The 72089-nt window shown below is 42.0% G+C and overlaps 1 protein-coding gene and 1 long non-coding RNA gene across 4 annotated transcripts; one reads left to right on the top strand and one right to left on the bottom strand.

Annotated features, from left to right (window-relative positions):
• Positions 1-3424: 3424 nt before the first annotated feature.
• BPNT2 (3'(2'), 5'-bisphosphate nucleotidase 2) lies at positions 3425-39887 on the bottom strand. 2 transcript variants are annotated; one of them, XM_042923129.1, is made up of 6 exons: positions 39433-39887; positions 22671-22833; positions 21446-21541; positions 10999-11160; positions 6363-9518; positions 3425-3563 (listed from the first exon to the last, which is right to left on the bottom strand). In XM_042923129.1, the coding sequence occupies exons 1-5, from the start codon at positions 39820-39822 to the stop codon at positions 9247-9249; spliced, it is 1083 nt and encodes a 360-aa protein (XP_042779063.1). In that variant the 5' UTR covers positions 39823-39887; the 3' UTR covers positions 3425-3563; positions 6363-9246. The 2 variants fall into 2 exon arrangements, with proteins under 2 accessions (XP_042779063.1, XP_042779064.1); XM_042923130.1 differs by having other exon boundaries at positions 3425-3583.
• Positions 39888-40023: 136 nt separating this feature from the next.
• On the top strand, positions 40024-51850 carry LOC122210458. Of its 2 annotated transcripts, none has more exons than XR_006198070.1 (3): positions 40024-40127; positions 43580-43751; positions 49372-51850. It is a non-coding gene; the product is annotated as an uncharacterized LOC122210458 (long non-coding RNA). The 2 variants fall into 2 exon arrangements; XR_006198071.1 differs by having other exon boundaries at positions 40027-40110.
• Positions 51851-72089: the final 20239 nt, after the last annotated feature.

The raw sequence follows: 72089 nt of genomic DNA on the forward strand, positions 1-72089 counted from the left end.
TGAGACTAGTTAAAAGTCTCAGAAATTACAAAACAAAACAAACAAACAAACAACCATATACGATTTCTGAAATATCAGGTGGTATTTGACACTCACAGGGTGGCCCCTCTTCTGGGGAAGCTAGAATCCACGTTGAAGAGCTTTGGAAACTCTGAAATGACAATTCCTACGAAGAGCCTCCCAAAAGAGTTAAAAGGGAGAAGGAACATAATCTTTGAAGTTATTAAAGAGCTGAGACATTTAAAAAATGTTTCTGTGCTCATCTCAGATTTCAAGGTATGCTACACAAAGCTATAACAATCAAAACAGTATGGTATTGGCACCAGACAGACACACAGATCACTGGAACAGCATAGAAAGCCCAGAAAGAAACCTACACTATATGGTCAATTAATTTATGACAAAGGAGGCAAGAATATACAATGGGGAAAAAAGTCTCTTCTGCAAATGGTGCTGGGAAAACTGGACAGCTACATGTAAAAGAATGGAACTAAACTGCTTTCTTACACCATACACAAAAATATGCTCAAAGTGGACAAAAGACCTAAATGTGAGACCTGAAACCATAAAACTCCTAGAAAAAAATATATAGGCAGTAATCTCTTAGACATTGGGTTTAGCAACATTTTTCTACTTCTGTCACCTCAGGCAAGGGAAACAAAAGCAAAAAAAACCTATTGGGATTACATCAAACTAAAAAGCTTTTGCACAAAGAAACCAACAAAATAAAAAGGCAACCTGCTGAATGGAAGAAGATATTTGCAAATAATATATCCAATGAGAGGTTAATATGCAAAATATATAAAGAACTTATACAACTCGAACCAAAAACAAAACAAAACAAAACCAAAACCAAATAATCTGATTAAAAACAGGCAGAAGACATGAACAGACATTTCTCCAAAGAAGACATCCAGATGGCCAACAGACACATGAAAAGATGGTCAACATCACTCATCAGGGAAGCGTAAGTCAAAACTACAATGAGATATCACTGAACACCTGTCAGAATGGCTAACATCAAAAACATAAGAAACAACAAGCGTTGGTGAGGATGTGGAGAAAAAGGAACCCTCTGGCACTGTGGGTAGGAATGCAAACTGGGTTAGCCACTGTGGGAAAAAGTACGGAAATTTCATCAAAAAGTTAAAAACAGAACTACCCTATGATCCAGTAATTGCACTACTGGGTATTTACCCCCCAAATACAAAAACGCTAATTCAAAGGGATACATGCCCCCCTATGTTTATAGCACGATTATCTATAATACCCAAATTATGGAAGCAATCCAAGTGTCCATCAATAGATGAATGGATAAAGAAGATACAGTATGGATACACACACACACACACACACACACACGCACGCGCAATGGAATATTATTTAGCCATAAAAATAAAAAGAATTAAATCTTGCCATTTGCAATGACATGGATGGAGCTAGAGGGTATAAACACTACATAAGCCCGTCAGAGAAAGACAAATGCCATGTGGTTTCACTCATAGGTGGAATTTAAGAAAAAAAAAGAACAAAGAAAAGACACAAAGTGAAAAACAGACTCTCAACTATAGAGAACAAACTGCTGGTGACCAGAGGGGAGGTGGGTTGGGGGATGGGTGAAACAGGTGATGGGGATTAAGGAGGGCACTTGTCGTGATGAGCACTGGCTGATGTATGGAAGTGGTGATTCACCATATTGTACGTCTGAAATGAACATAACACTGTATGTTATACAGTATGTGTTATACTGGAATTTAAACTAAAAAAGGATCCTTCCAGCTCTAACATTCAGTGTTTCTTAAAAACAAACAAACAAAAACGGGCAGAGGAACTGAAGAAAACTTATTACAAAGAAGACATACAGATGGTCAACAGACACATGAAAAGCTGCTCAACATCACTAATGACCAGGGAAATGCAAATCAAAATGAGGTATCATTTTATACCCGTGAGAATGGCTAATATCAAAAGGAGAAGTGACAGCTGTTTGTGAGGATATGCAGAAAAAGGAACCCTTGCGCATTGTCGGTGGGAATGTAGATTGGTGCAATAATTGTGGAAAAAGGTACGAAGATTCCTCAAAAATTTTAAAATAGAAATACCATATAAGCCAGTAATGCCACTATTGAATATTTACCCAAAGAAAAAGAACACGATAATTCCAAAAGATATATGCACCCCTTTGTTGATTGCAGCGTTTTACAATAGCCAAGATGTGCAAGCAACCTAAGTGTCATCGATAGATAAATGGAGTAAGGAGATGTGGGATATGCGTACAATGGACTATTACTCAGCCATAAAAAAAGAATGAGATCTTGCCATCTGTGACACCATGGACGGAATTAGAATGGATCATGTTAAGGGAAGTAAGTCAGATGGCGAAAGACAGATACCATATGGTTTCGTGTGGAACCTAAAAAACAGACAAGCACAAACAGACTCATAAACATAGAAAACGAATGTGATTGCCAGAGGGGAGGAGGGGTGGGAGAATCGGCAAAACAGTGGAGAGTGGGGGGTACAGGGTTCCAGTTATGGGCTCAGTCACCAGGGTAAAAAGTACAGCATAGAGAACACGGTCAAGGGTATTGTAACAACACATGGTGACAGACTGTAGCTATGCGTGTGGGGAAGCACAGCGCTATGCAGAGGGTTGTAGAATCACTGTTTCGTACACCTGAACCTAATGTAATATTGTGTCAACTATCCTTAAGTGTCTGTGCTTTCAAAATGCTCAGATTTTAGAAACAATTTTAAAAATAATGGCTTATATTCCAATTTTTTTTCTTAGGATGTAGAATTCTCCTTTTTTAGATGAACAAACACTATGTTTCTGATACAGAAGTCAAGGATGTGAAATCGTCGAATTCATAACATGAGGCTAATGACTTCTTTGTGTCATGTCTAAGACTCGAGGAGTACAAAAGCCTTGGAGATCTTTCTCATCGTGTGATTCCTATCACTGCCTTCCCACAATTTTGTTGTCTTTGCTTCTTTTGCTCTTTTTCTATCCTCCCTCCACCTTAAACACATCTATCGGAGAATGCAAGTTACACTTCCGTTATGGCTATGTTTGCCTTGTACGTCCCTTTTCACGCAGACGCCTTTTCTGTACCCGGTGTGAGAAGACCGAGAATCCCGGAAAATTAAGCGTTCAAAAGCAGATGCACTCGTAGAAAAAGCAGGACAGACGGTTCCAGGGGCTGAGGGGAAGGGGGCATGGGGAGTGGCTCAATGGGTAGTTTCTGCTTGGGATGATGAACGGCTTCTTCAAAAGCACGGTGGTGGAGGTTGTACAATGTTGTGAATGTATTTAATGACACTGAATTGTGCACTTACAGATGGTTAGAACGGTAAATCTGTGGATGTGTGTTACCCTAGTTTAAAAACAGAGAGAGAGGAAAAAAGCAGGTGCAGCACACCATCTCTTCCAGACATGACCAATTTATTCAGAAAATTCAAATTTCAGTTTGGCAACGTATGTCCAGGGGCAGAGAGTTTGGGATAGTCATTTCGTTGGAAGCAATCACATTTTCTAGAGGTAAACGTCCATGGGGTAGCATCTGAAGGAAAGAAAGCAAAACTTTTAAAACTAATTTAGTGCGTGGGGTGATAATCATAAATATTTGCAGTTAACAAAACAAGCAGCTTACACAACTGAGGCATGAGAAATGCTTATGCCAGTAGTAACCCTTTATTCAGTTCAGTTCAACATACATTAAGCACCTAATTTGTTCAAGACACTGGGCTAGCTGCTGGGGCTGAGGTGGAAATACAAAAATCACCAAGACATAATCCCTGTCCATAAGAAGTTTACAACAGCACATAGAAAGAACCATGAGTGCTACAGGTGAGGTACAAAATAACTGCTCTAAAGCCATGGAGGGAGGAGAGTTTGCTTCTCAGTAGAGATTAAAATCGGGACCCCCCTGAAATTTGGTGGTGTGGGTGAGGCAGGATACAGCATGCCAAGTAAAGAAAACTCTGGGGTCTAGGCAGGTCTCGGCAACAGCAAATGAACTAGCTCCCCTTTAGGTTTAAACGTGTCAAAAGGGAAGGGGTATTCGAAGGGAAGGGGCATGCTTAGTTTAATCCTCATCGGCGTTAGCCTATTACAAGGAAGAGATCCACAAAAGTCAAGTCAATTAAAAAAGCAAAGTTTGAAGAGGCAGGGACATGAACAGGAAACACCATTTCATAGTTTAGCGTAAACTCAACCCCGTGTGTATACACCTCTAGTAGCTTAAGTAACATCATCAAATGGGGGGAAAAATCCATCAGGAGCACCACAGTTCATCATGGCAGAACAGGGTCTCTCTTGTTAGACTCTACGACTAGCTTTGGTTCCTGCCAATGGAAGACGTCATGTTACACGGAAATAGAAGTCCATATTTTACACGTGATATTAAAGTCCTCAAACGTTACCGCCTCAATTCAGCATAAATGATGACGAGAGAGAATTTGGGGACAGAGATGGAAGTCCCCGTAGGTAAACCGACCTAATAAGGACTTTGGCATGCTGTATTTCCTATTTAAAAAAATACAGGATGAGCACGTCCCTTCTGAATAATAACTTACTACGCATAGAACATACTCCAAGAGGAATTCTAACACAACATACTACTAATCAAACATCAAAGTTTCTGCTTTTGTGATTTACACAAATTACCTTAATTATAATACTTTAGGGAACATGTACAAACACAATATGTAACATTTTAATATTCTTCATCAGCTTTAACTTCTAAAAGTTTGGCTTGTATTATCTCAAAAAAAAAAAAAAACAACAACAAACTACTTATAAACCTCATTTTCCCACAGAATTAATTCACCATCCAACTTTAAAAATAAATTTTTTTAAGAAGAAACCAACAGTAAATTGGAATGCTAACACCTGCCAGGTTTTGATAAAATGAAAATAAACAACTCACATAAACAGCACCTCATAAAGCCAAAACCTTCTTTTGAAGTACAAAGTTCAATTCTTGTCCTCTTAGTAACTGCTAATCGGAAGCCCCCCCCCCCCATCCTCCCCCCTTCAATCCAGGAACTGTTCTGGTTTAAGTCACGTGACACACAGTATTTTTTTTTTTTTAGCATCAATAAATTATTGATATGGTACCACGAACAAATAGCTAATCTTTAGGAACCAAAGCAACTCAGAGGACTAGCAGAACAGATACAACAGCACGCTGAAATGATTTAAAAGTCAAATAAAAACCAAAACGTACCTTACCCTGGTCTTGTATCAATTCAAATGAAAAAACCAAAGGATGAAGTATCATTTCAGACCTATATACATCAAGATGCCAGTTCTTATAAAAACGCACTTCAGTTGTAAATGCTAGATTATGCAAAAATAATTTTATATCAATTGTATTTAACTTTAATGAATTTTCCCCAACTCTAATATTAAAAATGCTAAAAGAACTTAAATTTTAATGGCAAAAAGTTCCTATTTTCCCCATCTATTAAAAAAAGATTTTGTTTTCCCTTATTAACATACAATGCCCTATTGTTAAGGCACAACTTTTTTTTAGGATAAAAATGAAACCGTAGAATAGGTTTATTTTACACAACAGTTACAAGACAGACGTTTTGTAGGCATATACTGAAAATAATGCGTCTTAAATTCAACCCGGATCAAAAACGCAAAATCGCCGTTTCTATCCAGGACCAGTCAACACCTAGCCAACGCAAACAGCTACAGCTAGAATGATCCAAGCGGTTTCTATTTTTAACCTGCCAAAGATTGTCTCCATAAGGTCATTTTCAAGGTGTTACCAAGGAGAGGCAAGCTGGGTTTTTCTTTTCTGGGGAACAGGGCGTCGTGGCACCCCAGCTCTCTCTACTTATGCTGGGCTATCAGAGAGAGTTCTCACCTTCCAAGCCCAAGTAAGATCCAGTTTCTGAGCATCTGAGACCAGGGCAGAGCTCCCCATCTCTGGGGGCAGCGGTTTGCGGCCTCCCTCCCCTCCCCTCCCCTCCCCTCCCCGCCCCTGGACGCTTGTTCTTCTTCCGGACTCTCTTCTTAGCCGCCGCCCCTCCCCCACTTCTTCTGACCCAATTTGCACAATATTCCAAGGGCACACCCCGCAAACGGAATTTGCACAATTGTTGCTTCAACCACATCAACCAAAGCACTTCTCAGCTTCATCATACAGCCATAAATAATTCACTTGAATGTGGATTTAAAATCAAGAAAAACCACTAAAATTGGGGGAAAGAATTTTGCCCGGCAACTGAACACCGGACGGAAATGATCCGTCTCGTAGGCTCTCGGTAATCTCCGCTGAAATAGGGACAGAAGTGTGAAAACGAACAGGAAAAGCAAGTTTCCTTAAGCAGGCCTATATACCTACTTCTCGTATTGACTGCATTTTCGGTTCTGTGAAGAACGGATCTGAAGAAATGCTCCGTATAGACAGAAGCACCGGATTAGCCTTGACAGGGCGGATCTTTGTGGTTTTGAAGGTGATCTTCCCTTGCTTTTTGAGACGTCTCTGAAAAGTAACGGTCAACCAGAACTCTGACAAGGCTTCGTCTCCCTGGCTGGGAACTGACCTAGCGTCTCCGTTCTACCGGGAGATCTCAGCAGCCAACCTGGAGAAAAGGAGGTCTATGAGAGAATTCAGGGGTTGAGCGTTGGGGAAGAGTGCTGGTCAAGAAAGAGGGGCAGAGAGCGAAGAACATTAAGGGGCTGAGGGCATCGAGAACAAGGTAAAGACCAAGGGCAGAGGAGGGGGACGGCAGATAAGTACTGAGGTTACTGGCGTCCCTGTTTTTACTAAGTGTGATGGGTAAAACTCAAATTTTAAGGGAACACTGTGCTCTCAGTGAGGGTAAAGATAAAGGAAAGAGAAGGCCAGGAGTCAGGGAGGTTCAGGGTCACTAAAAGTTAAACTCTAATTATTGTGCTACATTTTAGAAGTGATTTTATTTCTGTAATTCTGGGAGATATTACATGCCTTACTTATTCATGGTGTTTCACTGGTATGTTCTGGCACAATGTCTCACATAAATAAATATAAACACTGTTCTTTGTACTTCTATTAGTTCTGTAATGTAGACTGACTTTTGGAAACAAAAGCAAAATTTCAAAACGAACTCTCTATGAAAGCACCTAAAAACCATTAGTAATTAGCCTCTACCCAATAAATTATATAAATAATGCATTTAACTGCCAGCCAATATCTTAATTTTTGCACACAAGCCCTTCGCAAGTCATTATCTACATGCAGATTAATGAAATTAAAAATAAAACCAAAGCAGTCATGCTTGCTAATATGAACTGGTTTCATTTCCATGAAGTTAGAAAGTTTCCGTCTATTGCTGAAAAAAAACAAAACAAAAACAACCAACAACTCCCAATCAGACACCAGTTCCTAGTATGCCGGTCCTGTTTCCCCATATTTGACACATTATAATTAACTGCTTCTACCACGGACTCTGGAAATAATACAAGCCTCTGCCATCCCTGCTGAGAAAAAGTGTTCTCATTTCATTGCCAAGTAGGAAGGTGAGCTCTCCGATTTTCTGTTCTGAATCCCAAAGTCCTGTTTAAATACCAAGTGTCCCGACTACCAAAACGTTGCATGAATTTTCATTGAACAAAATCCCACCTATTGAGGCCCACTCCACTCCCAGACTGGTGACCAGCTGCTGGATATTGAGGAGAAACACGTGCATCCTACCGGATTCAAGTCCCTAATGAGGAAGTAAAGGGCTTTGGAGACCGTGTAAAACGCAGACCTAAAGTTGTATGCACGTGCCACCAGATGAGGATGTCCATTCTTTGGTCAATTTCACCTCCAAGATAGGAAAATAAATGGAAAGCTATTTTAAAGAAAACAAAATAAGCCATCCCACCCCCTTTATCAGAATGTTATAAAATACGAAGTCACATGAAATAACGGTATTTGTTTACACAGGGTTTCCAGATCTCACACTGAGAGAAATCCGGCATCCCCAGGAAAGACAGTTCACAAAGTAAGGGGCTAATTATAGTGACTCAGTGAAGACTCAACCGCCTTTCTTCCAACCAGATTCCACACACCGAATTTTAAAAAATTAATCAAAAAGTAACATTAACCATCATTATTTTAATCTGAATGGAAACTTCAAAGTATCTTAAAAGTTACTACCTTGAGAATTTAGTTAGGTTAGGTGCATTTATTAATGGTAAAAGCAACCAGAAATCATTCTTGATAGGGAGAGAATCTCTACATTCAAACCTGGCAAATTGTTTAAAAAGTACTAAAACAAAGTTTTTTAAAATAACGAAAGCTAGCTTAAGCCATGTAATTGTCAAATAAGTCAATTAACAGAATCATTTATATTCTTATAGTGCATCATTTATCCCTAATGAGAAAATGTACCAAAATCCTAGTGCTAACCCTGAAACCTTAATCCAGACCTTATGAGTTAAAACTAAATGTTGGTCGGGAGGGAAAGGATGGAACCATGCACTGTCCACAGAGCAAACGAAAATCAGTAGGAAGATGGCAGAAACGTTGAACCCAGGGGTACAAATACACCGTTCTGTATCAAAAGAAAACAGAACAAAACAAAACACACACACGGAAACTACAATTACAACTCAACCATCAAACAGCTATATTCTCGACTAGCTGGTGAACCTGTTATTAAAATTTCGAAGAATGAAAACAATTTCAGCTTTTTCTATTTTAATCCTTAAGAAATATTCAGCAACAGATAAATAGAGCATTTGTTGTATATTAACGAATACGTGGCTGCTTGTGCTTTCTATCTGCATTAGGGGTAAAAACCCCCAATAACTTTATTTTCAATGAGATACAATTGTAAAGTAATTATTAAATCTACACAAAATCAATCCTTTCTTCAGCCCAATTCTATATGAAAGTACGAACAAACAGTGAAGGTTTGTGATGTTGTGTGAAAATGGTGACTCAGAACAATGTACTCAGCTGTAGATTTTAATTCACAAATATATATATACATATATATATATATATATGCGCCTTGTGTATGACAACTGTACGAAAATCGTCTCAAAAATAAAGACAATACTTGAGACACGAAGCAACCCATTTTCCCTGATCTTCCATCCTATTACAGGGAAAATAAGTCTCTGATGCTTCATAAATACTTTAGAAAGTTCAGGATGGCCTTAACCATGCATAGTCTGCACCGATGCTTTGAAGCCCCCGGCGTTTCGGCGGACCGTTCAACTTGGGAAGAGCTGTGACCTGTAATCAGCTTTGCTTATTTATGTCCTGTCTTCTCTAGATCTGGCAGTTTTCTGACCAGGGCTTGGTGGTTCATTCTGATGCTGGCAAGGAGCCCTCCTTCAATGCCGTCGGACCCAGTGTAACTGATTTCTTCACCGCTCAGGGTAGTCATATGCCCCCCAAGGGCTTTTAAGATGGCGTTGCCAGCACATATATCCCATTTTTTGATGTATGTCACATGGATATACAGATCAGCTTTTTCTTGACTCTTATCGGGTACATCCAAGAGTGCTAAGACTTTATAACCTAAAAGGTGAACACAGAATTTAAGTTACTATTCCCAAGATTTAAAGAGAGTAGCTTCCTGTTTAAGAGTACATTGTTAAAAGTAACGGCACAGGACGTGAAGGAGTTCTCTTGACTGTGTTTGCAAGGGCTAAGTCTAAAATTATCTAAAAATAGTTTTGTTCTTTTTATTTTTTTTTTTTCAAATAACAGCCAGACATTAAACCCAAATGAGTGGAAAATATACTGCAAAATAACTTACGAAGCTATTCTTAAGTGTAACCAAACACACGTCTATAATCTTTTAAATTTAAATCTACTTTGTGGTTGTTTTCTATGGAATGATACATACACTATGTCTCATTTCCTACGGAATACTACACTGAAGCTAAATCCATCTAAATACCCACAAGCACTGGATTTGAAAGACCGAGCACTACAATCTGAAGCCCTTATTGTAATGAGGCAAAGTTTTTTAAAAAAATAATATAATAAAACACACAGATGAAACCAGGTCCAGGATCTGGTTTATCCCATTCCCACCAGGTATTCTGAACCTTACCTTTCCTAACCAGCCTAACAGAGAGCTTATAAGAAAACAATGAAGTCATATTAAGTAAGGTACCTATATGTAATCACTAAATTAAAATTACTGGGCTTAAAAGTTAATCAGCATTACTTTTTCCTTTATTACTGTGGTGAAAAGGTCTTCAAACACACGTTTCTGACCACAACGTGTTACTCATTGGAGTGAAAACACTTCTGTCCTATTCAATGGCACTCAAAACAAGGGGAGGCAAACGGCCTATGAGCCACATCCAGGCCATGTGCCAGTTTTGTAGAACCCTAAGGCCACGAATGGTTTTCTGGATTTTTAAAGGGTGCCAGAAACCCACACATCCAAGAGGGTCCATATGTGGCTCGTAAAGCCTTAAACATTTATAGCTGGCCTTTCAGAGAGAGTAAGCCGACCCCAGATCAGTAACTCAGGTAATAAAACGGTAGAGAACGTGCGACGAGCTGGGTGGCCACTAGACTCGGGCTCGCCCCGGACACGAAGGCTGAAGAGTTCAGAGGTGTCGAAAGTGACCCGCGGATCAGCCACTCTAGGGACCCTCGTGATGACGCCTGGCATCGTTCTGCCACACGAAGCATCGGAATGTGCTGGATCTCCCCTCTCCTCACAGATACTCCTGCAGCGAAGCTCCCAGCGCGATGACTTACGCCACTGACGTGAAGATGCCGCCTCAGTGTTCGAGGAGCGGGAGTCACCGGGCTGAGACGTGCAGCTACTGTTGACACCGTGGCTCATACGAAGGCATGTGTGACTGAGATCCCACCCCAGACATTACCAAGTAGGAGACCGGGCCTGTCGGGAGAGCACGCGCTCTATCCTCCCTTTTCTTCCCGAGCACAGGACAAACGAACCTTCCTCCTGACAGAAGCCCTGACCGTGCTGGGGACACGGGGCGCCGGCGCCACAAGGGGGGTAGGAACATACCGGCACCACCAGCTGGGATAATGGTGGTCTGGTTTCCAAAAGTCTGAAGAGCAACCTGCTTGACCATTCCTGAATGGGAGCGTGACACAACGATCCTCGGGGTCCTCTCGTTGTAGGAAGTGCGGGCTTTCACGTTGGACCCGCCATCTACCATGGCCCAAGCTGAAAAGCAAATATAATACCCATTAACAGCACTGAAGCTTTTTGAAACTAAAACTCAACGTACAAAGGGTTAACTGGAAAAATATCCTTTTACACAGAATTGCTTGTATTTTTTTTCCAAAATGGAAATATTTTTTTTCTGAGAACCAGAGTAATATTTAGTATTTTTTTTACACTAATAGGCAAATATGAAGACCAAGTTAAAAAAGGCCGTGTAATCCTGCCCAACCAGAGACAGTGGCTACTTAAGACTTGACTTAACGACGCCCAGGTTCCAGAGCTCCTTGTGAGCTGCTGAGTGCTCACTGGGATTACACCCCTATCTCCCTGTAGCTCGGCCAGCGTCTTCCCCTCCCCTACACAAATAACTCTTCAGGAAACATCCTGCGTGCTCATCTCCACGTCAAAAGTCTGGCTCCTGGGGAACCCTGCCTGTGACCACCTAGGACATAAGCAGCAAAACTAGTTACCCTGGATAATTAACAACTTAAAACAGGTTTTGCTCCTATACTACCTCTATTTCTGATCCATTCGTAGTTTCAATTATTCGCATATTGGACCCATCTCCTAAGGGAGCTTTATAAACATAAGGCAGCTCAAGGGGGGAGTTAGGGTTACGTATCTGCTTTGTCGGAGAGCGTAAAAAAATGCTCTAGATTTCAAAATAGAACAGGAACTTATAAGAAGGTGAGGAGACCCTCGAGATGGCTTGAAATGTTTTTCTCGGCTTGCAAGTTTTCCTCAGTGACTACCAAGCTATACAAGAGAACGGACTTACTCAGAATCATCCCCATTAGCTTGGTGCTCTAGCAGTCACTCACCATGGGGAAAAACAGTCCGCCATGGCTGCATGCTGTCTGGACAACAGCAGCTGCATTACCACTTACTCCCGGCTGCAGGAAAACATCAAAAAAGTAGGCGGAGTCGGGGTTTCTGAGTTCCCCAAAGATGGTGGCAGGCTCTTGGACTCCCGTCACACTTCTCTCTAAAAACCACACACAGAGACAAGGAGGGCAAATACGAACACCCTTCATCAACAGCTAAGGAATCAGTAGAAGACGGAGACTGGTCACAAACGCAAACTTCGGAGAAAGAAGAGAAGTAAACACTGAAGGTCAGCAGAATGAGTGCCGCGGCTGATCCCAGGGTGGGGACTGTGACAGGAGCTCCGGACATGCCAAGAGGTTGGAGGACTCTCGGTGGTGGGAGAAGTCAGAGAACAGCGGCCGGGATTTCTCCCCAGAGGGAAAAGGTCCCATCTGAGATGAGAACTCCTGAAAGCGGGCCTGAAATGTGGCAAGAGAGCGGCGACAAGAGGAGGCCAGGAGAAGACACAGAGCCCAAGTGAAGTCCTGAGGGCACACAACACCTATCGGGACGTGTCTCCATGAGTGTCTCCACGAGAGACAAAGATGGGAGACTGCAAACAGAACTAAAGAAAAGGAGGAGTTGGAGATAAGGGCCCTCCTGAAATAAGAAAGCAGAAGGGTAGAAACAAAACAAGATGCCTGCTAACCAAGATAATGTCTTCCTCACCTAACGGAGAAGAAAGCTCCTGGGCTGAGAACCACCCAAACACCTTCCCACAACTCCGCAACGGCAGTGCCGCGGCCCAAATGGGAATGAGAAACGCGGACTACTGCAAAGTCCGCTGAAACCAGAAGAAGAAAACACAACGAATGAAGGTCGAAACGTTCCAGGCTACTTGAAAATGCTCATAGATCACGCAGAATAAAACGGTAACACAATATTCTAGAGAAAAAGAAAGAAAGAAAGAAAGAAAGAAAGAAAGAAAGAAAGAAAGAAAGGAAGGAAGGAAGGAAGGAAGGAAGGAAGAAAGAAAGAAAGAAAGAAAGAAAGAAAGAAAGAAAGAAAGAAAGAAAGAAAGAAAGAAAGAGGCAACAAAAAAACCCAAAAGAACACCATGGAACAAGGAAACAACTGAGGACAGGTAGAGAAGTAGGAACGTAGTGAAACGAAATGGGCCCTCGCGTAACGTGGGGAAGAAATTGAAAACGACAACAACAACAACAGAAACACAAGATGGCTGAAGACAGCCCTAGATCAGAGCAGGCAAGGAGGACGGCAAAGGATAAGCGAAAACGAGAAAACTGATTAAAGGGACCAGAGGGAAGGCGACACACAGACGTCAGCGGAAGAAGAGTCAGTATATACATATTAGCAGGTCTCTGAAAAAGGGAACCAGGAGCCATGAGATAGAACCCATTGTAAAATTACGGTCCAAAAGATCGTGCCTGAAAGAAAAGAGGACCGAAATGTCCACACGGAGAGACACACTGTGTAGACATCTGCCCAGAAAGCCAACTCTGTATCTGACATCTAGAGTTCTATTATTAGACTTCCAAGATAAAGTTCCTTGGCACTCCAGGCAAAAATACCAAGCTCCTTACAAAGGAAAGAAAATCGGATTATCGGCTTCGCTGCCAATGGGATTCAACATGCACCCACACGGATATTAATCAGTTCAATATTTTCTACCAGTAACCAAGAGAAAAGAGTGCAGCGGGGGTAAGACAGTGTCCTACTAAAATTCATGCCTGCTACGAACCTTCGAATGTGACCTCATTTGGATACAGGGTCTTTGCAGATGTAATTCAAGTCAAGGTCACACTAGATTAGAGTAGGCCCTAAATTCAATGACTGGTGTCCTTACAAAAACAGGACACACAAAACACAGACTGAGAGAATGGGAAGGAGGAGGCATGGAGTGATGGGTCTACAAACCAGGGCACCAAGGGATGTCTCGTGCCACCAGAAGCTAGAAGAGGCAAGGGAAGTCTTCAAGAGGGAGCACGGCACTGGTAACGACTTGGTATCAGACTTCTGGCCCCAAAACTGCGAGAAAATAAATTTCTGTTGTTGTAAGCCCTCAAGTTTATGGAAATTTGCTAGAGCACCCAAGGATAGAGGGCTAAACCAAAGAGTTTGGAAGTAGCTGAGTCTTTCATGTATCAAGGCTACAGGAAGAGCTTTTAACACGTTAAGAACTCAGATAATAGGAAGGACAGCTATGTGCTAGCTCTTCTGAAGTAATCCATTAGAGGATGAGCTTTAGCCAACTGAAGGAGGACTGAAGAACACTCAGCAAAAGCACTGTTGGTCAGCACTGAATAAATTTAACTGGGGATTTAAGAGGAAACCAAAGACAGGAATAAAGGATTCGGAAGAATCAAAGCGTATAAATGATTTGTGTGTAAGAATCAAAGTGTGTAAACCAATCACAGTTGAATGGTTAGAGTCAAAGGATACCATGTAAATCTAAAGAGCTGAAGAGCAGAAAGACACAGGTCGAAAAAGCTACGACTGACTAAAATACAATGGTAGTCAAGGAGGCTAAAGGAAGCTAATTTCTTTGTTGCTCATAGGGGAGACCCAACGGACGATACCTAAGGACTACATAATGAATGGCATTTAAACAAAAAAGTTGTATACAAAGGTATTTTAATAAAGAGTAGGCAACAAAAAGAACAAATTTAACTTAAAAATAATAACTGTAGGTTGAATCACACTGAATACATAAAAATCCATGAGATGTCAAGGATATTAAAAAAATAAAGGAAAAATCCTGCTCTTCCTGGAAAAAATAACATCTGTTTCCGCTGGAGGTCGTTTTTACCCGAAGTCCTTACTCAGAAATTGATAAAGAAAAAAAAGTTAACTATGTATTTTGTCTTTCTAGTAGGAACTACATTTCAGGATCAACAATTCCAGTTGATGAAATTGCTCTACACACGAATTTTAGTTTTGAAAACAGTTTTTTTGAAAAAACACACAGAATTAGAAAATTCCATTTTACATCTTTAACAGATCTTTTTTTAAAAATGTTTATTTATATTTGAGAGAGACAGACAGAGATGTGAGCAGGGGAGGGGCAGAGAGAGAGAGAGAGAGAGGGAGAGAGAGACACAGAATCTGAAGCAGGCTCTGAGCTGTCAGCACAGAGCCTGACATGGGGCTCGAACTCATGAGCTGTGACATCATGACCTGAGCTGAAGCTGGACATTTAACCAACTGAGCCACCCAGGTGGCCCACAGCTTTAATAGATCTTAAAACTATTTTGTGAAAGGCTTAACGGAATCCTGATCTCAAACGGTGCCAAAGTATTTCTCCAGACTACCTGCTGGTAGCCAGAGAATAAAAATAATTTATAGCAGATCTAGTCATGACCACTTTAAACATCTTAGCATCACTACGTCATGTAAAATGATGCAGCAGGAAGTACATGATGAGTATCTACAACGTATTGACAAAAATGCTAACCTTAGGCCAGTCAAGGCTTCGGATCTAATTTGCACTTTAGAAGAAAAAGAATATGAAAAATAAACAAGTTAAAGGACACCCCGAGCAAATAATCAGAGAAATCCAAAGAGCAGGACATTATGTAACAAGTAATTTGATCTCAACAAGTAATGTCACAGGGAAGAACAGGACTAGAGGTTGTTCTAGATTAAGAGAACTTAACAGAGCAACAAAAAAATGCATGTCACGAGACTGGATCTTGGTTTGAAGTAGCCAGTTGTGAAATCCACTTTAGTGACAATTGAGGGAAGGGGTGCCTTGGTGGCTCAGTTGGTTAAGCATCCGACTCTTGTTTTCAGCCCAGGTCATGATCTCACAGTCTGGTGAGTTCGAGCCCCGAAGAGGACTCCGTGCTGACCGTGTGGACCTTGCTTGGGATTCTCTCTCTCTCTCTCTCTCTCTCTGCACCTCCCTTACTCATGCACACACTCTTACTCTCTCTCTCTCAAAATAAATAAAATGAAATAAAATAAAATAAAATAAAATAAAATAAAATAAAAAGAAACAACCAGGGAAAACAGGAGTATTGGATCAATTAGGGAATAAATGCTAATTTCAATGTTATATTAACAGAACTGTTATGTAGAAACATGTCCTTTTTAGAGATGCACAGTGAAGTATATAGGGATAAAATGTCATGATCCTTGTAATTTTCTTTAAAGCACATGAAAAAAAAAAAAAAGGAAGCAAACATAAAAATGTTCAACTGTTAAATCCAGAGGAAAGAGCATGTGGAAATTCAGTACAATTTATGCTTGTTTGAAATTATTCATAAAAGTTAAAAAACGAGAAAGAAGAAAAAACAAAAAAATTCTCTAAATTCTTTTTAGAAATGATCAAAAACCATGGTTCTACTAAGAAGTGAATTTACAGTGCTACATCTCTAGAGGTCAGTATTGTCTAAGAGAATAAAGACAGTATCTCTTGTTGATAGTATCAGAACAATTTAGGTAAGAATTACTAATTTAATATTTTAAAAATATACTTCATGTTACATAATCTCAATACATTCTCTTATAACACTTACACAGACAAATTATTTCAAGCACTTTAAAAATTCAGTAGGTGCTTAAATAAATGATTGTTGGTGAAGAGGTAATCATGAAAAGGTAAAATAGCAGCTAAAAGAATGGACTCATTCTATCTGTAAGATACGCTAAAAAAAAAAAAAAAGAAAGAAAGAAAGAAAGAAAGAAAGAAAGAAAGAAAGAAAGAAAGAAAGAAAAAAGCCCAGTGGGAGATAAAAAGTGGTTGGTACTTTGCTAACACAGACCTCAGACACTGTAACTTCTTTCTAACAGCTACAAATTTCCCCTGCGTGGATACACTACACTTACACATTTATACATTACTCTGTTAAAATACTATTCAAGTATCTGTTGCTTCTAAGAATTTCAAAGGCAATGAATTACTTCTAGCTAAGTATGATAAGGATTTGGATCAGTTTGGCTCTGACTACTGCAAATAACAATACTATCTAGCTCCCATTAGAGTCAAGTGTAGCTAAATTCTGGTAAACATTTCATACTTGACAGTTGGTACTCTGCCAACATCAATACACAGGCTGGATCTGAAAATAACAGTCCAAAAAGAGGACACAAGCCAAACAAAGCTTCAATCCAGGAATAGCAGGTCAACCCGCACCTAATTAAGGACATATCGATTCTTCTGGAATGTCCGCTCACTAGCAGGCACCGTGTGTTCCAGCATACAGGGCAAGTCAGCTGCCTCACAGAAGAACAGGGCAGTTTATCATAACTTACAGGAACATTTTTGGAACACAACTTGTTCCTAAGTTAGAAACTTCTGGCTTTTTTATTTTAAAGGAGGTAAGACCATAGGGGGAGAGGATACATGTTCTTACAGAATAAAGATTTTTTTTTTCATGGGCATTTTATTATTCTTATTCTCCCCTACCCCTAAAATGAACAGATGTGGAAATCAGGGCTCCAAGAATGTGAATCTATTTGCCTATCCTGTATCAACTTTCTCTGCGTTTCCTGTATGACGATTTTTACTCTCTTTGGAGCAGCGAGCTGTCTGCAGCTAAGGGTGCCATGTGACCTCTGGCCAATGAGATGAAGAAGCAGGGGGCTTCAGGCTACTCTTTCCTAACACAAAGAATATCTGGGAAGAGATCTTTCGTCCCTCTTCTTTCCTCTTTCTCCCAGCCTGGAACAGAGCCATTGTAACTGGAAGCACCCATCTCCGTGAGGCTACAAAGAGCCACCTTCTAAGAAAAGAAGCAAGAAGTCAGGTGCCTAAGAGGATCATAAAGCCACTGAAGCACCCTGCCCTTTGGCCATCTTACTACGTGAGGAAAATAAAACCTTTACTTGTTTACCTACTGTAATCAGATTTATTTTGTATGCAGCTAAATGCAACCCTAACTGATACAGTCAGGCAATGAGGAACACTGTCAAAGGAGGAGTCCACTATACTTCAATTAAAAAAAAAAAAAAAAGTAAAAGAAAAAAACTGAGACAGGACTTCAAAGACTTAAGCCCTGTACATCGCCTTTATATGTTTGTCTTCTCTTTTTTAAATTGGAAGTCACCGTAATTCATCTTTTATACGCTTTCCAGGGGTATTTTGAGTTTGGAATGAATGTCAATACATTTCATAAACTGTGAAAATACTAAACAAATATCAGATATTAATAAGGAGTAGTTAGCTCTTGCTGTAACACTTTGAACTATGTGGCTTTCATAAGAGCTGCTCAGCGTCTTTTCTCATCTATAAAAAATGGCAATAACAACACTTTGCTTTGTCACAGAGTTATCACAAGCTTCAAATGAGAGAACTTGGGCGTATTTCAAATGGTTAAACGCTCTCCAAATGTTAGGAATCGTGGAGTTGTGAAAATGGCGTGATGTACTGATTTGCGTAATATTTGTCAGGTTAACCGCTCCGCCTTGAGGAACATATCAAACTCTGAGTCCCATCTTCTCATCCGTAAGTGGGAGTATCAGTAGTAAGTGTATCCTTCCCTCATGAGTTATACTAAGTGTAGCAATACTGCTGAGTTGAGTTATGCTCCAATATCCACTCGCCCTACTTTCCCCGAAGTGACAGAATCCCTGAACTGGATGCCTCGATGCCCACCAAAAATAAAGACTACATTTCTTAGCCTCCCCTGCAGCTGGTTTCAGCTACATTTTGGTCAATGGGACGTGAGCTGAAGCGATGTGTGCAACTTATAGGTCCAACCCTGAGTGGACAATGTCCTCCACGTCTCCCTTCTGGATCCTCTGCACTGGTGGAATGTGAAAGAAGCAGGGGGCCATCCTCAGTCATGCAGAAGCGGGCAGCAAAACTGAGCACAGCAAAAACAGCCAACGAGAGCAGCCTGCATGCCCGGTCTGCCTGCATGCACGCTGTTAGAGAAGGCAGAAATCAACTATTTTGTTGAACCTCTGGCATTTTGGTGCATTTTGTTACAGAAGCCTAAATTAGCGGCCCAACCCGTATCCTAACTTACTCGGTAAGGATTAAAGGAAATATGTGAAAGCAATCCACAAACCATAAGGCAATTATATAATTTATTTTAAGGCACCCTGTCGGCAGTAATGGCCTCAATCTTTTGTAGCTCATCAAACTGTCAACTGTAAAAACTATCTGAATTATGAAAAGAAGATAAAAAGTCAAACACCACAAAGCAGATGTGGTCTTGAAACGCAGAGCCAACACTCAAGTATATGTTCAGCCTATCTCAGAGCAGCTGGAATTTGGGACACAAGGTTATTCTGCAAAGCAAATAAATGTTAAGAGTCATCAAAAATTAACCTTGTCTCCATTTCTGTCCACTTGAGAGCCAGCTTTTTTTTTAATGTTTTTTTTTAACATTTATTTATTTTTGAAACAAGAATAGACAGAGCATGAATGGGGGGGGGGGCAGAGAGAGAGGGAGACACAGAATCGGAAGCAGGCTCCAGGCTCTGAGCTGTCAGCACAGAGCCCGACGCGGGGCTCGAACCCACGGACCGCGAGATCGTGACCTGAGCCGAAGTCGGCCGCTCAACCGACGGAACCACCCAGGCGCCCCAAGAGAGAGCCAGCTTCTTTAGGCAGTGGCAGCCACACCACCGACATGCAGCGGACAAGGCCAGAGTAAGCGACAGCGCTGTATGGGCTGTCGCCACGAATCACCACAAACATGGCGGCTTACGAGGAAAGAAACGTATTTTCTCACAGGCCGAAGGGCTCAATGGTCAAAATCAAGATACTGGTAGGGTTGAATCCTTCTGGAAACTCTACGGGAGGATCCATTTCATGCCTCTCTCCTAGCTTCCACCATCTCTGTGCCTTCGCCATCCCATCCTCTTATCACGTGTGTCTCTGTAACCTCAGTTTCTTATAAGGACACTCTCACTGATTTAAGGGCCTACCCTAATCCAGGATGACCTCATCCCGATACCTTAATTACACCTGTGAAGACCTGACTTCCACATAAGGTAGATTCTACGATTCTGATGTAATGGGTTTATGTTCCCCAAAAGGTATGTTCAAGCCCTAATCCCCAGCATAGCAGAATCTGACCTTATTGGAAATGGGGTTACTGTGGATGTAATCAGCTAAGATGAGGTCATGACCGGGGAGGTGGACTCTTAATCCAATATGGTGTCTTTGTAAGAAGAGAAGCCACACAGAGCCACAGATACGCAGGCAGAATACTGTGGAAAGATGAAGGCAGAGACTGCAGTGATGTGTTCAGAAGCCAAGGAACACCATGGACCATTGTCAAACTAGTAGAAACTAAGAGAAAAACATGGAAGAATTCTCCCTTACAGGTTTCAGAAAGAGCATTTCTCTGCCAAAACACTGATTTTAAACTTCCAAGCCTCCAAAAACTGTGTTGGACTATATATCTGTTGTTCAAAGACAGTCTGTGGGGTTTTTGTGTTTTTGTTTTTATGGCAACCACAGAAAACTAACACAGGAGTGAAAATGAATTGGAAAGGGGCATTATTCGACCCACTACACTTGGTCAATGCTGGCGCTGGCAAAATGGATACTGTCACCATCAGGAACCTCATCAGAGTGGAGCCAAAAGGACTCTTGATGTGAACTACCGATTCAAAGTATGAGGAGTCCCTTCAGACTGTCAAGGATACCGCTGACACCACTAACTGTCACCCTCAACTTGTACATCATGACAACTCATGATGTCTTTCTGGACTTGTAACTACAGTCCACGCTATCACTGCTATTCCTAAGACCGTGGCTAGTCTCTCTAGCAAACCATAGCATAATGGCTGTGTCCTTTATGTGCCGCAGCCCACTGGCACTTGCAAGGCTCTGGGCGAGGTCATCCCGAGCTGCACGGAAAGCTCTTTGGCACGGTCCTCCACGCTCCCAACTCCCAATGTGACCATCACAGATCTGATCTGCCTTCTGCACAAAGCTGACAGACACGACCACATCAAGACGGTGGGAGGGCCAAGGGTCCAATGGAGCTCTGAATGGTGTCCAGGGCTACACGAGGATTAGCCTGATTAGTAAGACTGTCACCACGACACCATCCATTTTTGATGCCGAGGTTGCCAGGTCGCCATTGCCCTTAACCACCACGGTTTCCTGACATGACAACAGATTTGGCTAAGGCCACTGGATGGTGGACCCACATGGAATCCAATGTACATGGGCCCTGGGCCTTAGCCCAAGCCACAGCACAAGAGAAACAGAGAGGAACACAGCGTGTGCCCAACTGGATTCCTCAACACTCTCCATCTCTCATGGTCATTCGCGGTTTCTGTCCTCTAAAGAGAGTTTAGAAAGCTCTGCCTCATTACGTGTTATCGTTACCAACACCAAATCCCCACTGTATCCAATGAAAGGGTGAGGTATGGTGGGGACTGACCTCAATAATTACTGAGCTACAGTTGCGATTCTGATAAGACAGTAAGTACTATAGACACATGATTTAGTAACGTTAACTCTTGAGAGCTCTAGTGTATCTCTTACCTGTGTATTCAGAAAATGGCTTATGTATTACTCCTAGCACAGGTTTACCATTCACAGCCACACACACCATGGTAGTGACATACTTTCGAAGATCCTCTAGGAGAAAAAAAAAACACAGAAAACAAAAAACCCCGATAACATATGTTATTATTAAAGTAAGTAATTTTAAACTTTAGTTTTAAATTTGAAAATCAAGTTAAATACTTAGAATAGTCCCTGCACAAGAGAGGCGCTCACATTTATTATCACTATTATATAATCAAGCCAATCTCAGTTTAGGAAAAGTGTTTATTAAAAAATCCCTCAATATTCTGTATTTCTACTACCTACTTCCGCAAAACATTTTCTAATTTCGGTTGCTATTAGACACCTTCCTCTGTCTTCCTCCTGTTCTCCAAATAGTTACCTACTGAGTGTCTATTATGGGTCAATCAAGGTCAGTGCTTAAGGACTAGAATACAAAGATGAAAAAGTAGAAGGCCCCACATTCAAAGAACTTATCATCTAGAAGGAGGGCACATAGGTAAGCAATTACCTTTACTATATACACCAACAGAGCAGAGAAAAAGCAAGCATTGGATATCTCAGTGTAAGAAACAAGGCAAGAGAGAGGATCCACAGAAATGAAATCTGAGCTAGGCCTAGGTAACAATACAAACAAACAAAAAAGAAAATGCGGTGGGGGCAGTAATTCTCCATGTTGCTACTTACTTATCCCTGGATGCCTACGACTTACTATGCTGAATTCTAAAGATAAATGTATACGCAATAAACCCTCAATTCCTCAAATCACGAGTAAGTATTATATTCTGGCTACATAAATAAATACCTGAATAATGTACACCTCGATATATAATAACTCAGTATGTAAGCAAACACCTCAAGAAACAGGTGTCCAACAGGAACCATTTTGTTGTTGCGACTGATAAAAACGTCCTTTCACTGAAGGATCAGTGAGTGATAGAGTGAATCACGACCCCTAATAGGGAGTATGCCATAATACAGTGGTTTTGGGGGGAGAAAAAGGTTGAGAATACCTGGGTCCATCCAAAGGTTTCACACCACACTGCATGAATCCAGCTCTCTGTCTTAAAACCTAATTGGAAAGGCTCGCGCCAAACTGGTAAAGTATTGACCCACCAGGTATATACCACCCGTCTTTGTTCTGATTCTCCAGTATATAATGGCAATCTGAAGTCTGAAATGAATTTTCATGTGAAGTCACCTGTATATTCCTGCGTAGCATCCAGTGGATCGATCCAGACAGTAACGCTTTCTGCTGGTACCTCCTTAGGGGTGGCGATTTCCTTCAGGATGTCCTCAGGAATCTTACGGTCCCATAGGATAACCTCCTGATCAGCTGCATCTACGTGTTCCTCAGTATTTATCTGCACCAAAAATAGATGACAGCTAAAACATTTAAAAAGAAGAAATACCCCCTCAGAAAACATGAGAGAGAGAAACTTTTCAGACCGAATCGCATCCACTGGAAGTCAGTAAATCCGTATGTTTATTTTGAAGCATTTCGTTACAAAACGGAAAAATATAAAAAATTCCAGCAACATCTTGCCTTCAAGTACTATTTATTTAACTTAATATTCAAGTTTAGTTTATTGCCTCAGAGAATCCAAATATAGAGAAATATAGAGAAATTAATCATCAAAGAAACAAGCTATTTAAAGCTTAATGATATTTATAAAAAACAACAGATCTAAAGCGTGAAAACAGATTGGCAATATTATGGAACACTGAACTGAACGCGGTAACTATAAGGAGGAGAAAAGTGACAATGGACTTGAAAGAAATATGCTTTAGAACAGATAATTCATGAATGCTAAGAGTCACAATGTCCTAGAAAAGTAATCATCTAAAATATAGCTTTGATCAATAGAAAAAAGAAACCTGGAAATAATGAAAACAGATAATAAGCTAGCATATTATAAAATATAAACAAGGCTGAAATGAGTAATCCAGACAGACAAAAAAGAGCCTTCTCTTCACTATACCAAAGGTAAGTCACAGGATAAAATGCTAAAGTCAAATTTTGTTTTTATTTACTAGGACACAAAATTAAAATATAAAATAAATCTGACTTCTATAAAAACGTAAAGGTATAGGGGAGTAGAGAACCACTGCTTTCAACAGTAAGCTTCTTAATGAATACTTAAAACATACTCTGCTTTGTAAAACAATGATTTAAATTAATGTATTACAGGGCCGCCTGGATGGCTCCGTTGGTTAAACGTCCGACTTTGGCTCAGGCCGTTATCTCGAGGTTGGTGAGTTCAAGCTCTGCATCTGGCTCTGTGCTGACAGCTCCGAGCCTGCAGCCTGCTTTGGATTCTGTGTCTCCCTCTCTCTCTGCCCTTCCCCTGCTCACGCTCTGTCTCTCTTTCTCTCTCAAAAATAAACAAATGCTTAAAAAATTAAAATTAATTAATATATTACATTTATATTTACTTTTGTAAATAATGACACACCTAAACGAGGCAAACTGAAGAACTGACTGCATTTTAAGAATTGGGTTAATAACGGACTGTCAACTTTATTCATGTACTACCTTATCAGAAGACTTCCTCTATCAAATCATAACATCCACATGCAAGAAAAATGTCTCCAAAATGTGAATTTCCAGTAGGGATTAAGACTGAAGCGAGGCAGGCTTTTGGGTACTGTGCTTTCTGACAAGCTCCCTTTCCACAGCAGATCACTGTGTTTGTGCAGCACGTAATGGCACGCCCAGACCCCATACCACAGTGTCAGAGTGACGATAACACTGACAACTACGTAAGTAAACAGTCACACACGATAAAAACCCTACAAATACCAGCAATCTCTGGAAAGTGCCTGAACTATCCCAAATTGTCGCAGAGAAAGTTAAAAACTGTAATATTACAGAAAGATAGAGCCACTTAAATAAAAAAAAATATTTTTAATATAGTGTAAACATCCAATTCATCCATTCACTTATCCCTTTAGTGATTCAGCAAATTTTACCGATTGCCTACTACATGCCAGGCAGTTCCCAGAACCGATGTACAACAGTGATCAACTTGAGACAAAAATCTCTGCCCCTGTGCCCCTTAGATTCTAGGGAGTTAAACAATGCACAAATGAGTGAAACAGGTGATATGCTGAATAGTGATAACAAGGAGATCTAAAATATAGCAGAGAAGCACCGGAAGCATGTTGTAGGAGAGCAGAAGGGTTACTGTTTAAGATAGGGTGGCCGGGATTTTTCATACTAGCCTAAAATTACAAACTACCAAGTGTCCATCAACTGATGAATGGATAAACAAAATGTGGTACATCCATACAGTGGGATGCTATGCAGCCATAAAAAGAAATGAGATACAATTCATACTATAGCAAGGGTGAACCCCCAAAGCATTATGTTAAGTGAAATAAGAAACAAAAGACCACATACTGGATGATTCCATTTAATGTGAAATGTCTGTAACATGCAAATCTATGGAGACAGTAGATCCGTGGTTGCCTGGGGTAGGGGTGGGAACACAGATGAGTGGTAATTGGGCACAGGGATATTAGTAGGGTGATGAAAACGTAACACTGATTAATGACAATGGTTGTACAGCTCGGCAAATCTAGTAAAAACTAGTGAACTGGATATCTGCAATGGGCAAATGATACTGATATGTAAAATCACGCTGCAATAAAGTTGTTTGTTTTCGAAGACAGGGTAGCTAAGGCAAAGGCGGTGTTAGAGTGAAGATTTAAAGGAAGTGAGCCTCGCCAGGCATCTGAAGTTACATCCTTCCAGCCCACAGAGTAACAAACGCAAAGGCGGGAGGTGGGAGCGTGCTGGTATTTTCAGAGCAAGGAGGCAAGTGCGGCCAGAGCAGAGTGAGCCCGGAGGAAGGAGCCGGAGATAAGGGTGGCAACGGAAACCTGATGGTGAAGGACTCAGCCGGCACCTCACCGAATCAAGCTGCCCTCCATCATAACTTCTGCGAACAGCGTGCACGGCGTCCTAGCCGTTGCAGAACGCTAAGGGAGGGTGGCGAGCGTAGAGAGGCAAAGGGATAGAAAGGAAGAAGTGAAGTCATAACATGCAATTCATGACTTATTACTGAGAAAATCCAAAAGGACCTGTAGATAAATTATAGGATAACAGAACTTTCACAGCCAAGTCTCTAGGTACAAGATCGGTATTTAACAATCACTTGCATTTTTTACCAGCAACAGATACTAGCGACAGATATTAAAAAAAACAGATTTAACATAAAAACGGAAGCCATTTCAACTAACAAAAGAAGTAAATTATTTGGAAATAAATCTACCCAAGATGTGCAAAAACAGTACAGAGAAAATTAAGCTGTATGAAAAGAACATTAATTACTGAAAAACGACAAAGATGTCAATTCTCCCACCAGTAAACTATAGATGTAATGAAACTCCAATCAAAATCCCTATAATTTTTTTTTCTTTCTTCTTTTTTTTTTAAACCGCTTCTTGGAAAAAGAACAAGGCGTTTTGGTGACAGGGGAGGGGGAGGAAAATTATCATGGTGGGCTGACTTTCCTTACCAGTTATCAAGACTTACCTTAACGCCAGAATAATTACGACTGTGGCACTGGTGACATATTCGGCTTTTCCCTGCAGCTTCACTGAGAAAGCTACACACACATATCAAGTGTGATGGCTTGATAGGTGGTAAAACGATTACCACAATCAAGTTAACTACTGCATCTATCAGTTGTTCTGTGGTGAGAATGCCTAAGATCTAGTTAAGATCTACTAAAATACAGTATTATTAACCACAGTCATCTTCCTATATATTTGAACCTCAGAACCTACTCATCGTGGTCATAACCACCAGTTTACACCCTCAGACCGACACCTCCTCTCTTCCCTCATTCCTAGACTCTGGCAATCACCATTCTACTCACTGTTTCTAGGAGCTCAACATTTGTTTGGATTTTTTTTTTAATGGCAGAATAACATTCCAGTGTGTGTGTGTGTGTGTGTGTGTGTGTGTGTGTGTGTGTGTATCTATACTGATCCATCCATCAGTACTTATCCATCATTTCTGTATTTTGGCTATTGTAACTATTGCCACAATGAACACAGGAGTACAGACATCTCAAGATACTAATTTCATTTAGATATATATCCAGAAGTGGGATTGCTAGATCATATGGTAGTTCTATTTTTAATTTCTTGAGGAACCTCCATAGTATTTCCATAATGGCTATACCAATTTACATTCCCACCAATGGTATAAAAGGGCTCTCAGAATTTTCTCCACATGCTTGCTAACATTTACCTCTTGTCTATTTGATAATAGGCACCCTAACAGGTGAGGTAACATTTCAATTGTGGTTTTGATGTGTACTTCCCTGATGATTACTGATGTTGAACAACTTGTCATATAACTGACAGTAACTTGTAGGTCTTCTTGGGGAAATATGCATTCAGGTCCTTTGTCCATTTTTAAACTGGATTACTTATTCTTTTGCTATTGAGTTGAACGCGTTCCTTATAGATTTTGGACTTTAGACCCTTATCAAAATACATGGTTTACAAATATTTTCTGCCATTCCATAGGTTGCCTTTTCCTTCAGCTGTTTCCTTTGCTGTGCACAGCTTTTAAACTTGATGTCATTTTCCTTGTTCATTTTTGCTTTTGATTTCTGTACTTTTAGTGTCTTTTCTAAAAAATCATTGCTCAGACCAGTATCAAAGAGCTTTATATCTCAGGTGTTGCACTGAAATCTTGTATGCATTTTGAGTTAGTTTCTGATGAGTGAGTGGTGTAAGACAGGGATCCACTTTTATTCTTTTGCATGTAGATAGCCAGCTTTCCCAGCACCTTCATTGAGGAAGCTATCTTTTCCCAGCGGTATGCTCTTGACGTTTTGCCAAAGATGAGTTAAATGTACACGTGGGGATTTATTTCTCTATTCTATTCCTTTGGTTTGCATGTACGTTTTACGCCACTACCACACTGTTTTGATTACGATCGCTTTGTAATTTGAAATCAGGAAATGGGATGCTTCCGGGTTTGTCCTTCTTGCTTAAAATTGCTTTAGCTACTTGGGTCGTTTGTGGTTCTACGTGAATTTTGGATTATTTTATCCCATTTCTTTGAAAAATGCCATTGGGATTTTGACAGGGGCTACATTAAATGTATACATTGCGTTGAGCGGTATGGGCAGTTTAACAATACTAATTCTTCCAATCCAAGACACGCAATACCTTTCTGTTTATTTGTGTCTTCAATTAGTTTCATCGGTTTTTGGTATACAGGTCTTTCACCTCCTTGGTTAAACTCACTCCTAGGTACTTTACTGTTTTTGATGCTATTGTAAATGGAATGGTCTTCTTAATTCCTCTTTCAAATAGTTCATTGTTGCTAATATATAGAAATAATACAGGGGCGCTGGGGTGGCTTAGTCCACTGAGCGTCAGACTTCGGCTCCGGCCATGATCTCATGGTTCATGAGTTCGAGCCCCACGTTGGGCTCGCTGCTATCAGCTCAGAGCCAGCTTCGGATCCTCCGTGCCCCCCCCTCCTGCCCTCCCCTGCTCATGGGGTCTCTCAAAAATAAATAACACATTTAAAAGAAAAAGAAATAATGATTTTTGTTGACTTTGTATCCTGCAACTTTATTGAAGTATTAATATTAGTTGAACAATATTTTGCTAACAATATATTAGAGTTTTCTTTCATAATATCATGCCATCTGCAAACAATTTTACTTTGGATGCATTTTATGTCTTTTACTTACCTAATTGCTCTGGCTAGGGCTTCAAGTACAATGTTGAATGGGAGTGCTAAGCATGGGCATCCTTGCCTTTCTGATGTTAAAAGAAAGTTGTTAGATTTTCATGATTGAGTATCATGTTAGCTGCGGGCTGGTCACATATGGCCTTTATTATGTTGAGGTATATTCCTTCTATACCTACTTGGTTGAGAGTTTTTATAATGAAAAAGTGTTGAATTCTGTCAAATGCTTTTTATATTTTTATTTTGAGATAATCACACAATTTTTGTCTTTCATTCTGTTGTGGTCTATCACATTGATTGATTTGCATATACTGAAACTATCCTTCATTCCTGGGATAAATCCCACTTGATCGTGGTGTCTGACCCTTTTAATATGCTGTTGAGTTCAGTTTTTTAGTATTTTGTTGAGGATTTTTGGATGTATGTTCATGAGGAATAATGGCCTGTAATTTTTTCTTCTTATAGTGTCCCTGCATAGCTTTGGTATCAGGGTAATGCTGGCTTCATAAAGTGAGTTTGGAAGTGTTCCATTTTCAATTTTGGGAAAGACTTTGAGAAGGATTGGTATTAATTTTTGTTTGGTAGAATTCACCAGTGAAGACATCGAGTCCCGGGATTTTCTTTATTGGGAAATTTGATTAAGGATTCAATCTCCTTACAGGTCTGTCCAGCTATTCTGTTTTCTTCATGATTCAGTCTTGGTAGGTTGTCTGTTTCTAGGAATTTATCCATTTCTTCTAAGTTACCCAATTTGTTTACCTATAACTGTAGTGATCTCTTTTGATCATTTGTATATTGTAGCAATCAGTATGTAACGTAGCGGCTGTATGCTTTCATTTCTGAATTTATAGAAGATTCGAATCGTTTTATCTTTGACTAGCCAAAGGTTTGTTAATCTTCTCTTTTCAGAAGACCAGTTCTTAGTTGAAGTGCAGTGTAAGTCCATCATTTCCTCATTGATGATCTGTCTAGGTATCTGTCCATTGGTAAAAGTGCGGTACTGGGAGTCTCCACTACTGCTGCGGCTTTGCCATCTGTTTCCGTCCTCAGGTTTATCATATTTGCTCAACGTACTTAGTGCTGTGATGTTGGGTGCCTATGTATTTACAGCTGTCATATCCTCTTGATGAACTGACCCTTTTATCTCATCATATAATACCTTCTTTGCCCCTTGTTAGTTTTTTTACTTAAAGTCTATATTGTCTGATGCCATTATGGCTACCCTGTCCTCTTTGGGTTTCCATTTGCACACGGTATCTTTTTCCATTCCTTCACTCTGATCCTATGCGTGTCTTTAAAGCTGAAGTGTGTCTCTTGTAGGCAGCATACAGGTGGGTCTTTTTATTTTTATTTTTTTTAAATCCATTAACTGTTTTTTGATTGGAGAATTTAGTTCACCTACATTTCAAATAATTATTAGCAAATGTGGACTTGCTAATGCCACCTTGTTAATTGCTTTCTGGCTTTTTGTAGCTTCTTTGTTCTTTTCTTACTCTGTTGCTATCTTCCTTTGTGATCTGATGATACTCCACGGTGGTATGCTTTGATTCCCTTCTCTGTATCTTTTGTCTATCAGAGGTTTTTACTTTGTGGTTATCATGAAACTTACGTATCTTATAGTTATAACAGTCTATTTTAAGTCAATAATAACTTAACTTTGATCCCATATAAACTCTTCCCTCTTTGCCTCCACCACATTTTATTTTTGATGCTGTAAGTTACATCTTTCTATACTGTGCATCCATTAACAAATTTTTGTAGCTCTATAGTTTTAAAAAAACACTCCTCTTTTAACTTTTATATTAGAGTTAAGTGTCTTGTACACCACTATTACATTAGAATATTCTGAATTTAATTCTATACTTACCAGTGAATTTTATACTTTGTTTTCATGTTACTACTTAGATCCTTTCATTTCAGCTTGAAGAACTCCCTTTAACACTTCTTATAAGGCAGTTCTGGCGGTCAGCTCCCTCTGGTTTTATTCGTCTGGGAAAATCCTGATCTAGTCTTCATTTCTGAAGGAGAGTGCTGCTAGGTAAAGTATTCTTGGTTGGCAGTTTTGTTTTGTTTTAACAGTTTCTTTCAGCACTCTGAACAAACATATCATCCCACTCTCTCCTGGCCTACAGGGTTTCTGATGAAATATTTGCTGATAGTCTGATGAGGGGTTCCCTTGTATCAGGTGAGTTTCTTTTCTCTTGCTGCTTTCAAATTCGGTCTTTGATTTTTGACAGTTTTATTATAATGTGTCTCAATAAAGTCCTCTTTTGAGTTGAATTTTTGGACTTATAAACTTCATGTACCTGGATGTCACATTCTCTTCTCTAATTTGGGAAATTTTCAGCCACTATCATTTAAATAAACTTTCTGCCCTTTTCTCTCTCTTGGAGATTCCCAAAGTATGAAAAGTTACACTTGATGGTCCCCCATAATGCACACAAGTTTCTCCACTCTTTTTAACTTCTGTCTCTGTTGTGTCTCCCCTTTTGTTCAAGTATTGCTTTCCTGATTTCTTTGAGTTGTCTGTGTCTCTTAAACTCACTGAGCTTCCTTAAAACAATTTTTTGAATTTGTTGACAGGCAATTTGTAGATCTCTGTTTCTGGAGGGTCAGTTACTAGAAAATTATATTCCTGTGGTAATGTTGTGCTTCATTCATTCATTCATTCATTTTGTATTCCTTGAAGCCCTGCATTGCTGCCTTCACATTTAAAGAAGCAGTCACCTCCAGTCTTTACTGATTGACTTTGTGAGAGTTATCTTCACCTTGAGTCTGATGTGGGATTCTAAGGCTTTCTCTAACATTTTCTACAGATATGCATTCTCCACACTTCTTGTTCTCTCTTGGAGGGTAAATTCTTAAGATTATAAGCTTTATCTCAACCCCACAAAGCCAACCCAGGGACTAGGAGCCTCCCATTTGTCTTCTCTAGGGTGGTACTCTGAGATGCTCAAGTTTGTGAGCCTTTTCCCAATTCCGCAATTCTGCTGGCTTTCCGCACTTGTTTGCTGGCCATTTACAAAGGCTCAGTCTCGCTGTCTACGGGAGCACATGCTAAAATCACGCCAAGGTGGGCGAGCGGACTGGGTTTGGGCAAGACATGGAGAGTGTTGGGGGTGCCTGTGAGCCAGTTGAGGGGCCCTAATGGCGAGGACTCCCCAGCGACTCGTGGGCAGCCTTCCTGATGGGTGTCTACAAAGAGCATCCCTTCAGATGAGCCCCGGTTTATGTGTTCCCACAGCCTCTCCCAACCCCTCAGTCTTGCAGATCACTTCAGGGACATAGGTGACAAGAGACAGAAGTGGTTTCGTGGGCAGTGTCCTGCATGGCTGGCAAAGCCAGACACTCACTCACACATTCCTGTGGGTGAAATTGCAGGCTTCAGGGGGTCTCTCTTGGCACCGAGCTGTGCTGTCTTGAGAGACGGTGTGGTGAAAGTGAAGTGAAAACACTTCTCTCTCATCAATGTATCTATTCTTTTTTTTTTTTTTTTTTTTTTTTGCCCCAATGGTGTGCTGGAACATCTCTGCTGGACTCCCAGATGCCCACAAAGGAACCCTTATCTGTGGATGACTACCCAAATCAATGTTCTGTGAGGGAATGACGGTAGAGAACTCCTATTCTACCATCTTGCAGGTATCACTTTAAAGTATTATAGCTTTAGGGCCCACATACTTAATGAGAACACAATTTAGTCTGTGTCGGATAAGGGAATGTAAGAGTAAGTAACTAAGTAACTAAGCAAACGCCATGGAATAAACGTAAAACAAGCAACAAATGTGCCTCCCAGAACACACAAAGTAGTTTCTGGGTCTTGACCACCACGGCTTACAAAAATGGCAGTGCCGAGTGTGGGTAGCAACTACCGTGCCTTAGGATGAAGATTTCTGCCTAGAGTTCAAGCCAGCTTCTCCACATCGTTTCAAATGAGTATGGCCTAACAAAGTATGGGACTGCATCTAAAAACATCTTCCCTGAGAGTCAGCTTAGGAAGAAACAAACGGAGCAAGAGACCAAGAACGTCAGTCCGGTGTCCCCACCTGCTTCTGCACAACCGCTATTTGTAACCTGCTGCCACCATTACACACCCACAAACGGAATAAACCCACCGTACGACATTGTCAACGGCCTTAGAAACGGTTAAGTTTCTCTCAATTCTTTCCCACATTTCACCAGCCATTAAGTCCTGGAAATTCTACCCCCAGTTCTAAATACATGAAACTATGTATACCAAGCAAATCTTAGTTTAGGCCGCCATCTATCTCTCACTTGGATTTCCTTTTTTTTTTTTTTTTTTTTTTTTTTTTTTAACATTTATTGATTATTGAGAGACAGAGTCAGAGCATGAGTATGGGAGGGGCACAGAGCGGAGGAGACACAGAATCCGAAGCAGGCTCCAGGTTCTGAGCTGTCAGCATAGAACCCGACACGGGGCTTGAACTCACAAACCACGAGACCATGACCTGAGTCAAAGTCGGACGCCCAACCGACTGAGCCACCCAGGCCCCCTCACTTGGATTTCTAAAATAGCCTTCAATTGCTCTTGACTCCTACAGTGCATTCACGGATTCATTCATTCGTTCAACAGCTACTAATGGCCACGTATTGCAAACCGCTATGGGTACTGGAACAGAAGAATGAACAAGATGGACAAAATCACTGCCATGTTATGGAGCTTCCCCTTGCAACCCAGCAACCCGCCATCTTCCCAAATCAGATTCTAGTCACTCCCTGCTGAACACCTGTGGTTTCTCATTGCACAGAGATCAAATCCAGACTCCTTACCATCATCTACAAAGGTGCGGATGATCTGGCCCCAGTAACCTTTCTCTATTTGCATCCTTGTTTACACTACACTCCAGACTTGTCTTTTTCTGGTCCGTTGGCCTCAGGGCCTTTGTACTTTCTACTAGAAAATTATGTTCCTTTGGCAACGTTGTGTTTCCTTAATTTTTTCTCTCCTGCTCATGCACACTTTTCTCAAATCTCTGCAGGATTGTCTGTTTCTTATCCTTCAGATCTCAGTTCAAATGACAGTGCCTCTCAGTGGTCTGCCCTGCCCATGATGGCCAAAGCAGAAGCCCCACTCACTCTTCTGACATGGTCTTATTTTTTCTTCTTCAAAACCCGTATCAGTATCTGAAATCAATTTATTTGATCACAGGTGTACTATAGATCTCGACCTACCGGAACATAAGTTGTATGAGTTCAAGGACACAATTTCCTTCATTACTGGAGCCTAAACCAGTCCCTGGTACAGTAGGTGTTAAATGAATACTTCTGAGTTGACAACGTTATTCTTTGCCAATATACTTACATTTCTTCCCCATAACCCTTTCCATTCAATCTACTCTCCCTCCGTCATTGCTACTGCCTCTCTGTCTCAGTCCTCAACAGGAATTGTAGAATAGGAAATCAAGACTCCAAAACACAATTAAAGCTATTCATATGAAAGCTCAGTTACTTTGGGGCTGCAGAGGATTTTGGTTAATGTCCTAAGAAGACACCATTCACTACATTTTTCCATGAATCATTATATCCTAAAATGTTGGTTTTTTTTTTTAATTTTTTTAACGTTTATTTATTTTTGAGACAGAGAGACAGAGCATGACTGGGGGAGGGTCGGAGAGAGGGAGACACAGAATCCGAAGCAGGCTCCAGCTCTGAGCTGTCAGCACAGAGCCCGACGCGGGGCTCGAACTCACAGACTGCGAAATCATGACCTGAGCCAAAGTCGGCCGCTTAACCGACTGAGCCACCCAGGTGCTCCTATCCTAAAATGTTTTTACATATAGTGCCTCACACTGTGCCTGTCACATAGTAGGCATTCAACAACTATTTTCTAGATGGAGAAACATGGCTCTACCTGTCTTCTTCAACCTTTTCAGAAGTTTTTTACTATCAATACCATCTTTCAGATATAGATCCATAAATAATTAAACACGCTCTATCGTCTGTCTCACACCTTAAAAACAATACCAGAAAAAAATCCATAGAAACTTCTCTTAGTCCCATAGAAGACCCCAGCCAAGCTCCTTAGGAGTCCAATTTCTTGAAAGCCTTGTCTTTACTATCTCCATTTTTTTTTTTACCTCCCATCTTTTTCAGTTTTGCTTCCTTTCCATCAAGCCACCGAGCAAGTTCTCACAAAGTTCACCAGTGACCATTCACCACACAGAACCTCTATTACAAGTATGTGTTCTATCATTGCCAGCGCCTCAATTTCTTGGGCATGTGGCTTTATCCAGGTTGGTCCCCTAAGCTTTCTGAGCTGCTAAAAGTGAATGATAAACACATCTCCCTACAGGGTTCTTTGGGTGAATCAATGAAACAGAATAGGTAAAACAAACAAACTTAGTATAGTGCTTAACACTGAGTAAGCATTGCATAAAAGCTGGATGCTATTATTCTTGTTAAATGATTATTTTCAATCTGCGTTATCCTTGGCTGTAGGCCCTTGATCTTCCCCTTTCACAATATAGTCTTTCCATAAACAATCCTGTCCACAACAGCTTTCAATTAATATCACAACACTGATGACTCACAAATTCCTATTTCTAATTCCGAAGGGTCTTCAGAGCTTCAGACCGATATATTCGACTACCTCCTTAACATGTCCCCTCGGCCATATCAAAGGCAACTCTAACTTCACATGTCAAAGATGGCACTCATAATCTGCCCCCTTTGACTTGTCATCGCCCACTCTTCAAAACCAATTGTGAAAATCAGATATAGAGGGGTCGTTTTCGGAACATCCTTAGAAATTCTCTCGTATCTTTCCAATTCGCTCTTTTCTGTGACCACAGCAATTTAAGATGTATCATCTCTCACTAGAGAAAACCTCCTAGCTGGTTTACCCCCTCCAAACGATTCTCCAACTGTCTCCCCTGAGCTCTACTAACCATTCAAAGCACTATAGGTTAGTTAAGAATACACTGTGGTTATATCTCCTATATTGCCTTATCTACAGAATTAAATGGACCTGAGATGATTCTCCGATCACTAAGTCAATCTCTGAGAGGCTAAAATTATCTTCTAATTGTGTAACGCTTGGTAAATTAGTTATCCTCTCCAAGCCTCAATTTCTTTATCTGCAGAATGGGGGCAATAGTACTTAACTTCCTATGTCGTTGTCAAGAGTAAATTAACGGTGGTAATACAAAGCTTAATTCAGCGCTTGTCACTTACTGAGGACTAACTAAACGTTAGCCAGGAAACCAAGCTGAGTATAACTTTCCTTTTAGCTGAGCTCTGGTCTATATCTCTTGCACAGCCTGTTTTAACATACTTTTAACTGGTCTCACCCACCTCCAAACAGCCACAGCCCAAACAAAGTATGGCATGTTGCAGGCTTCAAGAAAAGTCAGGTAAATCTGGCCCTCTTTAGTACTTTAGGATTAAACTAAAGATTAGCTCCAACCCTCTTTGAGTGAATTCGCCATGTGATTACCTTCCTAATTTCTTCCACAGTGATTTCCCCATGTGCATCAGATTCAGACTCATCAGGGTACTGGAATTTACTATCCTACTACCTCTATTGGGCCAGCTCCTTTCAACTTGTATTTTTTTCTGTCTGCAGTGCTTATGTCTGCACTAATTATCAAATTTACTAGTTATCTAGATTTTACAGAAGGGGAACTGCAGCTCAGAGATGTGAAATGACTGGCCAGGATTACACAGGCAGGTGACTGGACAAGATGTCAAGTCAAGTGTTCTTAGCACTGTATTAAGCTTCTCAAACTTTTCCAGTGAGTACTGCTGTTGAGAGAAGAGTTTAACTCCCATCTTAAAGGTCAAGGAAGCACAGGCCCAAGACTCCTATCAGATTGGAGTAGCATGCCCGATCTTCAAATAAAATGAATCATTGTCAAAAACTGAACAAGTTGGGGTGCCTGGCTGGCTTAAGTCAGTCGAGCGTCCGACTCTGGCTCAGGTCATGATGTCACGGTTCACGAGTTCAAGCCCCGCGATGGGCTCGCTGCGATCAGTGCAGAGCCTGCTTTGAGTCCTCTGTCCCCCTCTCTCTCCGCCCCTCCCCAGCTCATGCTCTCTCTCTCTCAAAAATAAATAAAACGTTAAAAATACAAAAAACAAAAAAACACTTTGAACAAGGAAAGTTGAGGACAGGAGCCTTTCAAATACAGAGTTCCCTGTATAGTAAATTGAAACTATAAATCTAAGTGTGTCTGTTCTGTAGCTGCAAATCCACTCCAGAAAACTATCTCCAGCCTTCCTTTTCATCACCATCCAGAAGACTATAATGAAAGTGCCGCACAAATGGCTGCAGTTACTAGTATTTTCACATAATAAAATCAAGCACGGCCCATGCGTTGAAGAAGAGAAGAAAGGTTGCCTGGGGACTCTCCCAAGATCCCTGACATAAGAAAGCCTGCACACCAAAGGAAATCCGGGGCTCCCAGCCCAAACTGGAGTTTTCTTAGGATAACACTCACTTCTCTAGAGCAGGGTTTCTCAACCCTGGCCCCAACTGAAAAATTAGGCTACGTCATTCTCTGTTACGGAGAGCTGTCCTATGCATTGTGGGATGTTTACGGTCTACCTACTAGAGGCCAAGTAGCATTCCACCTCCAGCTGTGATAACCAAAAATCTCCAGACTGTGCCAAATGTCCCCTGAGGGCAAAACTACCCCCACATGCGTATTCTAGAGTGACACGTGGTATATCCTCGTATGAGGAATAAACGTGAGATAGGAAAGCTCAAGCCTCGGACTCCAGACAGGAAAAGTGTGGTAAAAAGTAAGAGACCTCTCTCTATTTGCACAGGGCATCAGGATAAAAGAAGAAAGCCTCTGTGGCTGATCAATGCTAATTTTCCACAAGGAAGAAAACGGAGTGGGACTGGACTTAAAATCATTACCCCCCAAAATCCAGGTGAGGCTTCAAAACCAACGAGACATCTAGGACTACCTTCTGGGTGCTGGGGGGCGATGAGAGGGGAAAAAGGAATCCAGGGCTGAGTGTCTACATAGATGGCTGTAACATTTGGCCTCTAGTCTTAACGCAGTGATCAAAGGCCGTTCAAGAGGACACCACTTGGCAAGAGGACAAGTAGGGCATGTCCAACGTTCTACTTGGACATTGTAGAAATAAATGTGACCTCCTCGACACCAGCAAAAGCCCAACACTAGAAGTGAACGTGTGAATATTCAGTCACAAGAAAACAAAAAGCTATTTTACGTGGAGGCAGAGCCCTCAACATCTGCACTTCTGAAAGCCTGGCTTTTGTGTTCAATAAAATGCAGTGTTACCACTTGGCAGCCATTCCCTTCACGTCTGCTAAGAAGCGCAAAAACAAATGCAGAATCCTGTGGAAGTTCCCCAAAGCAGAAGGTTTGGTTCACACGTGAACACACATGGGCACGCAGGTACGTGTTTTTGGTATTTAAGAATGTCGTCGTCTTCATCTTCAAAAAAACGAATTTCAACTCTGTTTGATATATTTTATCATGGCTTCTAATCTTCTACAAGTTTAGGTTTTCCCTAGGGAATTGCGCTGTAAGTTTTAAACAGCCTCCGAAAGATCTAGCTAAAAATGAAGCATTCGATAGTTCATATAAACCATGGAGTGTTGGGAGCCCCGCATTCCCGTCTGCAAATTGGGCGTCGATAAAATTTACTTCCTAAAGTTGCTGTCAGGATCCAAAGAAGTCCTGCGTGCCATTATCTGGGTGCCTAAAATAAATTCAAGACATGGTCACCATTTCTACTGATGTAACTATTCTGCATCATTTCTATGAAACTCCTGTTTATTCGACAAACTCTTAAGAGAATACCGTGTGTTTTGGAGAAAAGATATCCTACCGGTGGATCTTACATACGCAAGATACACGTATCTGTACAAACCCAAGATAAGTATTGTTTGTGATGATAAAGCAGGGTAGGACAAAAGAAGAATAAACATTCTGTGTCTTGTTTGAGAATTCTTGTGTCAATAACATCTGGTAGCCAGCGGCTCAGGACATGAAGCCAATGTTCCTTCCCCCTGAAAAAAAAATTTTTTTTTAAAGGAAAGAAAAAAAAAAGGCAGTAAGAAAAAAATGACACATGGAAAGAGGAAAAAAGAGAACCCAAGCAGTAATACGACAGACTGGAGGGAGGATTACACAAAACAGGTAATTCTACAATGACAATACTCGCTTAAGTCTTCCAAGAACAACAGTAAAAGGTCAGATACTTTCCAAAGAAGCTGGGGTTTCGATTTCACTGTTTATCTAATTAATAAAATTCCACTGGAAACAATTTTTCTTCCCCGTAGCCAAAACGAGTTAGCACATAGCGCTTCCAAGGCACTGCTACACTAAGTTAAGCTCTTCCTCTGGAATTATCATACATTTTTAAAAGGGTTATTCATTCGACAGCAGCTCCACTAAAATGATGAATTCCTAAAGTATGAATAGCAAATCCCCAATTCTGGATTTACCTACGAAGATGTCAATTCCTTCCCCAGAAACGCACCCAAATAAAAGGCCAAGGTTTTCCAATTCTTACTCTCTGTAGAAAATACGCGGGCGGGGAGGGGGGCGCAGCTGAAACGAAGTGGCTGGGAAATAGACTTCCGAAGCCTTCTTTGAAGAGCTCCCCAAATACACGCCTTGAAGAGGGTCCTGATCACTCTGCGGCTCAAGTAAGCCAGAAGCATACCTCCCACATTGCCCTGCGAACTAACAGTTCCGCAACCAGACTTCTACCGTCCTCGGCCCCCAGTTAGCTCCTAGCGGGTCCGGCGGAAAACGTGTGTTCCATAGAAACGATCCTTCCGACAAGTACATCAAGAAAGGCTGGAGGGCCACGGGGGTTCTGGTCCAACCCCTTCATTTGACAGAAGGGCCCCCAGCAGGGGCCGAAGTTAACTTTCCCAGCCTTTCAAGGCCGGCCCGGCACCCCGAGCTTCTGATCGCAGGCACGAAGCGCGTCCCCGTTTCTGGGGAGGGGCCAGAAGGGCCAGGGCCCTGACTCAGATTACCTGCAACCTCACCCAGCTCTGGTGTCAACTGTTTGTACGACCTTGAGCACCTAGACTTCCGCGTCTCGAGCTCCACGTCTGCAAAAATGGGAGCCAGGGCGCCACGACCTGGAGCTGTCAGAGGGGTCAAGGCGCTGGGGCTCGCTCCGAGCAGGTCTCCCCGCAAGGCGACCCCGAGCGGGCGCTGTCGCCGGCCCGCACCCCCCCCCCCCCGGCCCAGGGCGCCCGGCGCTCGTGGCACCCACCCACCTGCACGTTAGGGAAGGCGGTCTTGAGCAAGTAGAACATCTTGCGGTTGGACAGCACGTCCCCGCTGGTCATCTTGTCCTCGGCCCCCTCGCGCGTCTTCCCCTTGGACTTCTCGTGGAGGACGTTGCTCTCGCGGACTCGCCTGACTTCATCGCCGCCGCGAACCGCCGCCAGCACCGACACGGCCAGCATCTCGCGCAGGTCCACGGTGCCCCCGTCGGCCGCGGCCGCGGGCCCTGCGGCCGCGCCGCCGCCCGGCTCGCCGCCCAGGCCGAAGAGGCTGAAGCGGCCGGCCAGAAAGCCCGAGTAGAGGTGGTAGAGCACGCCGAGCCCTAGCAGGCAGAACACGGCCACCCCCAACGGGGACAGGCGGATGCCCATGGGGGCCATGGCGCGGGAGGCCGGGGCTCGGGGCGGCGGCCCTCACAGGCCTCCCCGCGCCCGACGCCGCCGCCGCCGCCGCCGCCGCCGCCTCGCTCCGGGGCCGGGCGCCGCGCGTCTTACACCGGCGTCCGCTCGCCGGCGCCCGCGCGCCCCATCGCTCCCTCCCGGGAAAGGCCGAGCCGCGCCGAGAAGCCCTCCGTCGCCGGGCCGCGCGCCCAACTGCCCAGGGCAACGCGGTCCGGGCTCCTCAGCCGGCCAGTGGGACGCGCTTCCACGTTAGCCAACGGCTGGGAGGTGAAAGGGGAGCGTGGGTGTGTATCCGGGTTACGCGAGGGGGCGGGGCGGGGGCGGGGCCACGTCCTCCCCGCCCTCGGGGCGGGCTGATCCTGGGGGCGGGGCGGCGGGCTGCGGGGCTCCGGGAGCCCTGGGACGCCCCACCGCGTGGCGCGGGGCTGGAGCGGTGGCTGGCTTTTCAAGTCGGTCTCGGGTGTGACGGAGCTCTTTTCCACGCAGGGAAGTTGCTGAGTGCCTTGTGCAGATTGAAACTAAATCTCTCTTTGAACGACGACGCATGGTTGACATAAAGTCTACCGCTTGTTTTACAGGCTAGACTTCCCGTCACTCTCAGATTATTGACGAACGGAGGCTGTGACAGGCCATTTTCAGACAGAGCTGTATGTTTTCTTGGTGTGTGTGTGTGTGTGTGTGTGTGTGTGTGTGTGTTTCCTCCAGCGCTTGTGTAGACGGAGCCTGTATCTTTAAATCGCGTCTCCGCGTTGGGAGAGGTCGGTCGGCCGGGACCTCTCCCACACTGGGGAATTTTACTTGACTCTTTATTCTGTTGGTCTCTCTCTCTGTGGTGATCCAAACGCTTGCTTATGCGTTTGCATCCGTAGGTTTATATAGGTTTTTCCCTGTTCCTCCATCTGCCAGAATAAACCACCCTCTACGCAGCTGAAAAATATGCCTTGGTTCTGGGCTTTCATAATGAAAGAAAACGCTCTTTCACTTGACACACACCTTCCTCCCAGAGGTTGAGATGGACGAGGAACTGAGAAAGCCTACTTGATATAAAGGTGGTCACAGGATGGGCAGTCAATCCGGAATATGTAATCTTCGAGCCAATATAGGCCCTCCAAAGGCTTCCAGAAGCCTTTACCTGAAATAATTTGCCTTGGATACGTTAGCAGGAATACTGAATACTGTACTTAACTAAATTGTAATATTATTATAAGCATGAGTAAGTTTATTTTCCATGTCACTAGTGAACATTAAGATGTGCAGTATCGTTCTCAAGTGTTAGGATATTTCTATAAAATCAACTTAAAATGCAGCCTGTTTCACAGTTCATAGCCAAAAAGTCATTGGTTGTAAATGGGCTTGAATCAACGCTAATGACCTTAAATACTGCAAGTATACAGAATGGATTCTGAACATCCTTTGTTAGGCAAGTCAGCAGAGACAGGCTGACCTTCACCACTTCCTCAGAGTTCAGGACATCTGTAGAATTTGCATATGGTTATATAGATGCAATAAACAAAGACTATTGATTGCGCGGTTTCCCTGCCAGCAATCTGTAACTAGCTCAAAAATAATCACAGCACGAAATCAAGTACAAATACAAATCAAGGAAGGACCAGTCTCTGAAGTGTTTACAGCACCAGATCTTAAGAATCTGGCACTGTTCTCCTCAGCTTTTGGGAACAAATTCACAATTAAGCAAAGCTGCTTTGAAAAGAAAGCTGAAAGTGAAGGGCACAGGGCAGTTATGGCTACCAAATCCAGAGGTAAATATAAAGATCGGGGTTGAAGTAGAAAGGCTTAAGTTCAACACAACCACCTCAAACTACACTCTGAAATCAACGAAAGATAGGAGTTGGGGAGTAGCTATGAAAATATTAAAAGCATCGGGGGAAAGTATAGACGAGGTTTGTAAAAATAAATTGAATAGTATTTTCCAAGGGTATTGGAAAGGACTAGCGGGCCCCATTCACTGTGGCACGATACAAAGCACTAATGAGACACCCAGAGGGATCCTTAAAGCTCTGCAGCATCTATACTTCGGGAAAGAGATTAAAGAATTGAAGGAGAAGTTGCCCTGAAAACAATGAGTGAGTTCAAACGTCATGGTTCCAAGAAGGGTTCTAGTACCCAGGTGACACGATAGGTAATACGTAATAGATATTCATAAAATATAACATGTAATCATTAAGAGAACCTTTGTGATGAAGATGAAACTTAATTACATGTGGGACAGTGATGTTGTCTTAGAACCTTCATAGGAATTTGATTGCAAGAAACTTGCTTTTTCAGTAACATGTTGAGGCTCTAAAGAATAAATACATACCAATGAAAATTACATAAAAGTAAATGGAAAATAATAGGTGTGTGGGGGTGCCTGGGTGACTCATTGGCTGAGCATCCAACTCTTGATTTCTGCTCAGGTCATGGTCCCATCCCAGGGTGGGTTGGTGGTGGGATGGAGCGCTGCCCCCCGCCCATTGGGCTCTTTCCCGAGGGTGGAGCCTACTTGGAATTCTCTATCTCCCTCCGCCCCTCTCCCCGCCTGTATGCTCTGACTCTCTAAAATAAAATTAATCCATCAATTAAAAAAATAATAGGTTTGCGAACTGAGGCAAACTGGACTTTCAAAAATAACCTTTTTTTTCTAGGTGTTGAGGAGTGCCTTATTCTGTAAAAATACTAGTAGCAACAAGAATTGACACACAGGAGAAACTTCTTTAACCACTTTCCACTTAACTGGCTTGGCAGACCCTGCTTTCCACCATCAGCATGTTTACACCTAATAAATGCCACCTTTTGGGGGACTGCGCACTTTCACTCCCACTACTAGAACTTTCTATACTCTTTAGTGTTAGTTTTATTTCAACCCCATTTTGCCATCATGGTTATTATTACAAATACAAGTGAAATATCATGTAAAACAATCAAATATGAGTATATATATAAAGCTGAGAGCTGAATGACTGGATCCAGGTGAGTCACTAAAAACAAAAATTACCACCAATTTCGGTTGTTGGGGCAAAAACTGTCCCCGACTGTGACGAAAAAGAATCATCAAAGCTCAAACAGGTACTGAAATCAGATTGCTTGGCTTTAAAGAAAGCAAGCTGGTCGTCTTAGATTATGCATTACTCATGTGGTTGAAAGTGCAGCTAATGAATATGCTCAAAGAAAACTCACCGTACATTAAAAGAGAGACAAGTTATTATATATTTATAGATTTGCGTCTACAACCCACTCCTGTCTTGATTACATCAGACAAAGGACCTCTCCTAGAAGTCTGAATGTTACTGCCTTCCTGCAAATACCACCTTTCCTTATGCTCTCCATTATGTATGAAATAAATAACACCCATTTATAGAACATTATTAACATCTTAAATGATGGCATGTTTTGATTTGCCTGAATGGCTCCTAACCCCAAAATTTATCTTGGAGAAATTGTGTGTGTGCGTGTGGGTGTGTGTGTGTGTGGGTGTGTGTGGTGAAAGCTCTGCCAGTTAGTTTTCTTGTATTGTTTTTCTCCTGAAAGAGCATTTCAGGCGGACAGTTAAACTAATCAAACATTCCAGCTAGTTGAACCCCATGGAAAAGTGGCGTTACTACTTTTCTGAGAAAGCAAGAAAAAACAATGAACTCATAGCACCTCTTCATGTTTACAATATTCCAAGAAAAATATTATTTTTATATTCCTCCTTTAAGTGAGCCTATAAAAACAATAATTCTATTTTTTTTAATAGATCCGGTGAAATGGTACTTGGTTCTGCTGCTAAAGTTCTCTCTTTAGCAGATCATACAGTTCTTGGGACAACGGCTTTCACATGTTAAGACTTCATGTATTTCTAAAACATGATCTACATCCATTCTTAAAATCGATTTTCCCAAAGATTTTGAAATACTCAATTTAAATGGGTAAGTTTTTCAATTAATATAAAGTAATATGTTAGCAATTAATATAAAATAATATGGTAGCACTAAAACCTTCTACTATGACTCTGACCTTAGCAATAATAACAATGCATACTTATTTTAAACAGAAGCAATGTGGTAGGTATAGAAAACGGAGTATAATTTCTACTCTTTGATATTGTAATTACTCTAATCCATATAGCCAACATGAAGGCAGGTGGGTGTTTTGCAGATCTTTCTATCCTCTGACCTTTTGCATACGTGAACTCAGATCTCTGTATATCCAAGCAGAGATATCATAAATATCTACTCAGATGGAAACTGGACTTTTAAGAACTACTTTTAATGCAATTTTGCCCTTTGTGTAAAGTGTTTTTAAAAATCTTGAATTTAACAAATACATGAAGGACCCAACATTCATTTTCTCTGTCCAGAACATTTGTTTCATAGGCATACAAGTCAGATGAAATAAATATTTGCTTTGGAGCTGTTAAGATGTCACATATTTGTTAACTTATGTGTGTGCTCTTTATTAAATCCAATGCTTGGCAAAGCATCAATTCGGTTAGTAATGTAAATTTCCCCACACTGTGTTTTGTTCTGTAAGTGGTCCAAACTCATAAAACACATTTTGCCCACTATCTACCCGAAACCTGAGGTAAAATTTACCTTCTTAATCAGTCCAAAAAACCCTCATGATATAGTATCTAAAATTTTCTAGTCTCCAAAATAGCATTTGAATGTGTGTATCAATCATGATTATAATATGGAGTCTATGGCATTGTATCTATGATTTATATTAGAAAAACCCCAACATAATACATGTTGCTATTGCACTGTTTTGGGTATAATGCAAGCCAAGTGATGTCACCCGGAATGTAAGAACTCAATGTATTTAATAATATCATAGCCAATGTGTCTCAAAGTTATTGCCAAAGAAAAAGGGGGAAAAAATGTTTTTACACGTAGATACAACAAAGGAAAAGTTTCCCTAAACAATGCTTACCCTACTACATGAAACATTCTTTTATGTGTGTAAACCCTCTACATTGATTTCATGGTTCTACTAAAGGGTGACTGTTTGGAGCCAGTTATCTCTAAGTCTCTGTTTCTGCTTGCCTTTCCAGCAGAGGCACTGACTCCATTTTCAAGAACGCTATCCTTTCAAGGATGTTTGTACAGCAAACAGCCTTGAAAGAGAATTATCTTCCTCCAGAGAAAAGGACAACTTTGTTTCCTACACATTAAAATAAAGATAAGGGCAGGCAGCCTTGCGGCCAATTATAAAAGCCTCAAGGTCCCTGAGCTCAAAGTTACCCTCCTCTGGACCCTCTGAGTGCCACTCTGTTGGAAGTGAGGCTTGAGAAACAAGTGCAAATGCTGAGTCTGAATGCCACAATTGCTTTGTCTCTGAGCCAGGAGTCTCGTGTCTTCTGCCAGCATCCATGAAACTGGCAGGCTAACTGGTTAGCTGCAAGTCAGGTGAAATCTCAGCCAATATTCCCACATTATCAATTTAACCATAAAGCCAATTTTGCCAATTTATTTCTTCATCTTAGTTAGTCTCAAAGCAAATAGAGAATGCCTTTTTTTCTGCAGCATCTGCTTACTAATACTATATGATGCTACAAAGTGCCTTCCAGAAGCACCTAGTCTTTTAGCAGAACGAAATCTCTTACCCATCTGTCTTCACCCAGGAGCCTCCCTTAGACAGAGAGAGCTTCCTGCTTGTCCTTGGGACTTCCATAGTTAGCAAATCCGATTGCTCTAGATGGGTTTATGTAAAGAGATCTGTAGTAATGGGAAACACCAGCAACATACTCAGAAATTTAGATTCATTCTGTGTCTCAGTGCTTCTAAAACTATAATAGCAGATCATGAGGTGCTTCAAGATGGACTCATAGTCATGTAGAATACAACAGCAGTTCCAGTGACCCACGTTTTTTTCTGTGCATCCTGTTTACACCAGCAAGGAAAGCTCTGATTGGGTCACCCCTACTGGTAGTTACCTGGCATGCCGTACTTCTCACTATATCCTCCTGGGTATCTTCGGCTCTGGTCTAGGTAACTGACTAGTTACGGTAGTCAGCCAGGGTAAGCAGGGTTATTCTCATTGAACATCCATACACATGGCAAAAGCCATAGCCACTTGAAGAATAGCCTGATGTTGCATTCCTTGGCAGAGAGCCATGGGCAGATAAAGCCATCATCGCCTGTGTATTACTGCCTCAAGTAACATCTTGCCATCCTTATCCCTCACTACAAAGTTACAAATACCTGCCAGGTAAACATCAAATTAGAGAACTCTAGAGGTTAAAACAATAGATAATTTTGCTCCATCCCTTGATCTGGTAGGTAAGTTGAGTTACCCCAGAGCTAAGCCAGATCAGAACCCCGGTTTTCCATTTCCCATTCTGCTTGATTTCCACACAATGCCCATATGTGGGCAACACAATCCTTCTTGGGAAGGCAGCAAGACCCTCAGCCCCCCAAATGCAGAGCCCACATTTTCAGGCTCTGCCACAGTGCGTGCTCCGTGGTGTAGCATGTTCTCTCTCTCTTCTCTCTCTGTTTCTCTCTCTCCCTTTTCCTCGCTCCCTCCCTTTCTCTCTATGAATTCATTGAATCACCTATATTTGCATATAACCTGATTCGGATTGCATTTTTAATGTTTCTCACTTCTTCCATGCTTCTGCGTGATACCACTTCATTTTAAGAAGTCTCCGATTTCTATTTTATGAATCACTTAGTACCATGAACAATCCCAAGAAACAAATTCTCAGGTTTTATAGCTCTCCATGCTTTCCAAGCCTGCATATCACAGTCTCCAGGAGGCTTTCCTGATGTAAGAATGGACGCCAGGCTCTTTGTACGCGTTCCAGTAACCAACAGCACAGCCTCTGTCATCGCATGATCCAGTAATCTCATCACTGCCTGATGACATGGCTGCCTCCCCTACCGAACTGCGAGCTACTGGTGGGCAAGACCCCACAGCTTATTCAGGGTTGGTATCCCAGAACCCAAAACACTTGATGCATGCCCCCAAAATGACTTCTGATGCATTTTGTTCACTCCACTGCATTTGCACCACCATTGCCCCTTCCCCACATTCCTTGCTTAGCTTTGTTCATTACTTCCCATCTCTTCTTATTCCCGTAGGGTAATGGAATAAGGGTGACAACGTCCCAGACACAAAATCTTACTAAAATCCAACCAAAAGATAATAGGAGGAGAGGTAGGAGATAGAGTTGTCTGCACTGAATTTCAACGGTGCATCTCTTTGTCTTTAAGCTCAGACTGCTCTCTTTTCAGCCCCAGACAGATGTCAATTACAGTGCCTTCTCTTTGGAAACACGGAGCAAACTTTCTCTATGCTGTCCACGGAGCAAGTCAACAAAGACGATGAGTTCAGCTCCAAATAAGTGGCAAAAGATGGATTTTAACGATTCTTGATTCTTCAGCATGACAGTTAGGAAATGACCGGCAAATTGCATTTACTGGAGATTAAGAACAAAGGCCTCAGGTGATATTTATGTGACCATGAACTTTTTAGGCCGCTCACATCCCTCTTCATATTTAAGAAAGGGACCAAGTATGGCCAGGGACAGGGCTCGGAGGAGGGGGTTGGCTGCAAGAAACCCCTGCGGGAACATCTAAGGTGATAGAAGTGTTCCATACTATTACTGTGGGAGTGGTTCCCCGACTCTATACATTTGTCAAAATTCAGCAGATTGAATACTTGAACTTGGCAAATTTTATCGAATATACATAATACCTCAAAAAACTGATTTTTTTAGGGGCGCCTGGGCGCTCAGTCGGTTAAGCATCTGACTTCGGCTCAGGTCATGATCTCAGGGTTCCTGGGTTCCAGCCCGGTGTTGGGGGTCTGTGCTGACAGCTCAGAGCCTGGAGCCCGCTTCAGATTCTGTGTCTCCCTCGCTCTTTCCCCTTCCCCCGCTTGCACTCTGTCTTTCCCAAAAATAAGCATTACAAAAAATTTTTTTAACTGAGGTTTTAGAAGGGAGGAAGGACAAACAAATCAAGTCAAAAAACCGGATCCTGTATGTGATATTAATGTAACTGCTTGCAGACCAAATAGGGCGGGGGGTGGAGCTTACACCTGCGTTTCTGCCACAGTCATACTGTAACTGCCTGTTCCAACAAAATTGTCTTGATGTAATGTCTTAAGAGGATAAGAAACGTCTTCAGTTCCTGTCTAGCATGATCGCCAAGCTTGTTGTCCCCACTGACTTGTGCAGGTAGAAACAACTATGAAATTACGAGGGAGAAAAATCAGCCCTTCTGCTACACAAACCAGAATGCAGATGGCCAGGGAGGGGACGCACGGATATTTCTTTCCAAGGCGCACGCAGCCAACGCATGTGAATCCTGAGGGTGAATAAAGTTCCCTGTCTGGCTGGATTTGTGACCTAAGGTCCTTCAAAGGCAAGTGAAGTCACGTGTCTCCATCAATCACAGCAAGGCTCCAGCCAAGTAGAAGGAGGAGACAAATGCACACTCAAGAATCTGGAAGGGTGCTCTGCTTGCATCCTAACTGTAGGGCAGATTTTGGCTTGCGAGGTCCAGGACGGGGCTCTTGAGGCAGGGACTGCAGAGGGAACAAAGATGCAGAGGGAAAGCAAATCCTTTGCTTCCCCTTAACGGCGGTGTGTGCTTTATAACTACGGGTGTTTCTGTCTGTTTTGGAAGCTGTTTTCCCCTCTGCTGTGCAGCCTCCTGCCCTTCTTGGCCTTGCCAGATCTCAGCCCTGCTCTGAGTGAGCCCTGTGCAGTCGGCCGTCTTCCCGCCCCAGCACCCTGTCAACAGCTCAGGCTCTGAATTTCTTTTGCGCTCCTAACCTTTCCTGTTCAGCTTAGCTCTGCCCTGTCTTCCCCACTATTTCTGCATGATATTCCCAGTACTCTACTAACGTGATCTCGTCTCTTGTGCTTGAAGAAACACAGTCCAGCAACCAAATGATCGTTTCCCTCAAATTCCCGTTCTTGGCTTGCGCTTCCCACACACTGCGAAGGCTATGCTTTTCTCTTCCATCCGCTTTCCTCAGATGCTGGGTGCACATTGGCTTTCCCAGGCTGTCTCTGGCTGAGGAAGGCCCTTCCCGGAGGATGAGGAACTCTGTGACCCTTTGGCCCCCCTGGAGTGGCTGAGGTCGGGAGGCATCCTGTATTTGGACATTCTAGGTTATCCTGCAGGGAAGGACAGGCTAAGGCTAGCCCCTGCTCCCCCTGCTTGTGCCTCCTCCCTTACTAAGGCTCTGTGGCTTCTGAGGCATGTTCCCCACCCCAGTTTTTCACGTGCCTGGTCTGGCTAGCCTAATGGAGCTGTGCCAGCTGGCACAGGACTGCTATTGACTCGATGTGTTGTGTTTTGAATGAACGCCATTAGTTCTATTTATTGGGATGATTAGTTCTCAAAGGCTTATAATCCAGTTTTTCTTTATAACTTCCTCGCTGCCTGGCACAGACCTGGACAGATACGGTTGCTGATTGATTCCATGGTGCCCTGTGCCTGGGGGGACATGGGGGGGAAGGGAGGGAGGTGCCCAATTGCCTCAAGCCTATGCAACAGGATGCTAGATGTAAGTTTTTTCACTGTCTTGCAGTTTTCACCGAAATTCAAACGCTGAGAGCAACGAAGAGACTATATACGTCCTCAAGAGAGGCGCTCGCCAGCTCGTCTTTCCCGAACTACTGTCGGGATCCGGGTCAATGCCTCCCTTTCACCGTCACGTAGACCAGGAGCATGATAGGAGGAGAAAGATGCGTGAGGATCCATTTAAAGCTAGTTGCTGAATGCGGTGCTCATCTTGACCACCTCCCATCTCTGGCTCAGAATGACAGGGGTTTGGAGGGAAGTGTTTAGAGGAAAAAAAAAATCCACGTGCCCCAGGTTTTAAGGTTAAGAGATTTTCCTGCATGGAGCGGCCTGGGCTCAGAGAGTCTGGCAAGACAAAGACTTGGGTTTTCTGTCCTAGACAAAGTAGCTGCCCAGAAAGTAGCCGGGCCAGGGCTCTCTTGAGGTGATCCTGGCTGTGAGGACTACCCCGCTGGCCACACTAAGGTGACCATGACGGGGAGGCCTCGGGCAGACGCAGCTTCCAAGGCGGGCTGGAGAGCACGTCACCCACAGCAGGGAATACCCAGGGAAATGAACTTGGTGTCCAGCAGGAGAGTGGGGAGAGAAGGCTTCGGAGAACTCACAAAAGCGCCCCAGGAGAGAAAAAGCCAGAATTCGGGCTTCCGCGCCATCCAGAGGGCGGGAGTGCCAGATGAGGACATCACCATATGAAGTCTTCTGTGGGCCACAGCTTGTTTTTCGCTGTTCATCGGGAGAGTGGTCAGAGAATGAAGGCCACGTGAGCCTCTCCCTCCTCCCTGTAGCTGTCTGGGTCCGAGGCCAGCCTGAAAGGTCTGGGGGTAAGAAAGCTTGACCCCAATGCAAGACGTTGCTTCCTTCGACCTGCATTTTCTTGGTTGCCCACATACCAAGGAGACGGTTGCCAGGGGTGTATTTCAAACATGTCAGCTTACACGCACACCACGTTTTCCTTACATTTATACAGATCGCAGGGACAATGGAAAGAAAAGCATAACTGGGGGAGAGAGAGAATGGGAAATCGACATGACATGGGTAAGAAGGAGAGAGCTTGCCTCACCCCTGTGGGTCCAGCTAACGGGTTGAGTCTCATGGTGGGTGTGCCCCCACTTTTCCAAAGATTTATGACATCATTATCTGTTTTCTCTCACCAAGGGAATCCAAAGAGGGCTTTTGTTTTTATGGAAAAAAAAAAAAAGAAAAAAAAAAGGTGAAAAGCGAGATTAGTCTTTGGCATCGTTTGGCACCTGTCGGGCCTTTGTGGAGGCAGCGTGCACCCGAGCAGGGAGACTGGCTCCGCCAAGCTCCTTCCCCAGGAACCACACGCGGCATCTCAGAGTCCAGCCGCCAGAGCTCTGGACTGTGTCTATGAGCATCGGTGCTTTATCTCGATTTCTTTTGTTCATCTGTTAGCAAGATGTGTCCTAAGGTATCAGAAAAGCCTAAGAGGGCTTATTGTTTTGCGTCTGGGAGCACTCAAAGAATTTTCCATGGAAGTTCATGACAACTGCTTCTTCCCTTTATGGCTATTTTGGCTTACGAAAGGTTTCGTGGGAATGCTTTAGGTTCGGACAGTGGGGGTGGGGTGACCTGTACTTCCCAGCAAGCTGCTTTAACGGGGTTGTAACTGAAGACGGGCAGGATCTAACTGTAACCTTTACCAAAGTCAGTTACGACTTTGTGCACCTGATTTTGCAATTTTTTGACGTACAACCGCTTTCGTTAGGCAGGAAGCTGGGCGTGAGCGACAGGAGGATGGACAGTCCCAACCCAGGACTGCGCGGGGACCACCCGTTGCACCCATCTGGCAGCGGGTCTGTGGGCACAACATCCCGGCCCAGGGAGAGTTAAGTTTTATATGCTTGTTGTGTTTATGCAGACCTGACCTATGTCCCTAGAACAGACAAAATGTTGCGATTTCCTACCCCATGCAGGTATTTTAAATACATCTTGGGAAAGGACAGGGACTGTTGGCTAATTATTATATAATCCAAGGCTGTCACTCAAATGTTGCAACCCTAGAAGCCAGGGGAAAAGCGAAACTGATAGAAGCCCACACCCTAGAGTTTCTAGGGCCTTTGTCTCTCCTCACTTGGCCTGCTCCTCCCTTGGAGTGTCCTTTTAATAACACGTTGCTCAGCTGTACTTTCCTTTCCCTGTCCTGGAATTCTTTACTGTGGCAGCGGAAAGGACCAGGGCTTTGTTCCTTTTCCATCTAACTCTCGGTAACACTTTGAGGAATCTAAATATTTCATTCACCTCAATATTGGAAGATACTGTGAGAGGCTTACTAAGTGTCGATCTCCAAAACCAGAACTCCATGAAAGAGACATGACATCCCAGGGCTGTGAGACGAAGTGGTAAAGCAAGAAAAAGGCCAGTGAGGGTGCCAGGTCTGGGTGGGTGGCTTAGTGGCTTAGACATCCGACCCACTCTTGGTGTCGGCTCAAGTCGTGATCTCACAGTTTGTGGGTTTGAGCCCCGCATCAGGCTTTGTGCTGACTGTGCAGAGCCTGCTTGGGATTTTCTCTCACCCTCTCTCTCTACCCCTCCTCTGCTGACTTTCTCTGTCTCTCTCTCAAAATAAATAAATAAACTTAAATAAATAAAATTAAGAAAACCTTTGAATTCTTAAATAATGCAAAAAGTTCAGGGCCTTTTTCTTTTTGTTCTGGAGCCTGCAATACTAACCATAAGATTAATAAACACAAAATTAAAATGATGGGAGGATAATCATGCCTAATATAAGACACCTGATGAGCACATAATCTATATGGAGAATGGTTTTGTCTCCCTCATGGCTGAGAGACGTGCACTTTTTACTTGTTAACTTCAAAGTAAAACAGCCAAGGGTGCCTGGGAGGCTCAGTAGGTTAAGAATCCGACTTCGGCTCAGGTCACAATCTTACGGTTCACAAGTTCGAGCCCCAAATCAGGCTCTGTGCTGACAGCTCAGAGCCTGGAGCCTGCTTCGGATTCTGTGTCTCCCTCTCTCTCTGCCCCTCCTCTGCTCACGCTCGCTCTCCCTCTTTCTCTCTCAAAATTAAATAAACATTAGAAAAATAAAAAAAAATAAAACAGCCAATTATTCAGAAAAACGGGTTTATTCAGGATTAGCAGAGAATTACAATTCAAGACATGGAAGCCACAGCAAAACCACAGGCAAGTCCAACCAACAAAGAAGAATGTTCGTTTATGGAGAAGAAGGAGGAAGTTGGGAGGGGTTGTTTTGAATAAAAGTCCATTGGAAAAAAGCAAGAGTTCAGGGTGGTGACTTGCTCATTGACTAAATTGCAGGGGTAGTTGATTTCTTATAAAAGATGCAATGTGTATCTTTTTCTGTTGGGACCTGTAATTGAAGATTCTTTCTTGTTGACCATTCTTCTGTTGGAGTCTGCAATTGACAGTTCTTCCTGTAACTGACATTGAGTGGTAGGGCTCTACCTTCCAGCCTCCTGACTGGACTTTAGTGAGGCTTCCCTTCATACTTATTGGGATTTTTATGCATTTCTCATAAATAAACTTTTAAAAACTTTCAGGTGGCTTTACCTATTTACAAAATGTGTTTATTCTTAATATACGGACATTATCTTGATGACATATTTGCTCTGGAACATTCGCTTCTGGTAACATTAGTTAGTAGCTGTCGGTAGCTTTGTGTGGACAGGACAGTCCTCAGAAGATGATGCTAATGAAACGGAGCCCCGAGATCAGGATCTCCTGAAGCCAGAGAATTACAATTGACCTTTGAACAATGAGCAGGTCAGGGGCACCAACATCTTATAGAGTCAAAAACCTGAGTATACCTTTTGACCCCCCCCAAACTTAACTAATAGCCTACTGCTGACCAGTTGCTTTGCCAAGAACAGAAACAACTGATCAACACATATTTTATGTATCATATGTAGTATATACTGTAGTCTTACAATAAATTAAGCTAAAGGAAAGAAAATGTTATTAAGAGAATCAGAAGGAAGAGAAAATACATTTCTTAAACTGTACTACACTGTACAAAAATCTGAGTATAACCCGTGCAAGTTTCAACATGTATTATTTAAGGATCAGCTGTATTTCTTTAGACTCACTACTGCCGAAAGCGAAGCTGGTTTAAGTCCAGACAGTGCTTTAAAAAAAGAAAACACATTGTGGGATAGCATGTGACTGTCAAGCTAGGCGACCAAAGTTGCTTTTTGCAGAAAAGTCTTCTTGTTTTCAGTAGTGGAAGCTACTCCCATGTATCTTCTTGGCTACTACAACAGCTGACCTTGGAAAGTTCTATGGTCTCCCACTTCAGACTCTCAGATCCTAACATGCCCTGTAGACTTCTTGGCCTCCGTCTTGGCCCCTGTCCTGCAGCTAGTATACCTTCACGCTTGTGCCAACAATAGGTTGTTTTCCTGGAAATACAACTTCTTGACTTCTTGCTTAAGTGCATCGTGATCTAGACTACCAATTCTGGGATTCAGAATTCTTAACCCTCAATATTCATTCATATTTCTTTAAGAAGGTTTCCTTTCACCTGCATGTTACCTACTAAAAGGAATTTATATTTTAAAATATTTTATTAAACTCTTTGTGCGCTTAATGAGGCAAAAAAAACCACCACCAACAACAAACAAACAACCTTACAATCACCCAATGTAAATTTAATATCTGAAAAGGATGTCTCAGAAATAAGGCTTTTTTTTTAAAAAAAAAAACTTTCCAAGAAGAGACAATTTCCCAAGGCAGGTAAGAGGAGACGGGGGGGGGGGGCAGAGAGAATTTAGGCATACATTCCATCCAGCTCTGTTGCTTAGTAAAGCTAAGAAGTTGGACAAATTATTCAGGCTATCGGAATCTCAATGTTCCCATCTGGAATCACGAGGTAATAGTTGAGTTTTCTCTAGGATTAAGAGAGATCATCTATATAAAGCACTTAGCACAGCGCTTGGCTGTTAGATGTTAGCTGCTGTTACAAAATGAATCCCAGGTATTATGGCCCTTATCTTGGATCCAGTAAAACCAGTCTCTAGAGGAGTAATTAAGAGCCTGTCTCCATCGCTGTGTGAGTGCGATTCCAGATTCTTCCACTTACTAGCTGTATGCTCTTAGTCAAGATACTTAACCTCTCTTGTCAGTTGGACACACACATATGCATGCACGCGCACATATACACACGCAGAGGACACTCAAGAAGCTTCAGAGAATGCTTAAGAGAAAAATAATCCAACTCATAAGAGTGGTAGCGATTTGGGGTGCCTGGGTGGCTTAGTCAGTTAAGCATCGGAATCTTGATTTCTGCTCAGGTCATGATCTCACAGTTCCTGGGATCGAGCCCCGTGTGGGGCTCTGTACTGATAGCTCAGAGCCTGCTTGGGATTCTCTCTCTCTCTCTGCCCCTCCTCCCGCTTTCTCAAAATTAAATAAACATTTTTTTTTTAAAGAGATTAGCAAATCTGTCATTTGGTCAACTGGCCCATGAATGCTCTACAAGTTTGTTTTCCCCTTGTGGTGCCCCCCAAGATGGCCTCCTCCATGCCCTCAGAAAGCATTCATCTGAGGTCTTCCCCTTACTCTTACCCTCTGTGCCCAGTGCTTTAAATTACTTCTCTCCAGTGCATTCTCTCCTTCTTCCTTGCTAAGAGACCCTCATTTTTTTGTGTGTGGGAAAGAACAGATGAATGCCTAGCCCCATGTAATGGTTGGTTGAAATAATTGTGAGAATATTGCTCTTTATTGTCTTCAGCGTCCTTAAAGCCAGAGTGTGGCCATATATCCCAGGTCCAGCCAAGGACACTGAAGAAGAGAGGCTCCAGGCCAAAATAAAAGCCAACACCTTAAGCTTGGTGGAAAGAAAGGAGCCTGGATGCTTTCTTACTACTAACAGTGGGAATAATGAAGACAGTTTAGGATTTCTTTGCAGTTTTATTTTCGTTGTTGTTCTTAGAATATGTCCCGCTATAACTGTATTAGTCAAACACTGTGTTTTAAAGTCACATTATGTAATTTTTCCCTGTGTCCTTAAGCCACTAATTTGATATACAATTAAGATCATTTATTTTTGTTTTCAATTTTTAGGGATTTTTCCCCCCTCATTTCGATTTAAGTTTTTAATTTACATTTACATTGTTCCAAAGTCAAAAACACCAAACGAGGGACGGCGTAGGAAGCCTAAGTTGCACCTTTGATTCAATAACTCCTTTCTATCCTTCCAAACGAGGAACAATTTTTATTAGCTTTTAAAAATTGATTTTTCAAAAACACAAGCCAGATGGGCTCCTGGGTGGCTCAGTCGGGTAAGCATCCAACTCTTGATTTTAGCGCAGGTCATGATCTCACAGTCCTGAGATCCAGCCCGAGACTCTCCGCTGACATAGCGGGATTCTTGGGATTCTCTCTCTCCGTCTCTCGTCTCTCTCTGCCTCTTCTCTGCTCTCTATCCCTCTCTCAAAATAAGTAAATAAACTCGGGGCACCTGGGTGGCTCAGTCGGTTAAGCTTCCAACTTTGGCTCAGGTCATGATCTTGCGGTTCGTGAGTTCGAGGCCCGTGTCCGGCTCCGTGCTGACAGCTCGGAGCCTGGAGCCTGCTTCCGATTCTGTGTCTCCCTCTCTCTCTGCCCCCTCCCCTGCTCACGCTCTGTCTCTCTCTCTCAAACATAAATAATAAACATTAAAAAAATTTTTAAAAATAAATGAATAAACCTAAAAAATATAAAAGAAAGCCCAGTTCAGAAGGTATTCCATTTCTTAGATATAAAGAAACACACCCTCCACACTGCAGTGCAACTTGCCTTTCCATTCAGCAGTGCATGTTGGAGACTAGTCCATAGCAGTCTTCCTCGTACCCTTGACGAATACTTCATCCTGTGACTATTCGATGGCGCTCTATTGGGTTAACATACCATATCTTTGCGCAGTTCTCTCAGGATGGATATTGGGATTGTTCCCGGTATTTCACACATAGTCTTCTAACCATAACAACAAAAAATGTAGTACCTGTATCTTCTCATATTTTGGTACAAGTATCTTTCGTTCGTGGCAAGAGTTTATTAAATGCCATTTAGTTAACATATACTGCAGTATTCGTTTCAGGAATAGAATTTAGCGATTCATCACTTGCCTACAACACTCAGTGCTCATCACAACAGGTGCCCTCCTTCATGCCCATCACCCATCTAGCCCATCCCCCCACCCATCTCCCCTCCAGCACCCCTCAGTTTGTTCTCTATTGTTAAGACACATCATTGCAAATGGCAAGATTTCATCTTTTTAATGGCTGAGTAATATTCTGTTGTATACCATTCATCACTTCTTGATCCATTCATCAGCGAACGGACATTTGGGCTCTTTCCATAATTTGGCTGTCGTTGATAATGCTGGGGTGCATGTGTCCCTTTGAATCTATTTTTGTACCTTTTGGATAAATACTAACAGTGCAATTGCTGGATCCTAGGACAGGTCTATTTTTAACTTTTTGAGGAACCTCCATACTGTTCTCCTGAGTGGCTGCACCAGTTTGCATTCCCACCAACAGTGTAAGAGGGTTCCCCTTTCTCCACATCCTTGCCAACATTTATTGTTTCCTGTGTTGTTAATTTTAGCCATTCTGTCAGGTGTGAGGTGGTATCTCATCAGGGTTTTGATTTGTATTTCCCCGATGATGAGTGGTGTTGAGTATCTCTTCATTTGTCTGTTAGCCATCTGGATGTCTTCTCTGGAAAAAATGTGTATTCATGTCTTCTGTCCCATTTCTTAACTGGATTATTTGTTTTTTGGGTGTTGAGTTTGACAAGTTCTTTATAGATTTTGGATACTAATCCTTTATCAGATATGTCATTTGCAAACATCTTCTGCCATTCTGAAGGTAGACTTTTGGTTATGTTGATCAGTTCCTTTGCCATGCAGAAGTTTTCCATCTTGATGAAGTCCCAATGGTTCATGTTTGCTTTTGTTTCCCTTGCCTCCAGAGACATGTCTAGTAAGAAGTTGCTGCCACCAAGATCAAAGAGGTTGCCACCTATATTCTCCTCTAGGATTTTGATGGTTTCCTGCCTCACATTTAGGTCTTTTACCCATCTTGAATTTACTTTTACACGTGGTGTAGGAAAGTGGTCTAGTTTAATTTTCTGCATGTTGCTGTCTGGTTTTCCCACACAGTGTGTTGAAGAGACTGTCTTTTTTACCGCTGGATATTCTTTCCTGCTTTGCCAAAGATTAGTTGACCATATAGTTGTTGGTCCCTTTCTGGGTTTTCTATTCTGTTCCATTGATCTATGTGCCTGTTTTTGTGATACTATCTTGATAACCACAGCTTTGTAATATAACTTGGAGTCCAGAATCGTGATGCCACCAGCTTTTCTTTTTCCAGATTGCTTTGGTTATTTGAGGTCTTTTGCAATTCCAGACAAATTTTAGGATTGTTTGTTCTAGCTCTATGAAAAATGCGGGTGGTATTTTGATAGGGATTGCATTAAATGTGCAGATTGCTTTGGGTAGTATCGACATTTTAACAAGATTTGTTCTTCTGATTCATGAGCATGGAATGTTTTTCCATTTCTTTGTGTCACCTTCAATTTCTTTCATTAGTGTTCTATAGTTTTCAGAGTACAGATCTTTTACCTTTCTGGTTAGGCTTATTCAAGGGTATCTTATGGTTTTTGGTGCAGTTGTAAATGGGATCGATTCCTTAATTTCTCTTTCTGCTGCTTCATTATGGATATGTAGAAATACAACAGATTTCTGTATAGTGATTTTATATCCTGTATATCTTACTTAATTCATGTATCAGTTCTAGCAATTTTTTGGTGAAGTCTTTCAGGTTTTCTACAGAGTATCATGTCATCTGCAAATAGTGAAAGTTTGACTTTTTCCTTGCTGATTTGGATGCCATTTATTTCTTTTTATTGTCTGATGGCTGAGACTAGGATTTCCTGTATTATGTTAAATAACAATGGTGAGACTGGACATCCCTGTCTTGCTCCTGACCGTAGAGGAAAGCTCTCAGTTTTTCCCCATTGAGGATGATATTAGCTCTGAGTCCTTTGTATATGGCCTTTATGATGCTGAGGTATGTTCCCTCTCTCCCTACTTTCTTGGGGGTTCTTATCAAGAAAGGATGCTGTACTTTGTCAAATGCATTTTCTGCATCTATTGAGAGGATCGTATGGTTCCTATCCTTTCTTTTATTAACGTGGGGTATCACATTGGTTGATTTGTGAATACTGAACCAGCCCTGCAACCCAGGTATAAATCCCACTTGACCATGCTGAAATATTCTTTTAATGTACTGTTGGCTTCAATTTGCTAGAATTTTGTTGAGAAATTTTGCATCCATGTTCATCAGGGATATTGGCCTGTGATTCTCTGTTTTAGTGAGGTTTTTGTGTGTTTTTTGGAATGAAGGTAATGCTGGTGTTGTGGAATGAGTTTGGAGGTTTTCTTTCCATTTCTATTTTTTGGTACAGCTTGAGAAGTATAGGTATTATGTCTCCTTTAAGTGTTTGGTAAATTCCCCTGGGGAGCCATCTGGCCCTGAACTTTTGTTTGTTGGGAGATTTTTGATTCCATTTTTTTGCTGGTTATTGATTTGTTCAAGTTTTCTATTTCTTCCTGTTTCAGTTTTGGTGGTTTATATGTTCTTAGGAATTTATCCATTTCTTCCAGATTGCCCAATTTGCTGGTAACTAATTTTTCATAATATTCTCTTGTAATTATTTGTATTCCTGTGGTGTTAGCTGTCTTCTCTCCTCTTTCATTCATAATTTTATTTATTTGGGTCCTTTCTCTTTTCTTTTTGATAAGTCTGGCTAGGGGGTTATCAATTTTATTAATTCATTCAAAGAACCAGCTCCTGGTTTCATTGATCTGTTATAGTGTTATTTCCATGTCATTTTTAATTTCTTCTTTAATTTCCTGGATGACCCATTCATTCTTTAGTAGGATGTTCTTTAACTTCCATGTCTTTCCACATTTTTTCTTACGGTTGACTTCAAGTTTCATAGCGTTGTGGTGGGAAAATATGCATGATATGATCTCAGTCTTTCTGTACTTGTCAAAGTCTGATTTGTGACCTCATATGTGATCTTCTCACATGGAGAATGGAGAATGTCCCATGTGCACTTGAAAAGAATGTATATTCTACAGCTGTAGGATGAAATATTCTGAATATACCTGTTAAGTCCATCTGGTCCAGTGTGTCATTCAAAGACATTGTTTCCTTGTCGATTTTCTGCTTAGATGATCTGTCCATTGATCTAAGTGGGGTGTTAGAGTCCCCTACTATTAACGTATTCATGAGTTCCTTTCTGTTTGTTATTAATTGTTTTATGTATTTGGGTGCTTTCATGTTGGGCACATAAATATTTATAATTATTAGATCTTCTTGTTGGATAGACCCCTTTATGATGATATAGTGCCCTTCATCATCTCTTGTTACAGTCTGGTTTAAAATCTAGTTTGTCTTTAGAAGTATGGCTGCTCCAGCTTTCTTTTGATGTCCATTATCATGATAGATGGTTCTCTATGCCCTTACTTTCAATCCGCAGGTGTTTTTAGGTCTAAAATGAGTCTCTTGTAGGCAGTATATAGGTGGGTCTTGTTTTTTTGTTGTTTATTTTTTTATCCATTCTGATACCCTATGTTTTTCGATTGGATCATTTAGTCCATTTACAGTCAGAGTAATTATTAATAATTATGAATTTAGTGTCATTTCATTACTTGTTTTGTCATTGTTTCTAGAGATTTTCTCTGTTCCTTTCTAGTTTTTGTTGCTTTTGGTCCTTTTTTTACACTCAAAAAGTCCCTTTTCATAGTTCTTGCAGGGCTGTTTAGTGGTCATGAACTCCTTTAGTTTTTGTTTGTCTGGGAAACTCTTTATTTCTCCTTCTATTCTGAATGACCAGCCTTGCTGGATAATGTTCTTGGCTGCACATTTTCCCCATTCAGCACACTGAATATAGCATGCCACTCCCTTCTGGCCTGCCAAGTTTCTGTGGAGAGATCTGCTAATTTTATGTGTTTTCCTTTGCAGGTGAGGGATTCCTTTTCCCTTACTGTCTCCTTATCTCTGTAGTTTGCAAATTTTACTATGATATGTCTTGGTGTTTGCTTTTGTCGATTTTGATGGTAGCTCTCTTTGCCTCCTGGATTTTGATGGATGTTTTCTTCCCCAGAGTAGAGAAGTTTTCAGCTATAATTTCTTCATATAAACCTTCTGCTCCCTTTTTCCTCTCCTTTTCTTCCTCTGGGACTCCTATGATATGAATGTTATTACGTTTTATGGAGTCACTGAGTTCGTAAGCCTACACTTATGACCTAGTATTTTCTTTCTCTCTTCATTTCTGCTTCATTATTTTCCATGATTTTATCTTTTATAGCACTTCTTCAGATTTCTGCTTCTTCCGTCCTTGTGGTCGTTACACCCAGTCAGTCTTGTATCTCGGTTATAGCATTTTTCATTTAGGCCTAATTTTTAGGTCTTTTACCTCTGCAGTGAGGGCCACCCTTGCGTTACTCAAGCCCAGCTAGTATCCTTATGACTGTTGCTTTAAGTTGCAGATCAGGGGCGCCTGGGTGGCTCAGTCAGTTGAGCGTCTGACTCTTTTTGACCGAGGTCATGATCCCAGGGTGGTGGGATTGAGCCCCAGGTTGGGCTCCATACTGAGCGTGGAGTGTGCTTAAGATTCTCTCTCTCTCTCTCTCTCTCTCTCTCTGTCTCTCTCTGTCTCCCTCTACCCCTCTCCCTGACTCATGATCTCTCTCCATCTCTTAGAAAAGTAAAAAATAAAAAACAACATAAGTTCTGGACCCCCCCCCCCCCACGTTATTTATATCTGTTTTGATTAGATCCCTGGCGGCGACCTTTTCTTATTCTTTCTTTTGGGATGAACTCCTTCATCGTGGCGCTTTGTCTCCATCTCCGTCTTCTTCTCTGTGTTAGGAGAGCCCGTTACGTTCCCTGCTCCTGAGAGTAATGGCTTTATAAAGAAGAGGTCATATACCGTCCAGGGCCTGGTGCTTCAGGAAGTGTCCCCGATGTGTCCTGCGTTCACTCTGCCGCTGTGTTTTGGCCGCTCTTTCCCTCGGGTCAGTCCTCTGAAGAGTTTCTTCTTACCTACAGCAGCGGGTGTTTGGAGCTTGGCCACAGTGTGATAAGTTTTAACTGTAGGCGCTCTGGTCCGCTTGTTAAAAGAGACCTGCTGCTATTTCCACTAAAGCTGAAGCTTTGCAGCACTCTATGGTCGGTGGGCATGGTGTGTGGGGTTGGGGGCGGGTGGGGGGGCTGTTGTGCCGATCTGGGGGATGGGCCCGCTATGCTGCTTCTCAGGCACACTTGTCCCCCAAAAGCAGCACCTGAAGAACGCAGGAGGGAAGGGCTTGGCGTGAGCCGTTTAGGTCCCCACGGTTGGTGTTGTGCTGCTTACAGTTTATGCTAAGGGGCAGGGGAAACATAGTGCCAGCCCCCTCCCTTAGCCCCAGAGGGGGGCGTTCGCACCTGCTGCTGTCTGGAAAGCCCTCCCAGAAGAGCAAACGATCTCCCTCAGCGTGTCCCAGGCGTCTGTCAGATCCCTTCCCTCACCTTGTCCGGGTGGGGGCCATCTGCCCAGTCCCCCTCCTGCCCCCCCCGTCCCTCCCCCCTCCAGCAGTGCCGTGCACCTGTGTTCTGGCCTAGGCAGGCTGGCTGAGTTTTAAAACTTCAAACTTTAAGGGCCTGGCTTGGCGCAGACCCACACTGGTTCTCTGGGGGAAGGTCTTGCGGCAGCGGGAGCGGGGCAAGTTTGTCCCAGAAGTGCAGCCACACCGAAGCGCAGGGGTGTGGAGTTTGGAGTAAAGCACAGCAAAGAGCCAGCGATGAGGACGAGGCTGGCCGTCCTCAGCAGGTGTCTCTCTGCCTACGCCGCCGAGGGGCAGGGGACTGTAGTGGCGCCTGCTCGCTCTTTTGTCCCCGGAGAGGCAATGCCACCTCTCCCAGATGCACTCCAAGAAGGGGGAACCAGCTGTCCCGGTGTGTCCCAAGGGATCCTCAGATCACGCTGTCTGCTTCTAGCTCCTTCTCCACAGGAGCGCTGCTCCGAAACTTCAGTCTCTGAGCTGGCTGTAAAACTCACGATCATCTGCCCCTCTCGTTTTCCCAGTCAATGGCTTTGGAAAGTGTTTTCCTTGTGTGATCCCCTGTGTGCTCCAACCTCTCTCTCTTTCTCTCTCTCTCTCTCTCTCTCTCTCCCTCCCTCTGTGACCTGATCTCCCTCCTCCTCTCTGCAGCACCTGTGATCAATTTCTCCCCCAAATCACATCCCCGCACTTCTTACCTGCCGTGATGTGGCCCCTTCTCTCCCTCTAGTTGTGCAGCTTGCTCCGTCGGCCTTAGATCGACTTCTTGGGTGTTTGGAATGATTTGGTGTTTACCTAGCTGTGTTCCAGGGACAAGGCAAGCCTAGGGTCCTCCCACTACTCTGCCTTCTCGGCGCTTCTCCTTCGTCCAAGTACCTTGAAGGCAGATTTCTAAAATTGGAATTGTTGGGTCAGAGGGTCAGTGTATGCATATTTTGGCAGGAGACTGCTGAATTCTTCTCGATTGCATCGAACCATCTTGCATTCTAACCACCAAAGGCCATAAGAGTCCGTTTACCCCAAATTTTGACAACAGAGCCTGTGGGCAAACTTTTGTCTGGCCACTTGGATAAGTGAAAAATTGTATCCACGTGACGTTTGATTTTGCAAATAAAATTTTCATTTTCATTTTATGTTTGGAGGGATATTGAAAAGCTTTGTATGTGCTTAAAGTTGTTTGCGTTTTTTTCTCCATAAACTCTCTGTTTGTAACATTTACTCATTTTCTTCCCTACCAGGTTGTTGATCATTTTCTTGTCAACTTTTTGGAGCTCTTTACTTATTTGGGATATTTAGGCTTTGCCCGTAGTTTAAGTTGTGGATATTTCCCCCAGTTTTTCATTTGTTTTCATTTTTACTTTGCCTATGATGGATTTTTGCAATACACAAATTTTTATTTTCATGTGATCATATTTATCGATCTTTTCACTTGTTAGTATAGAGTTTGGGGTCATGGTTACAAAAGTTTTATACTCGACCAGTTTATAAAGCAATTAGTCATGTTTTCTCTTGGTATCTGTACAGTCTGTATGTATTTTAACATTTAAATATCTGGTATATTTTAATTTATCTTGATCTGCGGTGCAGTGGCTTCAATTTTATTTTTTAAACATGCCTATTCAGTTGCTCAACATTTATTAAAAAGCCCATCTTTTCTCCATTTGTCATATGCTAAATTCCCATGTGCCACTGAATCCATTTCTAGATTTATTATTAATTTATCTATCTATCTATTCACCTTCTAATACTACAGAGCTGTAACCATATTCTTGTCACATGCTTTAATGTAATATTTTTTTTAATATTGGATAGTATCTTTAACGCTCTGGAATAATTTCTAGACATGGCTAACTTCCTGACCACCTCTCATTTCTCTGCTTTTCAAGATTTCTTTTTTGGCTTTTTTTGCTTGTTATAATCAACTTACCCTGCCTTATAAGGGTATAAAATATAAAGGATATTTTATACAAATATAAGGATATTTTTGTAGTGAGTGCATTAACTTTATAAATTAATGTAGAAAGAATTTACGTACTTATAACATCGAGCTTTTCTATCTCAAACAAGGTATGGTATGCATCATTTCATTTGCCCGAGTCTATTTTTGTGTCTTTCAGTATTCTTTTAGAATTCCCTCATATAGGTATTAGACATGTCCTGTTAAGTTATGCCTAGGTATTCTGTTATTATTACTACAATTATTTTTACTACTGTAAATGAGGTCTCTGCTTCCATTTTGTTAAAAAATTATCTTATGTATTAATAAAGACTAATATTTTTCTATGTTCATTGAATTCTCTTATTTTTGTAGTTTTTTTCCCATGATTTTTTAGGCTTTACATATACTTAATAATTACATTTTCTGCAAATACAGAGAGTTATATCTCTTCTTTTCCAATACTTATGCCTGCAGCTACTTTATATTGACTAATTATGTTGATAAGTACCTTCAACATGATTAGAAAAGAGTGGAGATAGTGGGAATCCTTGGCCTGTTTTTTATTTTAAAGGGAAATCTGTTTGTAGTTCCCCATTAAGAAAGGTGGAACACAGCTATTTTTATTTTTACCGCACTAGAAGAGCACCCACCCTTCCCAGCCCGGAATTATTAACAGGCTCCTTTTCTAGTTTTAGCCCTGAGGGTGGCTAGTCTCCAGCCGGTAGGAAGATGGGTGTGGGGAAAAGTGTTCACCTCACCATCTACACTACTAGAGGTTATGGCTGAGACTGCAAACCTACCTCCCCGCCACCACCCCCCCCCCACCGGGGAGCAATAGCCCCGCACCCCCTCCCCCTTCTTAGCAGAGCCGTGCCCTTGACTGTCCCTTGATTCCTGACCCTTCCCTAACTGCCCTTCCAAAACCAAACGTTTCAAATGAACACGTTAGACTGATCTATTTTCGTACTCCTCTGCTTTGCTTTCCTTAAAATAAATTGAGCTCAGTCACACAAGAGACCGATGTCTTAGATTCTTAACACTTTTCTCTCAGTTCCTTCTGTCTGTGCTTTCAATCTGACCAGAAAGCAAGGGACACTGGAATCTCCCAAATGAAAACAATGAAAATAAACCTCTGACCTGTTTTCCCCGGAACCGAAGTACCTGAGTGGGAAGCAATGCCAAGTGTCAACGATGAGTAATACCTAATTGGATTTCCACAGCAGCGTGAAATCTAGAAGCAAGTCAATATGCTTTAGATGACCTGTTATTGGAGCTTATCGTGAAGTTTTTAATTGTGCGGCAGAAAGTTATTTTCGTCTTTGTCAAAAAGAGACTGGATTAGAAAGACGCTTCAGTAACCTAAATCAAAATGAATACCTGGCACTTCTCTCAGTGACACGTGATTGACACTCTACAGATAGTTGTTGATTGACCAAATGCGTATACCAAGTGTATTTCTAAGTGAGGGGCTTAAATTCAATGATAGTATTTCAAGTAGCACTTTTCACTTGTCTGCCAGTTTTCAAATGATCCCCACGGCGTCTCTCAGCTATTAATTCCCTGATTGCCAATAGAGGGCTTTTTTCTACTATGCCAAAGTATGTTTTATGTTCGACTCTTTTGCTCTACTCTGGGGCTGCTTTGGTGGTTTTATTCTGTTGTTGCTTGTTGTACGCTAATGGTTATTTTTAATGAAGGCAGAGTACAGTTTAAGTCAGTGCTATTATAAAATGTATCTGGATAAGACTCTTTTAATTGCATTAAATAAAGCATTAATAAAGGGAGAGAGATAAGTTTGCTGGAAATGGGAAAGAAATGTTTTGGATCTATGTTCAGAAATTTGGGCCAGTAGGTGAAATTAACCCATCTGGCTGAAGGAATCTCTTCATGAAGTAGCAGCTTCCGTCAAAGAAACGCTTTTAGATGGAAGTTCAAGGACAAGGACTCAGGATGTTCCTGGTCTGCTTCACGACCAGCCTGGTTTCTTAGTTGCCGGTGGGGGGGAGGGGGGGCGTCATTAAACTGGTCCATATTCCGTGTGTGACTTTAATTTCCTAAAATTAGGACTTTTTTTTTTTTTTTTTGACTTTTCAGGATTCTTGGTCATAAGCTGCTTGGGTATGAGGGGGAGATTTTAAACGTACCTGGGAGGAGCACACTGCGATTTAACTACAGGAGTGCTTCCCCTGTCATTAGCATTAGGACTGGACCTGCTTTTCATTATGGAAGCTTGGGCACTAAATGTCCGTGGCCATCACATGTCACCTGCAGCAGCAACAAACTAGTTGGTGCAAAAGTACGGGAGCTAGTGGCCAAGTGGGTTAGAGGCTGGGCTCAGGGGGGTGTGAGATGCGGGTGATGGCGTTTGAGGGCACGTCAGAGGCAGGTGGGAAGGAGGTGAAGGAACTCGCGTGCTCCCGCAGCCGAAGCCTTCTCCGCATCCATGGACTTTAACTTCCACTCTGGACTTTACTGGCCTTGAATGCACAGCTTCAGTCTGCTTTAATGAGTGGCCTTAACCCCAAGAAAAGTTGTGAGGATGATGACTGCAGCCTTGAACTCACAGAGTGAGACACAGAGGGTCTGCAGTTCTGTGGGAATATAGGTAATAAAATCCCAGTGATTCGAAACGGTCCTCTATGGGGCTAGGGATTTAAGCCAAAATCATTTTAAAGCCCTTGTGCTAAATAATTGTATTGCCTATTATCCTGTTGCACAACAGCACCTTGTGTTTATCTACACAATTACACAGTAACGCACCGTTTGAGAGGCATGGAAACATGGCAGAGGACTTAACCTCCCTAAGTTGAAATTTTTGCTTTGTAAAGTAAGACTACTGCCCACATAAAAATTCTTGTGGGAATTAAATGATGAAATGCACTTTAAAAGAGCCAGCGCTACACTGGACTGGAGGTGTGTGTGTGTGTGTGTGTGTGTGTGTGTGTATGTGTGTGTGTGTGTGTGTGTGTGTGTGTGTGTGTAAGCCTTCCAGAAATACACGGCGTGTATTTGAGAGGTGGGAGAGGCAGTAAGTAGTAGAATGAGAAGGTAGAGATCAAAGTCAGTAACACGTGTATGTTTACAATTAATGAGAAACTGGAAATATTTGCAGGTTTGTAAAGCCTGAGGAAACACTGGCGAGAGCTGTATTACTACAGGTAGGAACAGAATCATATGAGACATGATAGCTTAATTGTATTTTGTAGGGATCAAACCACGTCTGGAGCTCTGGATTCAAATCTGGATATCTTATCAGATGAGTCTATTCACCAGTTTCAGCATACATTTTAAGTAAATCTTTTGCCACAAAAAATCCATCAGCTGTGGAGACCCACTTAGCGGTCATTCCCAGGCTGGACAAAGGACATTTTTCCCTCAGGAAGCATCGTAGAATCTCAAGGGGAGGGGACCCTTGGGGGGAAAAATCCTTTTCTCCTCTCGGGCCAAACCCCAGGTCCCCAGATGAGAATCATTATTTCAGAACATAACCGATTTCGTAGGGCGTCTCCAGAGCACCTCACTGTGAACGGTTGGGTTATTTAATTGTGTCTGGGCATCAGACTGGATGAAGATTTAAAGGCACACGTCATAGCTGTCAGGGGAGAAGCAAATTACACAACGAAAGAACATCATATATATGTATTACTATTATGTGTAGTGTATACTGTTAGATTATAGTGTAATTAAGATCAGTGGGGAGGAAGTTATATAAAGATAAGTTTTTGTTCCAGAAGAAGTGAGCTTCCAGCAACTAACTTGAACAGTGCAATAGCTTGGAGACATTGGAGACCCTTATTCAAGGCATCCCAGCAGAAGCCAGATGGTTACCTGGTGGTAATGTTACAGAAGGGATTACACAATGAGTCAACTAAATGATCCTTAATGACCCTGTGATTTGTAACTGGACTAAATATATTAAGCCTTACTTTTCTCATAGATACCAAAATACAGTATAGGAGAACTGTCTTCAAACATGTAGCTTGAACTAAATGTTCTTATCCTTGAAGAATTTAAATCCTGTCTTACATTTGAGTGAACAAAAAACTCTTCTAGCACACATGAGAAAAGTTTCTTTCGGACGGCAAGTGATAGTTCAGGTGCCTGGGCGGCTCAGTCGGTTCAGCGTCTGACTCTTGGTTTCGGCGCAGATCATGATCTCTCAGTTGAGACATCGAGCCCCCCATCGGGCTCTGAGCTGGGCATGAGCCTATAAATTACTCTCTCTTTTACGCTGCCCCTTCCCCGCTCATGTTGGCTCTCTCTCTCTCTCAAAAAAAGGGGTGGGGTGGGGTAGGGATGGGGGCAAGTAAGAGTTAATTTTATCATTTTCTTGACATAAAATAATTTCTCATTACGCCATCTTGGTATCTTGGTCTTGGTCAAGGGCCATCGCCTTATAATCACCGTGTGGCCTGACAGTGGCCCAAATAACCTTTCCTGAGAGCTCATCATCCCACTTTACGAACCACGCACACTCTTCCGAAACTGTAAAGATACGATTAAATACGAATGATGAATGGGCTCCATGAATCTTCCCCCCCTGAATTGTTTCTCTAAAAATGTTTATTTACTTATTTTGAGAGAAAGAGCACAAGCAGGAGGGGGGCAGAGAGAGAGGGAGAGAGAGAGAATCTATCAGTGCAGAGCCCAACGCGAGGTTCAATCTCGGGAACTGTGAGACCATGTCCTGAGCCAAAATCAAGAGCTGGATGCTTAACCAACTGAGCCGCCCGGGCACCCTTTTCCCTGAATTTTTAAGTACTAAGTAATAAAAGAACATCATGTTATGATGGGACAATGATGCCATCTAGAGTGACGTACGACGCATTTATCATGTAGTATAGAGCTTTTGAAATATATTAATGAAGCTATGGTTGCGGTTCAAATGGACTTTTAATTAAAAGCTAACAGGGAAAATAAGAATGTTGGGTCGAAGAAACAATCAATTAATAATGAGATTTGTTGTAGAAATATAATAAACCCTCACTCTGTGCTTGAATTGGACTGAAAACATTAACAAGCGCATTTATAATCAGTCTTGATGCCTGTTAAACCTCTCTACGTAGAATAAAAGAGGTTAGGAAAACCAGTAACATTGATCATTCATAATAGGAGACACAAATGGATGTAACTGAGTTTAGAAAGCCGTTGTAAAAGGGCCAGAATTCTAGCTACTGATATGTGAACAGCTTCAGGGACGTGGGCACAGCTGGAGGCACCACGGGCCATAAGAACCTGACAATAGGACCTGGGAAACTCTAAGTACAGTTCTTTAATGAAATGTCAGAATTCCTTATTTCACACCCTCCAAATTAGGCATCCCACTTTAGCTGAATACCTCCATGGAGAGAGTACTATTTAATCAGGGCTATCTAAATTGGAAGAGTATTAACAGGTAAAAAAAAAAAAAGGCATTATAAACAATCATACCTGGACAATAGGCTACATTAAGACTGCTGTTGGCTGATGCATATCGTCATTGCTCCTTTAACCTCAAGGAAAGGTCCATTTCATTTCAGGTGGTTTTACCTGTGGTCCATGTTCATCCTGTCACACCTAAATGGTGTTGCCAGTATTTTACGCTTGGCATCCACTTGGATGTTTGGAGAACAAGCCACATCGGTTGTCAGATAAATGGTACATCACCATTTAGAATGTACAATCTTTTACAAAACCAAAATCTATAGCTTTAACCCATCGGTCTAGTTCTGTCTCTTGGAGCCATGCAAAGCCAATTTAACTCTCCAATCCACAATCTGCACACAAAGCATCCATTTAAATATTTGAGGATAGCTATTTGAGAATCAGTGTCAAGCCTGAAATGAAGCTTTGGACAATCTGGGACTTCCAAGGTACTGTTACAGTTTCATTAGGGAATTAAATATAAAAAGGAAAAGCAATGCTAAAGAGGTAGAAGAAAATACCAATGTATATGTATTTATTCACCCTCTAAATTGGAAAGAAATTTCTTAAGTCACCCTGGAGAAAAATAGAAAGGTCTAAAAATTTTGAATACATTAAGGTTTAAAAACCTTTGGTAGATAAAATGATGAAGAATAACAGAGTCAAAGAAACTAAAAAAGTCAACTTGACAGATATGCTGAAAGATCAACATAATGATATACAAGTCAATAAGGAAAACACGAAGAATAATTAGTTGGCCAAATTAGGTAAAAAAAAAAGAATTCATACATGTGGAAATATAAGTGATTAATAAACTTGGAAAACTGTTTAATCTCACTAAAAATCAAAGAAATGCAGATTTAAAAAATAAGACATAAGTTTTCTCCAATAGAAAATATTTTTACGTAATACCAAACACTAGAGACAGGTTGATAAAACATGAATTCTTCGCCATTTACCAGTGGGAGAAAAATATGGAAAAACCATTTAGCATACGTACGAAGAGATTTTATGCAAGTAGACATTACTTTGATGAAATGTATTGGTAAAAGGCTTGTGCACACAAACGTGCATCCCAATGATATTTATAACAGTCAAGATTTAGAAGCAATCTAAATCTTGATCAGCAAGTGAATGGCCGTGAAATGTCTTCACAGTGAGACGGTATGTGTTTTTAGGAAATGGTGTTTATGAAGACTTTAAAAACAGAGAGCAAATGCTTGCTCTCATAAATGGCAAAACCATGCAAAAATGAGAGAATTAGATAAAACGTAAGACTATCTTAAAAGATTGTGCATGGAAAATAGCCTGGAAGGATCTATATAAAAGTTACGTTACCAGGGCTTGTCTCTGGATGGTGGGACTATGGATAACATCCCCCTCCCCGCTCTGGTGATGTTGTTGTTTAAAAAGCTTATCTTAAAAAAGAATATGCGTGCACAATGAAAGCCCCTCCACGGACCCTTCTTGGGGTGTGAATAACTAACTAATTTTAGCTTCTCTTCCTATGGTTTGGTTCTGGGACCCAACTGATCCTTTTCCAAGTGTGACGGAAACTGAATGAAATACTTCACGTTTGAGATAATGAAGACCAAGTCTTGCATTTCGGTCGTGCTAGACACTATTGCTGTCAGTGAACTTTACTGCTCGCTGTCAGTCATTTCCGGTATCGGTTTGTACTGAATAAAGCTCTCTACGTGAATGAATCTGAACAGTTTTGTTTTGTTTCCGTCTGCAATTCATGAGTGATATAACCTTGTGCACATTAATGGTAGTGGGTCACCCAAGGTTAGAGGTGGGGTCAGGGAAGGGAGTGGGTCCATCAGAAGATTAGGATGAGAAGGAAGGGAGGGCAGGTGTGCATGCTTATGAGCCTCTGGGGTGACAAAGGTCGAGCCCCTGCCCAATTCCCTTGTTCCTTTCTCCCTAACGCATACAGTTCCCAGCCTTCCTTAAAGTTGGGTGGTCTTGTAATGGTTCTAACCCGTGCAGTAAGAGAGAGGGAGTGATGTTTCCCATTTGGAAGCTACACAAATATCTCCCAAACAGCATCCTTCATGGTCCTTCTCCTCCTGGGCAGCTGAAATGGATTGGGGTGGGTTTGGGGAGCCAAGGATATTGGAAGCCACCCACTGAAAATGGCAGAGCTCTGTGGAAGAGGGCCACTCTGCTCACCTTCCCGGCACTGCTTTGTAAGCAATGAATAGTCTGTTTATGTGTTAATAATTCCATAATTTGGGATCTACTTACCAGAGCACTCGGCCAACATTAGCTAATATAATATCCAATGATGTCCTCCGGTGACCTTCGTATTTCCTTGGGTTTTTCCCTCATCTCCTCTGCACCGAAGGACAGAATTTGCCCTACGCATCCTCAAATGCTTTCGACAAGGCGTAAGAAGCCATGCTATGTGTATACTCTCCACATTATAGACTATGATAGAAGACTTCACATTTAGTATATTAATAAATTTCAACTTGTTGAATGTGTCATCAGTTGGGCTTGTCATACATCTATCTCATCTTAATTATATCATTAATTTCTGCCCTCTGGACACGTAATAAACATCCCTTCTGTATTCACAAGAAAGTTCATTCCTAAAAATTATGAACTGGTGGCATTAGTGAGAAGCTAAGCAGTTGACTCATGACATAATTTAGAAATGGCGGCATATTTACTTTCAAGCATTTCACCGGCAGAAAATGCTATTGCTTTTATCAATTAGCTTTTGCTGTGTAATAAGCCATGCCAAAACTTAGCAGCATGAAACAAAACACTTACCGTTTGCCAT

This window comes from Panthera leo, chromosome F2 (assembly GCF_018350215.1).
Source record: "Panthera leo isolate Ple1 chromosome F2, P.leo_Ple1_pat1.1, whole genome shotgun sequence".
Classification (NCBI taxonomy): Eukaryota; Metazoa; Chordata; class Mammalia; order Carnivora; family Felidae; genus Panthera; species Panthera leo.

Excerpts from the sequence above, each read along its gene's own strand:
- BPNT2 (XM_042923129.1), bottom strand. The coding sequence starts at position 39,822 with ATGGCCCCCATGGGCATCCGCCTGTCCCCGTTGGGGGTGGCCGTGTTC. Across the intron at positions 11,161-21,445 it reads GCCATTTTCTGAATACACAG|CTTGGGCCATGGTAGATGGC; the intron begins GTAAGAGATACA and ends TTTGCTTTTCAG. Across the intron at positions 9,519-10,998 it reads TATCCCAGCTGGTGGTGCCG|GTTATAAAGTCTTAGCACTC; the intron begins GTATGTTCCTAC and ends TTCACCTTTTAG.